Genomic DNA, 72089 nt, shown 5'->3' on the forward strand with positions numbered 1-72089 from the left:
TTTTCGAAGGTCTTCTCTTCCAATAAACCATTGGAATGATTTGGAGAAGAAGACTTTTTCCTTAAATGCTAGAGCTATGAACGCTCTATTTTGCACTTTGGATAAAATTGAGTTTAATCGGGTTTCTACTTGCGAAATGACTTTCGATATATGGCACACTCTCGAAATCACACATGAAGGCACTAGCAAAGTTAAAGATTCGAAAATCAACTTTTCAATGCATGATTTTTAACTTTTTCGAATTAAGCCAAGTGAAACCATTGTTGACATGTACACCTGTTTTACGGATGTTGTCAATGGTTTAAAAGCACTTGGTAGAAGTTTTTCATATTTTGAACTTGTAAACAAAATTTTACGTTCTCTTAATAAGAGTTGGGATTCAAAAGTAACGGCTATTCAAGAATAAAAAAAACTTGAACCATTTACTAATTAAAGAACTTATAGGGTCTTTGATGACCTATGAAATGACGTGCAATGTACGTAAAGAACTTGAGAACCCCCTTCCAAAAAATAGGAAGGATTTCAGACTTAGAACAATTGAAGACCACTCGAGCATAAGCTCAAGTGATGGTGAACTTGAACTCCTCATAAAATTTTTAAAACAAGAATCAAAAATTAAAAATGAACTTAAAAAGAAGAAGAAGGCGACTTTGGACGAATCAAGCTCATCCGAAAAAGAGGAGAAAAATAAAGGCGAGGTAGCAAACTTGATAATTTTGATCTTGATGATTTTTTATCTTTCCGTTTTAAACGATCATGCATGGTTTTGACATAAGAACAAATATTTGGGCATGCTAATATAAAGTCAATCACACAAATTGAAACTAAAAAGGTTTAGATATCTTTAAGAATCATTCAACATTATGTTCAACAAAACCATGCTTGATGTCTTAATGAAAATATAATAATGATTTGAAAGCATGCTTAACGAGTTTATATTTCAAATTTATGCATGATAATTTTTGAAATCTTTTGAAAGTTTTTTTTTGGTGTTAATGAATGATACATGGATTTGGCATAAAAGAAAAGAACATACATGTATGAAATCGATCGATAAATTGAAACAAAAAGAGGAAAGCATTTTTCTTGAAAACTTCTCAATCCCTACCTTATCAATTTTTCACTAAGAGATCAATAAAATTATTTATGCCATTTTGAATCTCTTGAAAGAAATATTGAGATTTTGATAATTTTGATGATCTGAATTTGAATAAGTTTTATCAAAATCATGATCTTGGTTTATTGGAATTACTTGAGATATTTTTTTTTAAATCAAGATCTCTTCTTTGTACTCCTACGATTTTTCTTGGTATTTTATTAAATAGGAGATTTTCTATGTGAATCATAAGGTTTTATTTGATTAAATGAATTTTATCTATATCATGATCTCCTAAGAATTCTTTTAGTTAATTATTTAATAGGAGATTTGTTAAAATGGATCATGGTTTCTCTTGATTTCTCGAATTTTAGACTTGATTTTTCATTTTTTATGATTGAAATAATGATTGAAACATTGATGATATGAATGCATAAAATACTCATGATATTGTTTTGATGCTCTAAAATGATATAAATTTGCTAGTTTATGAGTATCATGTATGATATGATGATTGATTTATTTTTAGTATCATGCATAGAGTAAGGATGATATGTAAAGTTTTAAAATTATGCATGTCGTAAAATGAAATTATAATGGTGCATAAACATATTGAAATAATGATTGAAACATTGATGTAATTATGAATGATGATTTGATATTATGCATGCAACACGTCAACTTATAAAAATGATGCATGCAATAATAAAATATTCATGATAAAAAATTGTTTTGACATTCATAACTTGATTTTTCATCTTTGTTATTCATCCTTTGTCATAATTTAAAAATTATTGTAAAGGAAAAAAGAGATACAAAATTGTATTCTTCCCTTCTTTTTGACAGTAACAAAGGGGGAGATAGCTAGCTTGTTAGCTAGCTTGCACAAGTCAAGAAGATCCAAAAACTTGCTTACTTGCTTACACATCTAAAGAGAAGATGCAAACGTACTTCATATAGCTTGCTTCATGTAAAACATTGTATCTTGCTAGCTTGTTATCTTGCATTATTTTTCAAAAACTTGTTAGCCTTCATCCTTCAAAGAGAAGTAACACTTGCCAAATTGCTAGCTTGCATATTATAAAATAATGTAAAATTTTGCTAGCTTGCACTTTGCAAAGGAAGCAAAAATGACACTTCTCAAAAGAGAAGAAAGAGCTTGCTATCTTGAACATTATTATCTTGCCTATCTCAAGAAGCAAAATATGCTAAACTTACACATCTAGAAAAATTTACAAACTTACAAAACTCAAAATTTTTGCTAGCTTGCATGATGATAAAACTGAAGATTATGTTTAGTATGTGATGATTTGAACTAATATCCAAACACTTGAAAATTACACTTCTCCTTTTTGTTAATGACAAAGGGGGAGAAGTATGATCATGTTATGCATGATGACATGTTGCAAATATTCATGATGAAATTTGTAATGACTTGAATTCACCTAGAATTCAAAGTTTTATCAATATGACATATTGATAGGGAGAGTTAAGGTTAACTCCGTCATCAATTGGTTGTCATCATCAAAAAGGGGGAGATTATTGAATCTCATATTTTGATGATGAAATCAATTAATAAGTATTTATGATTTGATCTACATTTTGAATAACGCAGGATGCTTCGATCAGGGAGAGACATTTAAAGCCGAAAGAATCATGTTGGGCCAGAGAAACATGTCAGAAGATTGGAGTCAAGCCGGAGGATCGGTCAACGTATCGACAAAAGGCTTCGGGCCATGAGTTCAAGCATCATTCCAATAAGAGCGGATATTATGCCAAGGATACCAGAGTTGCAGAGGTCAACTGGCCGATTGGGCAATAGGCCGTAAGAGTGGACGATATGCCGAAGAATCGAACGAAGCGTCGATGGACCAATGACATGCCGGATAACATGATTCATGCTTAGCAATATTTGTCTAGATCGAAGTATGTTTTACGTGTGCAGGATTAACTATGATAGCAAGCCATAAAGCAAAATGAAGTCCCAGAGTCAAGAACGTGATTTCGTTGGGAGTTCGAGAGTTTGTCGGAAGTCCGGACGTTCATCGGAAGTTCTACTAGAATTTACCGAGAAGTCCAAGAGCTTGCCAAAAAAACTCATTCGAACTCGCCAAGAAGATCATCGTGAAGTCCAGGAGCTTGCTAGGAGTTCGCTGGCACATTGCCGAGAGATCGTCGAAAGTTCACCGGAAAATCGCTGAAAGCTCGCTGGAAGAAACCTAGACTTACGGACTTGTTTAGCTTAGGAAATGTCTTAGATTTCGTAGTTAGCACATAATTGGGATTGGAATTGGGCCAACCTAATTAGGGGCCAGTTGGGCCCATGTATGGACTGTATTGGGCCAAATGAAAAGGTCCAAATAGTGATCCAAGAGGTGGCACCATCATGACACAGTCTTCGAGACTGTGTCAGACAGTGATACCACCCAGACACAGTCTCCGAGAGGCTGCAGGCGATGGTATCACCCAATGGTAGGGTGTCAGGCAGTGGCACCGCTCCTGTCAGGTAGTGGTACCTGCCATACCCAGGAAACCCGAGATGGGATATTTTTAGGCTTCAAGTTTGAATCAACTTGAGGCCTATAAATACCCCTCTCATCTCTGGTTAAGACACATAAGACTTGAGAGTGAAAAAGAAAGAAACGTTGCTATAATCTTGTGTGAACTCCTCTCAAAGTTTTAAGTGTTAGAATAGTTTGAGAGAGGAGTGAGTGGGGGTGTAAGGGTTATCTCATAAACCCGGTAAAAGGAGAATCGAGTTGTAAAAGGTGGTTGGTCTTTGCCTATTGAAGGAAGACCGATAGTGGATGCCGGTGGCCTCGACGAAAGAGGAATTGATAGAGTGGATGTAGGTCACAACGACCGAACCACTATAAAAATCCGGTTTACGTTTTGTCTTGAGTAATTTACTTTAACTGCAAACCACTTTACTTGCTTACTACTTTCAATACATTTAAGAAACGGTTTTTGTCGGAATCGGTTTTAATCAAAATGAAACGATTTGAATCCATGATTTTACCGCTGTACTAATTCACCCCCCCTCTTAGTGCCGACTCGTTCCTAACAGAGATTTGTTGAAATAAATCATGTCTTGTGGCATTCATGATTTGATATTAATATCTTTCATTTCATGATTTTCATATGACACCTTTGTATTTTTATGACGACTTGAACATTTACACCATTATGTTCTTCCCTTCTTGTTTCTTGTTTACAATGACAAAAGGGGGAAAGAAAATAGCTAGTATCTCAAGAGAACCAAATTTGCTAGCTTGAATGATAAACTTAGACATATTAGATCTCCCAAATACATAAATTCTTCTTATACATTTTTTGAATCATGATCTTGATTTCTCGATTTTTAGACTTGAATCTTCTTTATGAATCAAGATCGTTCCCTATCATGCTTTCTATTTACAAAAGAAGAAATTTATCAAAAATGATATATGATCTTTTGACATTCATAACTTGATTCTTCATCTTTGTTATTTATCCTTGTCATGATTTGAAGATTGAAGTAAAGGGAAATGAATTGCATTATTGTATTGTTATTCTCCTCTTTTTGCCGATGACAAAGGGGGAGAAAGAATTGCTAGCGTGCACATCACGAAAAGAGGCAAACTTGCTAGCTTGCTCATCTCAAAAGAGAAGCAAGAAGTGCTATCTTGCAAATCTCAAGAGAAGCAATGTTTGCTAAGTTACACATTTTAAGAAAATGCAAAAATAGTCTATCTTGCACATCTCAAAAGATGTAAAATTTTACTAACTTTCATATGTATAAAATTTGATAGCTCACATACTTTAAAATGATATAAACTTTGTTAGCTTGTATATTCTAATATGATGTAACACTTGCTAAATTTGCTAACTTACAAATTGCAAGGAAAAAAACTTGCTAGGAAGTAAAAGTGCTATCTTACACATCTCAAGAGAGGCAATACTCATGATGCATAAATATCTCTAAAAATTGCTAGCTTGCATGATGTAGAACTTGCTATCTTGAATATCACCAAGAATTGCTAGCTTGCAATCTCAAGAGAAGCAAAAGTGCTATCTTGCCTATCTCAAGAAGCAAAACAAGCTAACTTGCTAATTTAGCAAAATTTATAAACTTGTAAAACTCAAAATTATTGCCAGCTTGTATATAAAATGATGTAAAATTTTGTCACCTTGCGCTTTTCAAAGGAAGCAAAATATTGCACTTCTCAAAAGAGAAAAAAAAAATTACTTGCTTGCATGATGATAAAACTTGAGATTATATTTATAATGTAATGATTTGAAACTTGCTAAATGTACTTCTCTTTTTTGTTGATGACAAAGGGGGAGAAGTTATGATAATGATCATTCATGGAATGCTGTATTATAAATTTGATTATGCATGATTTTATGATGACGTGCTATAAATATTCTTGATTAAATTTATTTTTTTATGAATTTTTTGAATTTTCATTCATTTTTAACTCCGTCATTAATTTAATTTGAATTGAATTCAATTTAATTAGACTTGAATTCAATTGGAATTCAAAAGTTCTATCCATATGACATATTGATAGGGGGAGTTAAGGTTAACTCCATCATCAATTGGTTGTCATCATAAAAAAGGAGGAGATTGTTGAATCTCAAATTTTGATGATGAAACCAATTGATAGTGTTTATGATTTGATCTGCATTTTTAGTAACGCAGGAAGCTTCAATCAAGGAGAGACAATTGAAGTAGGAATAATCATGTTGGGCCGGAGAAAAATATGTCAGAAGATTGGACGTCGAGCCGAAGGATCGGTCGACGTATCGATATTGTTGAATCTCAGATTTTGATGATGATACCAATCAATATGTGTTTATGTTTTAATCTGTATTTTTGAGTGACGCAGGATGCTTCGATCAGGATGAGACAATTATAGCGGGAAAATCATGTTGTGCCGGAGGAACCTGTCAGAAGATTGGACGTCGGGCTAATGAATCAGTCGACGTATTGACAGAAGGCTTCGAGCCATGGATTCGGGCATCGGGCCAAGAAGAGCGGATATTGCTCCAAGGATATCAGAGTTTAGGAGTCAACTGGCCGATTGGACAATAGGCCGTAGAAGAGGACGATGTGTCGAAGAATCGGACGAAGCATCGAGGGACCAATGACATGCCGGACAACTTGATTAGATGCTTAGGATTAATTGTCTAGATCGAAGTATGTTTTACATGTGCAGGATTAACTATGATAGCATGAAGATATAAAGCAAGTTTACCGGAGTCAAGTTCAATGGGCGTTCTAGAGTCCGCCGAAAGTCCAAAGAATCATCGGAAGTGCTGTCGGAACCAACAGAGAAATAATTGGGGACTTACCGAAGTTTTCGGAAGTCCGCCGAAGAGATCGTCGAAGGTTCACAGAGATCACCGAGAAGGTTCGGCTACTTTCCAAAGACTCGCTGAACTCGCCACAAGATCAGGAGCATGTTGGGAGTCTGCTGGAAGAAATCCGAGGGTGTATCGAAAATCTGCTGGAAGATCACCGGAAAGCTCGCTGGAAGGAAACTCGACGTTGCTGGTTAAAAACCTACTTAGGACTATGTCTTAATTTCATAGTTTGCATGTAATTAGGGTTAGGATTAAGGGTTAATCCTATAACCCGGTTAGGGGCCAATTGGGCCCGAGTTTGGACTGGTTTGGGCTAAGTTTGGAGCCCAACCAGTGAGCTGGAATAGTCTAGGAAGTGGCACCGTCGGACTGGGCGGTGGCACTGCCCAGCACCCGAGAGGTCCGACGATGGCACCGCCAGTACACTACTGGACTGGGCGGTGGCACCGCCAGTACACTGTCAGTGTTAGACACTGATAGGCGATGGCACTGCCAGCACCGGGAACCCAAAAGTAATTCAAATTTGGAGCCCAAATTTGAATCCTCTTTGGGCCTATAAATACCCCTCAATTCTCAGCAGAGATAACAACCTTTCTGAGAAGTTAGAAATTGAGAAAAAGCTTTAGCAAAGTCTTGTTTTCAATAGCTTAAGTGTTCACCTCCCTCTTTCTCTTTGAAAAATCTGTAAGTGTGTGAACCACTTGTAAAAAGGTTGTAAGAGGGGTATTTGGTCCTTCCCCTTCAAAGTGATTTGCTTGTGGAAGTTGGGAGCCTCATCGAAGAAGGCTTCACAAGTGGATGTAGGTCATTTGACCGAACCACTTTAAATTGTTGTGTTCCTTGAATGTGTGTGTTTAACTTTCTGAAACCTTTATTTACTTAGCAGCAAACTTTTAGTTTTCATCTCCTTACTTTACTCGAACTACTTTTACTAAGTCATTCTTTGTCGAATCGAAATCTCTATACGAAATCGTTTTTAAACTTATGAGTTTTAATCCGCTGCACTAATTTAACCCCCCCCCCCTCTTAGTGCCGCTCCGATCCTAACAATTGGTATCAAAGCAAGGCTCACTCTCATATTTGGTTTAATACCCAAGAGAGGTGGCTTACTCTGGCATGCTAGAGGGACACTCTATTACACATCCGCCTTTGTTTAATGGGTCGGATTACACGTATTGGAAGACTAATATGAGGATCTTCCTTATTTCGATGGATTTTGAACTTTGGAATATTATCAAAAATGGATTTAAAAAATCTTCTCTTCCGATGAGCGAATGGGATGAATCGGAGAAGAAGGTTTTTGCTTTAAACGCAAAGGTTATGAATGCCTTGTTTTGTGCACTTGACAAAAAATAAATTTAATCGTGTTTCGATTTATGATTCGGCTTTTGATATTCGGAGAATTCTTGAGGTCACTCATGAAGGCACTAGCCGAGTGAAATAGTCCAAAATCAACATTCTTGTGCATTCTTATGAACTTTTCCGGATGAAACCAAGTGAGTCCATCGGAGACATGTACACCTGTTTCACGGATGTCATCAATGGACTCAAAGCTCTTGGTAAAGGTTTTTCTAACTTTGAACTAGTAACTAAAATTTTAAGATCCCTTCCAAAGAGTTGGAATCCAAAAGTTACGGCCATTTAAGAGGCCAAGGACCTTAAAACATTTCCTCTCAAATAACTTATTGGGTCTCTAATGACCTACGAAATGAATAATATGGCAAAAAGGGAACTCGAGAATAACCTTCCAAAGAACATGAAGGATTTGAAACATAGAACATTTGAAGACCACTCGAGCATAAGCTCAAGTGACGGTGAACTTAAACTACAAATGAAACAAAAATTAAAAAGAAAAAAAAACGTAACTACTTGCTTTGAACGCAAGAAGAAGAACAAATATTGAGATGAATTGAGCTCCTCCGAAGACGAGGAGAAAATCAACAAAGGCGATATGGCAAACTACGCCTTAACGACTTTCGACGATGAGGCAATAAAAATGTCCTTAATTTATTTTAAAATTACATAATACTTTTCATGAGTTATTTTTAATTTAGTTTAAGATTAATTTTCTTAAAAATTATATGTTTAATAATTTAATAACCAAAATAAAAATTAGGAATCATGCTTATCATTCTAGTAATTTTAAAAATAATTATGAAAATTATATGTTTATTATAAACAAAATGATTTTGATTTAAAATTCCTTATGAAATATGATATCATGCCTAATAAATTTATTTTTGGAAACTATGCATGATGATGATGAGTTTTGGGTAATTTATAGTTTATTGATTTTGATGATTTCCATGATGATCTTTTGTGATTTATGGATTATTAATTTTTATCGTGATGAAAGTTATTTTTAAAAATGATGCATGGCTTTTGTATGCAAACTAAGCATGAAAAGATAGATTCACCTAAAAATAAAAATGCATGACTACAATAAATAACAAAATGATTTTATTTGAAAATGCCTTATGTCCAATAAAACCATCATTGATGAATATGCTTTATGTTTAATAGTTTCTTTGGCTTATATGCCTTATCATGATAAATGTTTTGAAAAGTTTGTATCATACTTGATGATTATTATACATGATGATTTATTGGTCTTGAAGTTATTCGATTTTGATTAAATGAAATCATGTTTGACTTGGAGTAATGAGTTGAAATTTTTTTGTTTTTGAATTATGTGTTGCACTTTTTTTTATCTTAATGATTTTTTATCTTTCTGTTTTAAACGATGATGCATAGATTTGAAAGAAAAGGACATGCATGTATGGAATCAATCAATTAGTTGAAACAAAAGGAGGAAAGATATTTTATTAAAATTTTTTTTTTCTCTATCTTATTTATTTCTACCTAAGAGACCAATAAAATTATTTATGCCATTTTGAATCTCTCGAAAGAAATGTTGAGATTTTGATGATTTGGACGATTTGAATTTGAATGAGTTTTATCCAAAATCATGATCTTGATTCTGTGATATTTACAAATTAAGATTTATTATGAATCAAGATTTTTCATTAATCGATCTCCTAAGATTTTCTTTTGATTATTTATAAGTAAGTTTTTCAAAAAGAAATCATGTCTTTTGGTATTCACATGTTCTAATCTTTCATGATATGATTTTTATGCAATTCCTTGTATTCATGAAATGTTTATCTCATCACCCAATTATTTTCTTCTTGATATTCCTTATGTGGTGATATAAAATTAAGCATGAAATACTCTTGATATTATTTTGATACATACAAATGAAAAGTTATGATCATGCATGGTAGGATGTAATTTGACAAATTAATACCATCATAATTTGAAATATTTATGATTTGGAATGATACATGTAATACTTATGCTTTTTATTATGATAATATATGTGATGTATTGCATATGATATGTATCATGAATGCTTTAAATAATAAATGTTTTGATATCATGATTGATGATTTTATTCTATGTATGATATTTTCAAAATTATGTATGATGAATCTTATGATTTACGGATTATCGATTTTTACCATAATGAAAGTGCCTTATTGATCCTTGTCATAATAAATCTCGCACTTTCGGTTTTAAACATGATACATGTTTTTATTTGACATAAATAAAAGGGCATGCTTGAATGAAATAAATCACATGAATTGGAACAACTAAAAGAGAAGAACATTTTTCTTGAAAATTATTTTTCTCTATCTTATTGATTTTGATAAATCCATTTGTATTATTTTTATGAATCTCATGGATTATGAAAATGATTTGAATTTAATGGGTTTTATTGAAATTATGATCTTGATTTCTCGTAATTATAATTTGAATTTTCTATTGAATGAATCAAGATTGTTTTCTATTTAAAAGGAGATTTATCGAAATGTTTCATGGTCTTTTAGTATTCATGATCTTAATAATTATATTTTGAAACTTTATGTAAATCAAGATTCTTCATCATGATACTCTCGTTTTACAAAAGCGGAGATTTTCTATGTGAATCATAAGATTTTATATGCATGAATTGAGATTTTGTTCTCCTACAATTCTTTTTGCTATTAACTAACAAGAAACTCATTCTTGTAAACCATGATATGCTACTTGACATCTTGATAATTTATAACTTGAGTTTTCTCTTTGAATTAAGATTGTTTCCTATCATGCTTTATATTTACAAAAGAAAAAATTTGTCAAAAATGATATATGTCTGTTGACATTCATTTTTCATCTTTATTATTTACCCTTGTCATGATTTGAAGATTATAGTAAAGGGAAATGAATTACACGATTGTGTTATTCCCTTCTATTTGACAATGACATAGGGGGAGCAAATTTTGCTAGCTTGCATACTTCAAGAAGAAGCAAAAATGCTATCTTGCAAATCTCAAAAGAAGCAATATGTGTCAAGTTACACATTTCGAAAAGAGGCAAAATAGTTCATCTTGCACATCTTTTTGCTAACTTTTTATGTGTAAAAGTTGATAACTGACATATTATAAATTTGTATACCAAAAGTGCAATCTTGCCTATCTCAAGATACAAAACATGCTAACTTGCACTTTGCAATGGAAGCAAAATTGCTAGCTCAAACATTGCAAAGGAAGCAAAAATTTGCTAGCTTGCAACTTGCATATTTCAAGAAGCAAGAGTTGTGTTCTTAAACATCTTTAATTTGCTAGCTAGCATGATGTAGAACTTGCTATCTTGAACATTACAAAGAAATGCTATCTTGCATATCGTAAAGAAAAGCAAATATGTCAACTTGCACATCTTTAAATTGCTAGCTTGTATGTTGTAAAACTTTCATATCTACAACTTGATAGCTTAAATGATCTAAGCATGATGTAACACTTGCTAAATTTTCAAGCTTACAAATTGCATGATGATAAAACTTGATATTATGTTTTTCTTGCAATATGTTGAATGTATACTTAAACACATGAAAGTTGGAACTTCTCCTTTTTATTGATGACAAAGGGGGAGAAGTATGCTAATTATATGTAATGATTTTATCATGACATGTTGCTTGGATTTTTGAATCCAAGAGTTTCTATCAATATGATATATTGATAGGGGGAGTTTGTTTAAACTCCGGGAGTTAAGGTTAACTCCGTCGTCGATTGGTTGTCATCATCAAAAAGGGGAAGATTGTTGAATCTTGGATTTTGATGATGAAACCAATCAATATGTGTTTATGTTTTAATTTGTATTTTTGAGTGATGCGGGATGCTTCGATCAGGATGAGACAATTATAGGAGGAAAATCATGTTGTGCCGGAGGAACATGTCAAAAGATTGGACGTCGAGCTGGTGGATCGGTCGATGTATTGATAGAAGGCTTCGAGCCGTGGATTCGGGCATCGGGCCAAGAAGAGCGAACATTGCGCCAAGGATATCGGAGTTGTGGAGTCAACTGGCCGATTGGGTAATAGGCTGTAGGAGAGGACGATGCGCCGAAGAATCGGACGAAGCGTCAAGGGACCAATGACATGCTAGACAACTTGATTAGATGCCTAGGATTAATTATCTAGATCGAAGTATGTTTTACATGTGCAGGATTAACTATGATAGCATGAAGACACAAAGCAAGTTTACTTGAGTCAAGTTCGATGGGTGTTCAAGAGTCCACCGAAAGTCCAAAGAATCGTCGGAAGTGCTGCCGAAACCAACCGAGAAAAAATTGGGGACTTGCCGAAGTTTTCGGAAGTCCACCGAAGAGATCGTCGGAGGTTCGTGGAGATCACCGAGAAGGTTTAACTATTTGCCAAATACTCGCTGAACTCGCCACAAGATCGGGAGCCTGTTGGGAGTCCGCCGGAAGAAATCCGAGGGTGTATCGGAAGTCTGCTGGAAGATCACCGGAAAGCTCGCTGGAAGGAAACTCGACGTTGCTGGTTAAAAACCTACTTAGGACTATGTCTTAATTTCATAGTTTGCATGTAATTAGGGTTAGGATTAAGGGTTAATCCTATAACCCGGTTAGGGGCCAATTGGGCCCGAGTTTGGACTGGTTTGGGCTAAGTTTGGAGCCCAACCAGTGAGCTGGAATAGTCTAGGAAGTGGCACCGCCGGACTGGGCGGTGGCACTGCCCAGCACCCGAGAGGTCCGGCGGTGGCACCGCTAGTACACTACCGGACTGGGCGGTGGCACCGCCGAGAACCCGAGAGGTCTGGCGGTGGCACCGCCAGTACATTGTCAGTGTTAGACACTAACAGGCGGTGGCACCGCCAGCACCAGGAACCCAAAAGTAATTCAAATTTGGAGCCCAAATTTGAATCCTCTTTGGGCCTATAAATACCCCTCAATTCTCAGCAGAGATAACAACCTTTTTGAGAAGTTAGAAATTGAGAAAAAGCTTTAGCAAAGTCTTATTTTCAATAGCTTATGTGTTCACCTCCCTCTTTCTTTTTGAAAAATCTATAAGAGTGTGAACCACTTGGAGAAAGGTTATAAGAGGGGTATTTGGTCCTTCCCCTTCAAAGTGATTTACTAGTGAAAGTTGGGAGCCTCATCAAAGAAGGCTTCGCAAGTGGATATAGGTCATTTGACCGAACCACTTTAAATTGTTGTGTTCCTTGAATGTGTGAGTGTTTAACTTTCTAAAACCTTTATTTACTTAACAGCAAGCTTTTGGTTTTCATCTCCTTACTTTACTCGAGCTACTTTTACTAAGTCATTCTTTGTCAAATCGAAATCTCTACATATTTACAAAATCGTTTTCAAACTTACGAGTTTTAATCCGCTGCACTAATTCAAACCCCCCCCCCCTCTTAGTGCCGCTCTGATCCTAATAGACATAAGGCCTCGGGCCATGGGATCGGGCATTAGGCCAAGAAGAGCGGAAATTGTACTAAGAAAATCAGAGTTGCGAAGGTCAACTGGTCGATTGGGTAATAGGCCGCAAGAGAGGACGATGCGCCGAAGAATCGGATGAGGCATCGATGAACCAATGACATGCCAGACAATATTTGATTAGCTTGGTAATAATTATCTAGATCAAAATAGGCTTTAAGTGCACAGGATTAACTACGATAGCGATCAAGGCATAAAGCAAAATAAAGTCCTGGAGTCAAGAATGAGATTTCGTTGGGAGTTCGAGGGTTCGTTGGAAGTCCGAACGTTCGTCGGAAGTTCTACCGGAATTGACCGAGAAGTCCAGGAGCTTGCCAAAGAAGCTCATCGAAACTCACCAAGAAGATCGTTGTGAAGGCCAGGAGCTTGCCGGAGTTCGCTGGAACATTATTGAGAGATCATCGGAAGTTCGTTAGAAGATCATGGGAAGAAACCTAGACTTACAGACTTATTTAGCTTAGTAAATGTCTTAAAATTCGTAGTTAGCACATAATTAGGTTGGAATTGGGCCAACTCAATTAGGACCAATTGGGCCAAGTTTGAGTTGTGTTGGGCCAAGTAAAAGGCCCAAAATAGTGACCCAACAAGTGGCACCGTTATGGCACAGTGGTAATGTCAGGCGGTGGTACCGTCAGTCTGCGTAGTGGTACTACCCAAACATAGTGTTCCAAGCGGTGATACCGTCAGACTAGGCGGTGGTACCACCTAGTGTCAATGCTACAAGCGGTGGTACCGCCAAGACCCGGGAAACCTAGGATGAGACTCTTTTAGGCTCCAAGTTTGAATCCACTTGAGGCCTATAAATACCCGTCTCATCCCTGGTTAACAGACACAAGAATTGAGAGCAAAATAGAAGAAAAACGCTGTTGTAATCTTGTGAAAAACAGACACAAGAAGTGTTAGTATAGTTTGAGAGAGGAGTAAGGGGGTTATAAAGGTTCTTTCCTAAACCTGTCAAAAGAAGAATCGAGTTGTAAGGGTGGTTGATCTTTGCCTGTTGAAGGAAGATCGTTAGTGGATGCCGGTGGCCTCGATGGAATAGGAATCGGTGGAGTGAATGTAGGTCATAACGACCGAACCACTATAAAACGGTTTGCATTTTTATTTGAGCAATTTACCTTTATTGCAAACTAAATCTTTACTTGCCTACTACTTTCACTAAATATACGAACGAGATTTTAAGTTATTTTCCGATTCGGTTTTGAACGAACTAAGAGATTTTTTGAAACCGACGTGATTTTATCCGCTGCACTAATTCACTCCCCCCCTCTTAGTGCCGACTCGTTCCTAACACATAGAAGGACATATAAGTAGTCTATATCAATCATGGCCCCACTATAGAGGCTTCACAGGTATAAAAGCTGATCCTCGATGCTTGAATAAGGACTAGATTTTAAACCTAAAAAAGGCTATAATCGTCACTCAAAACTAATCTGAGTGTCAAAGGGTTCAAATCGAAAACCCCCACCTAACACTGACTTATTGTGCAGGTCACCAAAGAGATCGAGCTCACTCAAGCCCCACCTTGGGACAACTTCATAAGTTTAGAGGCCACCTCGAAGTAACCCTTGTCGGCCCTTATTCTCTCCTATCTCGCCGAAGACCTTTTAAAAGGATCATGTGCCTTCAAGACAAAACCAAATCATATCAAATTATGGTCCATGATATCAAGTTGTTAACAATATTTAGACTCCGCAAAGGTTATTAGAGAATACTAAATGAGAAAAAGGGTGCATTCACTGTAATTCATCTTAAAGATGCTTGCGATTCATAATGTCATAATAGTGAGAAAATTCCGAGGAAAATGAGATGATTTATATTGGAAAAATATTGTATAAAAAGTTGAAGTATTATAATTAATAAAATATCAATGATTTATATTGGACCAGGTGCGGATTTCAAATCTTATCGGGTTCGGATCGGATTCGGATCGGATTCATAGCATGCTTGATTTCTAGCCTTCCGATGAGAGATCTCACGGTTGTCCTAGTGGTCTCATTTCATCACCGTAGATTCCCATCAATCACATGAGTTCCAAAAACCGACGGTAACGATAAGCCTCCCCGGTCCCGTTCAAAACCCTAGCCGATATGTCGTTCCGTCCTTCGATCAAGTTCTTTCCTCCACCGGCTCCGCCGTCGCGGAAGCAGCGCAATCCCTGATTCCTCCCGCGTCCGAAACCCTAATCGATCGATCTGTTGCGCGAATGGCGAGCTCGTATGACTACGATGATGCCTCTCTCGACTCCCGGTACACGCGGCCGCCGTCAGCCGGTCAGGGAAGCGCCGGCACGGATCAGGGGTATGACCCTAACTTCGTGCCGGACTCCGTGAAGACCTTCGTGGTTCACCTCTATCGCCACATCCGGGAGAAGAACGTGTACGAGATCCACCAGATGTACGACGGCAGCTTCCAGCGGCTCAGCGACCGGATGTTCCGGGAGAGCCCCTGGCCCTCCGTCGAGGCCATCGCCCCCTACGTCGACAACGACCACGTCTTCTGCCTCCTCTACCGTGAGATGTGGTTCCGTCACCTCTACGCCCGGCTCTCCCCCACGGGGCGGCAGCGGGTGGAGTCGTGGGACAACTACTGCAGCCTCTTCTCGGTCGTGCTCCACGGAGTAGTCAACATGCAGCTTCCCAACCAATGGCTGTGGGATATGGTGGATGAGTTCGTCTACCAGTTCCAGTCATACTGTCAGTACCGGGCCAAGCTCAAGAACAAGACCGAGGAGGAACTGCAACTGCTCCGGCAGTACGATCAGGTACTTTCAAGGGGAAATGTTGATATTTTTATTTGTAGATGGGTTTTGCTGCATGCTATGAAACTTTCGATCTTGTTGTTCTTGTGCAATAGTAAGTTTATATGTTTCTTTCCATGATGTACAGTGGAATTGACGCTAGGAAAGAGGCGGACATTCTCTTGATGGCGGTATATTTATTAGTTAAAATAGGATTTACAGGAACAGATACAATTCGAATCAAAATTTTCTTCTAGCCTCTAATTCAGTCATTGAAAATGTGGACACAAAATCATTTGGAGGTCCCAGTAATACTAATGGAAGTCTGCACTTGTATTTTGCATACAATTGAGGCATGCTTACAAAGGATGATTTTTTTAAAAGAAGTATAATATTCGATTTTCTTAAAGGATAAATTGATGGGCCATCAAAAACATCACGAGAAAAAGTTAGCGTTCCTTAGACAAGAACATCAAAATGTCTGAGCTGGATGTTCAGTTTTGGATGGATTGAGATAAAGTTGCTTTATGGTGGAGGTTTGGTTATGTCCAAGGAAGAAATTATGTTCAATTTCAGCTATTTGAAGAGGTGTGTCAAATTATATTGCAGGTGCCATGATGTCAGGAACAAGACTAAACAAGGACCGGTAAATATGTATGATAAGAAATATGATGTTACCTGTAATAGAGTTAAATGGTAGAAAGATTAGGAATAGCTAATTGAAATAGTGGGAACCAGAGGATTCTTCTTTTTTTCTGTGTCACTTATACTAAATTCATTAACTTATCAGCCCTTTAAGCTAATACCATCATGAGCATGCATGGGTCATGGGTACCTAGAGGAGCTTATATTCTTTGTGATGGTCGTGGTCTTACAGTTGGCAAAATTTTATAGGTAGTGGCAATTCTCCTTCATGAATTTTCTATCTGTTGTTTAGTGTTCTCACTCACAACCTTTGCAAGTCTGAGAACTTTTGTTGGCTGTTCTGATAACTCCTGCCATAAAAGGTGCATTGGTGCATATCTTTTTGTTTATTTGTAATATTCTTGTGACATTTAGTTTGTCCTTTTTATAGTTTTGGTTCTTAATTTTTTATGGTCGTAGTCATCACATGCTATAGCATGGTATGCAATTTCGAATGGTACCATCCGGTACGGGCGGTACGTACCGGTCCGACGGCATACCGGTACGTGGACCGTCCGTTACCGGACGGACCGTGCTACAGTGCTACAGTAAGAGGAAGAAATATTTAAAATCGCTCGGTAAGCCTTGGTGTATCGCTCGGTACGCCCTGATGTACCGCTCGATACGCTGGTACCATATCATACCGAGCCAACCTCGAAACACCGGTATGGTACGGTATTGCATACCTTGTGCTGTAGTGCTTCTAGTAACAATTATTTGCAATCTGGCTGGTCTGTGCTAATTTGTTGCCTGCATCTTGTATCTATGCTTGTTAAAATTGCATTTCTGTGGTCATCCATTTTGTAGTTTTTTTAGTACAATTTTCTTGTCTGTTGTCTCATTATTAGTCTGCTGCCGTCATCCTACTTTTTGTTCTTGATAGGCATGGAATGTGTATGGGGTTCTCAATTACTTGCAAGCTTTGGTGGAGAAATCAGCCATAACTGATGTATTGGAAAGGGAAAAAGAAGGCTTGGAACAATTTGCTGCTACTGATGGATATGATTATGAAGGAGGGACTAGCAATGTTCTGAAAATGTTAGGTTATTATAGCATGATTGGGCTACTGAGGGTACATTGCCTTCTGGGAGATTATCATACTGGTTTAAAGTGTTTGGCTCCCATCGACATCAGTCAACAAGGTGTTTACAATGTTGTAATAGGAAGCCACATATCCACCATATATCACTATGGGTTTGCAAACTTAATGCTGCGAAGGTTAGTAGCCATTCATTTTAGCTTCATGTTGAGGAAAAGCAAACCTCTGTCTCGTTGATATTCATTTTTTCCTTTTTTGTTTATTTTTTTGTTTTTGTTTCATTTTCTTTTCCATAAGCTACGTCTAAATGTTATGTTAGCTAATTTAGCTCTTCCTTTTATTTTTCTTCAGCCATTGGTGTTGTCAGAAGCTATTAATATGATATATATATATATATATATATATATATATATATATATATATATATATATATATATATATATGGGCATTACCTTATTGCATTTGTAATCTGGAAATATTGTTTGAGAAATAATGAACAATATAAATCAAAGATCTGTGTTTCCTTTTGTATTAAGTTATTTACTTTTCTTGTCAATGAATGATCGGTGTATAATTTGATTTCACATGCCTGACATGGTGGCAAAATAAATATTTGTGCTGTATATTGGACCACTTTGTTGATTGTGTCATCTATGTTGGCCTTTTGAGATATGAAACATGGTTCCACTTCCATGTAATTATTAAAGTTAAGGCCTTTCTGTTAAGTAGATTTGCATTTCTTGTTTTCAGTGAGATCAGTTGGTCAAATATCAATATTCTATTGTGTCAAAATGTGCATGGTTTACAATATGTAAGAAAAATGTTCGTTATCATGTCTGATATCATCATCAACATTGCATCATCAGAACACCAGGGAACAAGGTAGTTATGCAATGTATAGCCTCTTTTCATTTTTATAGAGTTTATTGCTGAAGTGTAAACTCCAGATTAATAGATTGATGAAGATATTATATATAGAGTAAAAACTAGATGATTAAAATGGCCAAGGATGATGAGAGACAATAGGAATCTTGTATGATCATTAGGTACCTTTGATATTAAAAAGAAAAATATTGAGATTAAAAGAAAAAAAATTATAAGATGACTATTAGACCAGTAATGATTTATAGATCTGAGTGTTGAGTGTTGAGCAGTTAAGAAACAACGTGTGCAAAAAATTTATATAGCTGAGATGAAAATGTTAAGGTGAATTTGTGTAGTCACTAGTAAAAAAGGGAAAAAAATATTTTAATTGGTAAACAATTAGGTATCGTAAAATGAGGGAGAATTTGTCTAAGATGATGTGGTTGTTAAAAGAGCTTAAATGATTATTATTAATGGTATGAGGCCGGATAGAGGAACCTAAAAAGACTTTGATAGAAACTATAAATAGATTTAAACTTTTAACTGAACATATGGCTCTTTATTTGTCTCAGTTGCTGCAAAAGATCCATATGGTCGATCCTAAATAATTGAGACTTTATGACTAAAATGTTATTGTTGCTGCTGAAGTGTGTGTAGCAGATGGGTATAGGCAATGCTTGCGAGCCATTCTGAAGGAAGAAGGGTTCTGATGCATTTTAGTCAATGTTTGCAATGCTGTTCGATATGGTTTGGTATGGACAGTATTTACTAATCCAACCTGTTAGCACTATATGGATATGGGTAGGCCAGATGGTACACCTAGTACTGGACCTGTATTGGGTGGTACAGGGTTTGCACCACCTGTTACACCTGGTACAGGGGGCTGATAATGGGTGGTACACCTGGTTTCGGGCTGGTATCAGTCAGTACAGGACCAGAGTACCACTGAGTACAAGGTGGTACATGCTCTGAACCAGACAGTTCTTTTTCTGTTTTTCAGTCTTTCAAGGCTTTTTTTTTTCTTCAAAACTTGGTATGTACCAAAACTCGATATGAACCTTGATTTTAATATAAACATTGTTTTAGTGAAAGAACGCTACTCAAAAATGTAATTTTGTTTTGATCATAGCGTTTCTATTATAATATATTGTCCTATGCATTACGAAACTTTCTTTTGGTGCCAACCACTAGGATGAGGGACAGCAAAGTGCATGTTTGGCTTTCTTAGAACACACACACACATATATTTATGTATATATATATCCTCGTTTCCCACGTCTTTTTCATGCTTTCAAGATTTTCAGTGCAAGCTGGGTGATTGTTTATGCTCTTCTCTTCTGCTGTATTATATCCAATAAGCTTTTCCAATGGTAACTTGCTTAAGTAGACATGGGAAAGGATTGTACTCATTGTAGGCTTTTTCCTGAATTTGTTGACTTTTTGCTTTCTTGCAATCTATGTTACCTCATGTCCTCGGTATCAAACTTATATCACGATATTAGTATATGGTGGTGTTAACATTATCATTTGCAAATACAAATTGATAGATCTCATCACTGTTTACCAACTTGTTGAAAGGTATGTTGAAGCGATACGTGAATTCAATAAGATACTACTGTATATTCTCAAGTACAAGCAGTTTCATCAGAAGTCACCACAGTATGATCAGATACTGAAGAAAAATGAGCAGATGTATGCATTATTGGCAATTTGCCTTTCTTTGTGCCCTCAGAACAATCTTGTTGAGGAGAATGTGAATTCACAGTTGAGGGATAAGTACAATGAGAAGATGACAAAGATGCTGAGGTATGATGACGAAGCATATGCTGTGTATGATGAGCTCTTCACATATGCCTGTCCCAAATTTATAACTCCATCAGCTCCAGTTCTGGAGGAACCTCTTACGAATTACAACCAGGTAATAACTTTCTGTTTGCTTCTTATGTTGGTTGCTGTTGTTTTGTTTTGTCTTTTTTTCCGTAAATATGCTGCACCATGATCTGTCGGTTTCTGATATTACTGTCATTACTATTTCTCAAGCTTTTTGGCCACGGTAAGTTTATCTTGGTTAAGTTATCCCCTCTGGTTCTTAACTAAATGGTATCCCAATTTTGACCTTTTTTTTGGTGTATATGTGCAATTTTGAAGTTCATAAGTGTGCTAAATTGCAGCATATATCTTCATGCATCCTTGTTTGTCAAAAAGTAATATGATCTTTACGTGGTATATTGTGTTATTTAGCAGCATATATCTGCATGTCCAGTAATAGCTCAGTAACCTTCCTGCAGTCTAGTAACCTATGTATCTAAATGACCAAATTTAGAATTTTCATGCTGAATGCAGGATGCTTACAGACTTCAGTTGAAGTTGTTTCTTTATGAAGTAAAGCAACAACAGTTGCTTTCTGGTGTGCGCAGTTTCTTGAAGTTGTACTCAACCATATCAATAGGGAAACTTGCTGCATACATGGAGGTGGACGAACCCACTTTGAGGTCTGAATTTATTGTTTTTATTTTCTTTTTATTGAAAACTGGTAAATTTTATTTTGAAGAAGAGGTATTGATGCCTCGAGACTTGGTTGTGCATCTCTTTGTCAATGTCACAAACTTTTGAATGTTCCTGTTCCAGGTTTTTAGCTTATATTGGCTAATTGACTCTAGTGCATCTCTAATTTTGTTATGACTCGACAATTTTTTTTGTCAGAACCATCTTGATGACATACAAACACAAGATGCATGCCGTTGATGGTGACGGAAAGATCATTCCAAATGCAGATGTGGACTTCTATATTAGTGAGGTAAGTTATTTCTGATTGGCTTAATGTGCAATCTCACTTTTACTGTTAGTAGTTGTTAACATCTTTTCTTTTCTTGAATGAGGATTGAATCTTCTAGTTAGAACTGTGGTTTGCGAGGTTGATGCCACCAATAGAAGGAAATGTGAAAGCCATTATATATATATATATATATATATATATATATAACAGCAGAGAACTTTGTATCCCTTAGTTTTCATACTTCTCCGACATTTCATACATCATAGCTGTTTGTTCTCAGAATTTGTAAATTGAATACAGGACATCGTCCATGTTGTGGAGTCCAAACCAACAAAGCGCTATGGTGACTATTTCTTGCGTCAGATCTTAAAGGTAGGTTTGTTGGCCTTTTTATTAAGTCACAGTACTATGTCTACTTTTCAGCAGCAATAGCTGTTTGATTGCATATGCATTCTAAAATTGTCTGGCATTTTTTTATGATGGATTGCAGTTCGAGGAGATGATCGGCGAGCTGGACAGAATAAAGATGGACTGATTCTCTGTGCTGCATGCTCCGCTTTTTACCATCGAAGGGCAGGATAGTGTTCTGTTTCCTTTTTAATTTCTGGTAGTGAGTTATCCTCTATGGAAGTCCTACAACGTGATGTTCTAGTATAAATTTTGGTATCTTTATACTGTCGTTTTGCATGCCGAAGGCTGATCAGCCCATATGCTTTATTGATTTACCCATATACATGTGGTTCAGTAATCTTGCATATTGTTTTATTGCCTTGGAAAACCTTGGTGAGTCGGCCACCATGTCAGATTACCAGCACCCCGAGACGAAGCTGCATGGCCAGGGTAAAGGGAACATACCCTTCCTTAGTCTCACATCAAGTTAGATGAATATTTTATTCTATTGGTATGTCATACGTACTTCATTCAGAGAGCCCATTTGGGAAGACTTGTTCATGCAAAAATGCTTATTACCTGCCATGGATGAGTGGAAGGCCATGAAACCATGCATTTTGTCATTTGAGATCAGTAGCAGTAAAATCCATTGTCTGCCATCGTTGCCCGCAGCAGTTGCATTCTCCATGGAAAGTTTGTAACAGTGAATGTTTTTAGCATGTAATTGTTGCAAATCTTGGCCTGATTTAAAGTGAGATACTTTCAGTAAATTTGGCAAGTCTCTGATGGTGATATTCCTCCATTTATTAGGATCATAAACTATTTCCAGCTAATTTATTTGTGCCTTTCTGGGACGATTATGATGTCATATATCAATTGAATTAGCAATTCATAGTTTGTGTTGGATCACATATAATGTTTAGCAAACATCATTTACTTGACTTTTTTTACTTTGGTGTGCAAAGCATGTTGGATTATTTACACTCGAAGACGAGTTTCTTCTTGCCTGATAGATCTCGTGGTCGTGGACTCACTGTGTATGCTCACTTTTCTTCCTCGTTGCCATGATTGAATGTTTCTTCAACCCAGAGAGAAAGAGAGGTGACTTGTGCTGTGACATACCATCTGATGCTTTTAGTCGTCGAGGGCAATGCAGATACCATCGTTTGTTCTCGTCGAACAAGGTGGCAGAGAGAGAGAGAGAGAGAGAGAGAGGGTGGTGAATGCTGCTGTGACAGGCGAGCACTTGGCACGATGGTCGACGCAGATCTCGTTTGTTGTTGTCAAAGGAGAGAGAGTCATGAGATCTTGGAAGAGCACAAAAGTCAACTGATACTCCACTAAATCCTATGAAGTCTATTCCAAGAAGGTCCTTTCAACCTACGACAACAAAGGAAACGAATACAAAAAAGTCCTCTCAGAGAAAACACAGCTCCCCCTTTCACATAACAGCAATATGCAACTCAGCTGAACTTGTTCGAATGGGCTGCTGCAACCCATTGGATTGGATGATATTTTAAGTCAGATGAAGTCAAAGGAATTTTGTCAACCTATATAATCCATTAAACTCTGAAACGTAGGATCTCTGAAAGCTTGCATTTGTGCACACAACTTGTATTTTATGGAATCCATTCTTGATCTCAAAACTGTATCTTAAATTGAGTTCTTTTCCTATCATTTAAGGGCAAGTCAACGACAATCTATTTAAATTGGTAGTGAAGAACTTAAAGTGAACATGGCAACAAGACTCCTCCATGAACATGGCAATAGGCCTTGAGGTTGGATGGAGAGTTGAGACTTTATAATAAAGGCCAAGTCACAAGAATAAAGATATGAATGATAAAATAAGCATATTCTATAGAACGCTACAATGTTGATTTGATCTCAAGCCAATATTTTACTAATCATACAGAATGTACCACTGATTCCTCCCCCCCAACCGATAAGATGATCAAACAGGTAGAAGAGATCAAACAGTATAAGTTCTCGGATTATGTCAAGAGAGACAACCAAGATGCAAAGAAAGCTGTTCAGTCCATTCAGAAGACACTTGTTCAGTCATTGCAAGTCAAAATACATTTATTATGAACAATAGAACTCATATAACATTTGAAAGGGTAAACGAATTGCACAAGAGTGGTAAAATACATGCAAGGAGGAAGTATGTCTCGGAAAGAGCCGATAGCAATCATCACTGAATATGGCATAAATTACAGGTGAAGAAGCTATGACGATAGTTTGTAGAAATAATTTGGCAACGCAATGGATTTTTTTTTTAAACTAACATAAAATGAACTCCATCTAACATTCACAACCGGATGATTGTTGTCGTCTCGCACCACCCGCCACATCAATGGTATCACGAAGATATCTTCATCATAAAAAGGAAACCGTTCAGGCACCAAAATATGAAAGATAAGCAAGTCTAATCTTCAAGCTAAGAGTAATATAAACAAGCCTGCCTACTCTCAAAACAGGAGATTTAAAACATAAATGCCATAAGAGCTACCAAGAAATTTAAGATATTTTATTTTGATATTGTTTATAGAGTTTGAATATTAAGCAACCTAAGATCTAAGGGTAACTTTCAGAATGCAGAGTGTGATTTTTATATAGATTGATCCGTGCTGACATGCATGTAGCATGAAGATGTAGTTCAAACCTAAATAGTTATTTTTCTGAGAATCAGGGGTGTTGACAGATGATATGGAGATACTCACATATCTTCCTCCGGCTCATTCTTGAGGGCATTTTTGGCAATACATTGGAAAGCAGCTTCCACATCGAATCCTTCTTTAGCTGATGTTTCAAAATAAGGAATGTTCCCCTTTGATGCACACCATGCCTTCGCTTTCTTCTCAAGAGACCTGAAAATCCAGAGACAGATCAAAGCATATAAAAACATACCACTATATATAGCAGGGTTCCACATGATGACTTGGTCCAACTGGGACTTGGCGTTTACAGATTTCACTACATTAAACTTTGATAAAGTTACATTAATCTCTTCTGTTGCTATTGTTTGTTTGGACCCATCAAGTAGTAAAGACAGAACAGAGCTTCGACTATCATGCTAAATTTTTTGCTTCCCGCATAACATTAAAATGGCAGGAGAATCTTTCCACTCGGCTGTTGCCACCATCAATATCTATCTTGTTACCCAACAGTATAAAAGGGTAGTTTTCAGGGTCAAATGGGCTAGCCTGAAAATTAGACAACCAAACCAGATATTACATGACCACATATGTATATACATATATACATACATACATACATATATACATACATACATACATATATACATACATACATACATATATACATACATACATATATATATATATATATATATATATATATATATATATATATATATATTCCTCAATTGCTGCTCCAAATCAATCAAGACAGTCAAACATAATTTACCTGGATCAGAAATTCCTCACGCCAATTATCCAAATTGTCAAACGATTTCACGACATTAACATCATACACAAGGACACAGCAATCGGCTCCACGATAGAAAGCCACACCAAGACTCTGGAACCTTTCCTGCCCTGCTGTGTCCCATATCTGAGAAATAAAACATTAGAAAGTGAACCTACACAAACTACCTTAACATAAATGATAAACAACTTAAAATGAAAGAAATAACTCCAAACTATGATTTCACCAAGTTTAATTTTATCGGAAAATGCATGCATCCAAAAAAAAAAAAGATAGAGAGAGAATCATAAACATTTCACATTTTGTAAAACCTCAAATCTAATTATCACTCTTTGTTTGTAGCAGAAATAGTACCCTCAAATTTAATAGCCAAGCTCGACAATATACCCTACCCTGAATGTCTCAAATGATTATCCTCAAACATCTCACCTGAATGTGAAATCCTGAGTTGCAATGAAGCACAACATTGTTATCTCGTGACATCGTGCAACAAATAGGCAGCACGTCAAAGGAACAATAACCAATACTCAAGGTAAGGACAATTCTTTAGGTCGTCTTGCCAACCAGATAAAGCAGTTAATCAACTTCTACAGAAGTTAAAAAAACCAATAAAAGAAGCTTATACTCGTATTAATTTAAGTGTTCCAAAATATCAACAAGTCATGTTCCATATGAACTTCTTTCTTCCAGATCTCATTGTACAATGTGTAGTACTCAGCAAGCTCCAAAGTACCGCACAAAGATGGAAAAATGCTCTGAATTGAAAGTTCCCTACCTGTAGTGATAAGTTGAGAAAAGCATAAAGCATATAGCATAAAGCTTACAACCTGAAAATTTTCTTTCGGTTGCTATATATACACATTACAAAAGATTCATCAAAGACTGAAAACTCGAGATTAGCACCTACAAAATCCAGCAAAATTCTGACTTGAATCCCAAAATTATGAGAACATGCGAAAAGGTGGATCAAAGGAAGTAACCTGCAACGTGAACAATCTGTCATCTATCTGGACGTCTTTAGTCAAGAAATCAGCCCCAATGGTCGCCTTATATTGATTACTGAATTTCTTGTTGACATACCTATCCAATATCATTCAACCCCAAATCATCCACCACGATAAACCAATCACAGCGAAAAGAACAAACTTTTTCGTCCCCGAAAGTAAAAGTGATCAGAGCGTACTGATTCATCAGAGACGTCTTCCCAACCCTAACAAAGAACGCAGTCAAGGTTTAAGTAAAGATTCAAACAAACAGAAGGAAGGGGATTCTTTTCCGTTCCCTGGCGATCGGGACGGAAATCTCACCCGCTGTCCCCGAGGATGATGACTTTGAGGAGCATTCGCCTTCGAGACGCCATGAATCCGAATCGGAGACCGGACCGGCGGGGCCGACCAAGATCGAGCTCTCCTGGCTATCGAGCCCTTGAATCGTGGCCCGAATCGGGGAAGAAAAGAAGACGAGACGAGAGGGGAATTTCCGAGGGACAAACACCACATCGACCCTCTTCGTTACCGTCCTTATTATTGGAGCATATCAGGAGAGAAGACTATTATCCCAGTTAATATGAAGGTACGAATAACGAGTGATTTATAAATGGTTAAAAATTTTATTATTAGATTACAGCTTTTGGGGAAGAGGTTGACGGTTGAGATTAAAAGGAGTTAGATGTACGGTTGTGAGCGCCTTATAGTCTCTTTAAATAACCGGCCAATTAACTGGATTTAGAGGATTGCAACAATAAATAAATGGGCGATTTCCCTATAAAATATCCATGTTTTAGATTTTTTTCGATCAATACTCTCATTTTATTTTATTTTTTTTTCTCAAACAGTACTTTTAATTAAAAATATATATTCAAATTATTCCTAAAGTTTTACTATCCATTACAGTGTTTTGATTTATTATAACATTTTTGACATGTTACGGTATTTTAGTCACTATAATAAAAATATTACAAGGAATCTAATTAGATCTATAATCCCAATCAAATTAATTTTAAGTCTAAAAATAAATATGATATTGTAATGATCTATAAATAATGACAATCAAGAAGATATGATATAATGTCACTTATAGTGTTTTTCAATATTTATAGTATTTTGAATACATCAATAAAATATTATTAATATTATTAAAAATATAACAAATGAGCCAAATGAAAATATTATTATTATAATAATTAAAAATAGTAAAAAATAATAAAAATGAAAGGTATTTTAGATTTTTTAAATTATAAGTATTGTTTGAAAAAAAATTAAAAAAATTAAAATCCCCAAACTATGAATATTTTTTAACGAAAATCGTCGTAAATAAATAAGCATAAACTTGTAATCTTATTAGAATACATGAGACATTTGAATCAATAATTTCTCATTGAATTACAATTGTGACACAACTGCTCACATTTCCTACATTGCGGGAAGCAAGTGGGGAGGACATTTGGTGAGCTTTCTGATGTCTTTTGGCTGTCAGTGGCCAATCTTTTCATTCCATGCCAAAAAAAGAAAAAGAAAAAGAAAAAATTGCTGCTGGCTACAACTCACAAACTACAGTTCACCAGAGAGAGAGAGAGAGAGAGAGAGAGAGAGAGAGAGAGAGAGAGAGATGTCATATCAGCAGTGAGCTGTGATGCAGAAATAGAGGCCACAAAAGCTCACATGGGAAGCATTTGCATTCTCTTCAGTGCCAAGTGGGGACAGTCTAAAGAAGCCTTCCAATTGCTACTCACCTTTCATTGATATGTGCCACAGCCACACTCTGTGCTGCCATGAGATCTCTTCATGGGTATCTAAACCACTGCTCTTGTTACTTTGGCATCTTTAATCATGTGCACCAATCTCTCTCTCTCTCTCTCTCTCTCTCTCTCTATATATATATATATATATATATATATAAAGAATGGATCTGGAACTTGTATTACAGAAAACAATTAACACTCAGAAATGTATCTCAACCTCAGAGACAAATGTAACATATATATAAAGAATCAGTTAGCTGGCTATTCATCACTACCCCAAGGAAAAAGCTACAAGCATACATGAAAAACCTGTAAAAGTACTCCAGATAGGCAAGAGTATCAGGCCTTTCTCACTCACTAGCTGCTGCCAAAACCATAGCTGTCTTTCTTCTTACCAATCTCGATTACATGTGTCTGTCGGCCTTCAGTGCTCGAAGACGATGGATTCTGACCGTACTCGCTGGTTGCTGCACTGTGATCGCCGCCGGTATACTCTTGAGTCGCCAGTGCCATTTTCCTGAACTTCTTCATATCCTCGTTGTACTGGCTAGAATCATAATCAGAGCTGCCATACGAACCGTAAAACCTGCTATGGCCCGGTCTGATGCCTTCATTCAAATCTTCAAGAGACACATCTCCTTCCAAAGCACGGATGACCTGATTGGTTTTTGGACGGATTTGGGTTAGTAAAATGTTGGAAGTAGCAACACTAAGTGCAAGATTAGTTCAAAAGTTCATATAGTCGTTTAGCTTCAGACAGAAATCAATTAACTCAGACTGTAAGTGCAAGATTAGCTCAAAAGTTTGTAGGCTTCTAGAAAATAAGATGCAGATTATTGCATAGAGAATATTCCATCCAAATGTCATTGTCTGTCAAGCAAGCAAAGAGAGAGCTGACTTCAAAGAAGGCACATGTTTCCCAATTTCACAGATTCATTAAACATGCCAAACATAACTTCAAATTCATAAAAAACCTAATGCAAACACAGCCAAACAAAGAACATGCATTCGAACAATGTGACAACAGAATAATGAAATCCAATTAAAAAAATACAGAGTAGGGCAATGAAACAGCACCTGGCTCATCTTTGGCCTTCTTCGTGCTGAGTGGCGCACACAAGCAGCAGCACAAGCAATCATGCGAGCCATCTCATCAGGGTTATAGTTCTTTCCCAATTTTGGATCAACAAGGGCATCATAGTTGCCATCTTCTAGAGCTCGAGTAAGCAGTGGTCTTGCCTGCAGTTACAAACAAAAGTTTGGAAGGTAAGCAGAAGCAACATCATGGTAACAAAACCAAGGCATGCAAAATACTAACCCAGTCAACTAAGCTATCATCCATGAAAGTTTGGGATGAATCAACAGGACGCCGTCCAGTGATTATCTCCAGAAGCATGACACCGAATGAAAAGACATCTGATTTATCAGTGAGTTTGCCTGAAGATGCATATTCAGGTGCCAGATAACTGCAAGAATATGTAGGCTACAGGTTAAACTACAGTGTTATCACAGACATAAAGATCTTAGAAAACATCTTAAATTCTTCATGCTTGCTACAGTTCAGGAGATAACCACTACAAGATTTCTAATCGTGCTGTAAGACTGGAATATAATAGAAGAAACATCTTTAATCATGTGCTGTGAGAATTAAAGTTTCAAAATTTCAACAAAGCTTTGATAGCCAGTAGACCAGATTCTCAGTAAAATATTGACAGAAAATAAGTGACAAAAACCCATAGAGCAAAGACCATAAGTTTCACAAAGTGCGTCTTTAGAAGAAGCCATCCAGGCAACATAAACAAGTCAAAAGACAAAGCAAATTGTAATGAGGAAGAAGGAAGCATACCCAAAGGTCCCCATAACTCTTGTTGAAACATGGGTGTCACTATCAGAAGCAATCTTCGCAAGCCCAAAATCTGCAACCTGCAAAATCATGAGTAGATAAGCTAAAGAGGAAGTTAACAAAAATTTGCAGCACAAAATAAAGCTCGTTGATCTGGAAGGTTTTAGAAAAAAGCAAAGGTATACATGGAGAAAATGATAAAGAAAAAAGGAGCACTTGCATCTACTTCATCAAATCAAATCAGTGTTGCTAATATGTTTTATTATGGGACAAACTGCATCGCTAATCCTTGAACTTTGGATCAAATTAATTTATCTGGTATATCAGTTTAGTTGACAATTCAAGAGGATGTGCCCTAATTTTTGTTTTGTTAATCATGCTAGGCATGTTTGACAACTTTTCTCACTGAGATTTATGACATACACAAGCCTAGTGATGCAGCTAGATCAGCTTTTCGCCAAGGTTTATAACTACAAGTTGATTGTTGGACCTCATCAAATTGAAAACTGAAGTTAAGAATGCCAATTTTAAAATTTGAAGTTCTAGGATCAGTTAAATTAACTGGAAGTCCAAGGACTAATTATGCAATTAACCATTAGTGCAAAGACATCATTTGATAAGGAAGTTTTTAAAGTGATAGAAAAAATTTTAAAAAACATCAAGCTAATTTGTTGAATGTAAGTCTCATGACAAATTAAAAGGCTGTTAGTGGACATTTTCTTGCCTTAAAGAGTATGACAAAATATAAGCACAACCAGATTTCTCTAATCTCAATTTTATCTGGTTAAATTTGAGTCATTGGCCACCAAAAAAGTGTCATGAGGAACTAAAAGATTGTTAGTGGATGCTTTCTTGCCTTCAAAATATTAGCACATCCAGATTTCTTTAATCTCATTGGGTGTTCATCTGGTTAAATTGAGTCATTGCGCCCCTCCAAACCCCCCCCCCCCCCCCCCCCAACACCAAAAAAAGAAAAAGTTGGTCTTCTTTGACAACTTGAAATTTACAGGAATTTTATTTGATACGCAGCACATTCATAATGATTGAGAGATCAGCTGTGATTATTTACTTCCTGCATCCAGAAAAAAAGCCAACCCATTCTGACCAAGCCAGCTTTTACATTCATCAGTTAAGACATGGGATGAATTGTGGATCTGGTCAAGTGAAATGAACTCCAATCTACAGATTGATGCAATAAATCTTGTTCAAGTGGTATGCTGGATTCCATCACATGTAGTGGGGCCAAATCAAATGAAGACATTGTTTTTCATGCTCTTCAAACTCTAAATTTGACAAAATACATAACTGTTCTCAGTATGTGAGGAACCATATATTAAATGCCGAAATATTCTGTTCTTAGCTCTGGTTGTGTATACAAGAAAGACAGTCTGGTACTTCAACTAGAACATGATAAACCTAAAAAGGTGTATGCATACCTTTGCCTCAAATTTGTAATCAAGAAGAATGTTGGCTGCCTTTATATCACGGTGAATAATCTTAGGGTGGCCTGAAGATGAAAATACAATTCCATTAGGAACAAAGTCAGAAAATAAAGTTAGGCAGATCAACAGTAAGAAACAAATTTTTAAAAAAGTATTAAGGTATAAAAAATGAGAACAAACTCACAGTCTTCATGAAGATATGCCAATCCCTTTGCAGAACCCAGTGCAATTTTCAGTCGTGTAGGCCATTCCATAGTTGGTCGACCTCTTCCTGGACATAAACTACTTTGAAATGAAACGATCTAGCAGCAAAATAGTAATCCAAAGAAGGATGAAAAATGTCTAAAACATCACAATGAAAAACAACTAGTACAGAGTCTCACATATTGTAGTATACATTTTGGGGACAAATCCTACCTTATTGCAGGATTGTAATCAAAGGCGTACAGATTCAACATCTATTATCTCTAATCAAACTCTTGTATACAGTACTAGCAATCAAACAATAGTCACAAGGACCAATTTTATAATTAAATGCCGCAAGTAGTTCGATGCAATCAATATTTCTGAAATTAGACAAGTTAATTCAGAGAATTTAGCAATTAACTTGTTGAGTAATTACCGACTGGGTCTTCTTGTCCTTTTAAGTTCACTTAATAAATCCAAACATAATGGACTGGACTAAATATGTTACATGCATAAAGCTGATGCAAAAACCTGCTGAATGGTCCCTCTCACCTGAATATGCTTATCAAGATCAAGATGTCTTATATATGATAAAAGACACTTACCATCTAAAAGTGATCAAGAATGAATTTCTAAAAAGATTATGTCATATAAATTTTCTTACATCAAGTTGACACAAGGAATGTTAGTATCATGATCAGAGAGCTTAGCAACAAAAGAAGATAAATAGAACACAGCAGAATCATCTAAGCTAAAATTCCCAGCTGAAAAGATGATAGAATGCTTACCATGCAAATGGAATTCCAATGTATTGTTTGGAACAAATTCATAAACAAGCAGCCTCCTGCCTCCAGAAATGCAGTACCCAACCAATGAAACAAGATGCTTGTGATGCACACGACTAATGATCTCAACCTCTGCCTGGAATTCACGCTCGCCCTGTCCGCTACCGGTTTTTAATTGTTTGACTGCAACCTCCTTGCCATTGGGAAGCACTCCTCTGTGAACATAACCAAAACCACCTTGTCCAAGGAGATTAGCTTCAGAGAAACCATCTGTCGCCCTAGCCAGTTCGTCATAAGTGAAGGTACTTTTTGAGAAGCCAAGGGCAACACCAGGAGATGGTGGAGTCAGTGGAACCTCAGACCCAGAATAATTGGAGCCAGAGCCTCCACTGCTGTTTATCATAGGTGGAGGAGGTGCAGGCGGCGCATGGTTAGGTGGGTGCGGAGGACGCGAAGCAAATGGTGGAGGAGGAGGAGGTCCTGGAGGCACTTTGACGACATGATCTGCTAGGGGTGGGGCATTCTGTTGCCAATACTCGCCATACCGTTCATCTGAAAACAACCCCCACATTCAGTTCGTTCAAATATCTTTTGCCAATTGGAAATCCTAAAATGCCATAAGAAAGGCAGCTACATTATATTCAAACTGATTCCTAAAGAAGAAATAATAAGGCAACCATAACAATCCTCCTTACAGGATTAAGGATGTCATCATGTGATGCACACTAGAAGCAAGTCAACACCTGTTCAATGCAAATCTTATTTGCTAAACCAGACAGCAATTAGAATTCTCAGGACTACTACTTGTTAGGATTTACACGAAATGTTAGGCCATCTTCTATGTCTCCAAAATTGCAGACATCAAATCAAACCTTACTCGGGACTTCGATTCACAAAAAAATAAGCAATTACTTTGACAAAACAACCCAATCCCTTCTTGTTCTCTGCTTAGACGATTAAGACTCGGTCGGGTTTAATTGCCCTTTTCTAAGTGCCAAATAAGGTTTCATAGATATAAATTATAATCATGAGCAATCATCAGGAACAATATATATGAAAAAGCAAAATCTGTACCTTTGACTCGGTCATTAAATTCTTAGCAATAATTTATACCATCTCCTAGTTCAAAGATCTACCTTTTCTCCTATAATAAGTCCGTCATCAAATGATCTTAAACCACAACAGTATTCCCAAAAATACAGGAAGAACAGGAGTTTAAACTACAACATTAATCCCAAACCGAGGGGAGGAACAGGAATTTTTGTAAGCACTGTGAAACAGAACGGATCTGAGCTGCAACGTAGGCTATGGATCACGTAAAAGGATTAGGTAGAGTTTTTCTTCCGTAGATCTATTCCAAAGAAAAGTAGATCCAACCTTTCCTTTCTGCTGGAAGCGGCGGGGGAGCTCCGTAGTAATGGGACGGCGGTCGCCGCGACCGGCGCTTCTTTTTCCAACAACAGATGCAGGCGAAGCTCAGCAGCAAGAGGATGACCACCCCGCCCACCGCGACTCCGACCACGACCGAGGTCGAGACGGAGCTCGACGACGGCGATGGGGAAGAGGGCAGTGACGGGGTAAACAAAGGAGTCTCGGGTGACGGAGGAGAAGGCGAGGAGGGAGGAGATCCACCGGAGGGCAACGGCGGGGACGGGGCGGAAGGTGTCGCCGGCGGAGTAGGAGAAGAGCCGGAAGGGCTGGAAGGAGGCGGCGAGGCCGACGGCGGGAACGACGAGTTGGTGGGGGAGGGCGGCGGAGTGGACGGGATGGCGGGCGACGGAGGGGAGGCCGGGGGCGGCGCCAAGGGGGTGGCTTGGGGAGGGGAGCCGGCGGGTGGTGCGGGGGAGGAGGTTGGCGTCGGGGTCGACATGGCCGACGAATGCAGTAAGTGGGTTTCCTCCTCCTCCTCCTCCTCCGCCTCTCTCTCTCTCTCTCTCTCCGCCTTGTCGAAGGTGGTGGTGTGAAGTGGGCACCAATGAAAGCTTGGCGGAAGGATGGAGATGTTTTGCTGTCCGACCCATCATCAGGGTACAGGTATTGTAGGATAATACAGCCCTACAATACCTGCATCCTGCCTGAGCCTGTACAGCTCATCCAGAACAGTGAAAGGTAAGCAACAAAGATAAAGGCCTATACCCATGTGGACTCAACTGAGAACTACTCTTGTACTGTGCATGACTCCCCACCGTTCCATTCCACTAATTCCTTTTCACAATTAAAGCTGATTTTTCATTCTCTCTCTCTCTCTTAACTGAGAACTACTCTGATACCGTGCTTGGCTCTCCACCGTTCCATTCCACGATTCCTTTTCACAATTAAAGCCGATTTTTTTTTTTCTCTCTCTCTCTCTATTTGATAAAATCATTTAGTCTCATGTTTATAAATCCGTTGAATCTCCCTTATCCGTAGAGATGCTTTTTGAAGCTCACATATCCCAAAAAGAACAAAATCGTGTAGATATATACATCGTCCAAGCAGATAATTTTTTACGAGCCTAAAAAAAGGGCTTGCAACAATGGTTGATCGACCAAATTATCCCTTATCAGATTAGCGCTAGAAGAATGGCTCAAAGTCTACACCTCGATTGAATAAACTCGCTTCCGAGCCGTACATCCTTTGGAGCTCACATGCTCCGAAAAGAACAAAATCGTATGGATATACCCATCATCCAAAGTGGATAATTCCTCACGAACCTACAGACCGCACTAATGATCGATCCAAATTGTCCCTTATCAATATTCTACTTTTTTTTTTACAATAAAAGCTGATTTTTCCTTGCCAATAAATATCTCATCTCTTTGAAAAATTATTTTCCTGCATTTGCCACCTCATTGTTTACTACAGTGACAAATGTGTTTTCAGATAGAATTGAAGATGCATGATGTAGCAAAATTTTCTGGTTTCCTCTGTTTAGAAAGTTAAAACATGAGATCCTGCTGCAACCTTTTTGTAAAGGAAAAAAAAAAAGAAGAATGTTAGCACATGTTCACGAGAGGTAGCTGTTTGAATGGTTGGTAACCTTTTCTTCATCTTAAAGATACTAGTCAGAGGGCTTCCTTTGTTTGCTTCTCAAGGGAAGGGAAGAGGAAGACGAGACCAGCCATGCAACATCTATTTCAATGATCACCTGTGTAATCTCTCTTGAGTCATCCAACTTTTGGATGAGTATGAAACTGCTCCAATCTGTGTGTGCCAGCTGCATACATATTTGAGTGAGATAGGCCAAGTGCTATATGACCTGAGCAAAAGACAAAAACAAGCATCGATCGATCGAGAGAGAGAGAGATCATTTACCAGCTGCATACAGATGTGAAGGGGATAAGAACAGCTTGGCAGGTCTCACACTCGATTGAAAGTCTTGGTTTTGATGAGGGCCTTCCGGTGGGAGATTTCTTCCAACTTCGGCCAGCATATCGGAAGAGATTGGAGTGAGCGGAAACATTTGAGATCTTAAGATCAGTGGTTATACGTGTTCTTACAGCCTGCAGTGATTAAAGAGACGATGACCTGAACCTGGACACAGATCCGTTTTCTTCGTTGCATGAATGCTTGGCTTCTTCGGGGACGCCATTGATTCCGGACAACGCCCCGTGACTCGCGGAAGCAAGCGTGTGCGTGGTGACGGTGGACTTCCACAGGTCTTCGAGGAGACATCCCCATCCATCCATCTAAACGTCACATTTGATTGGTTCGCATAATAATATCGGAAATCGAAAAAGAAGAAGAAGAAGATGTCAACTAAGCTGGTTTTAACCAACTAATAACATATTATTTATTTATTTATTTATTTATTTTTAATTTTTAATTCATACCTAACTATATGAGGTTCTTAAAAGTATTAAAAAAAGGGAAAAAGATAAAGAGCAAAGTTCAGATTTGATCCAAATAACTTGTGATAAACTGTGATTTTTTAAATAAATAAATATATAAATTTAAAATATAAAATATAAAGTTCAAAAACTCTTAAAAATGTCATTTTTAAGTTTTATAAAGATAAAGAGCAAAGATCAGATTTGAGCCAAATAACTTGTGATAAACTGTGATTTAAAATATATATATATATATAAATTTAAAATACAAAATATAAAGTTCAAAAACTCTTAAAAGTGTCATTTTTAAGTTTTATAAAAACATATTTTAGATATTTTAAATTTGAATATTTTTAAACCCAGTGATAATAATGGTTGAAGGAATATATGTGCTGTGTTAAGTTTAGAGTACTAACTAGTAATACATGTATATATATATATATATATATATATATATATATATATATATATATATATATATATATATATATATATATATATATATAATTCATTATTGGTTGATCCTCTACCTAAAATCAATAAGACAAGTACATCATCATGACTAATGTTGTATAATTATTGGAATAATCACTAGATGATTTGATTAATAATTAGATTAAATATGGATGAACTAAATTATAAAATCAAGCTATCATCTATGGGTTGCCATAGCATAAAGGAATCAACATATACTTTTGTTAGAAAGAATCGACGATGGAATTTACCATTGTCAGTTAAGTAATAGGAATCCATGCTACAGGTGCAGCGTAGGAAGCTTCTGTCGTTAGTAAATGCCAGCCCACATGTTTTGTTGGTTCTTTGTCGGAGGTTATATCGAGATATTATGATTTATTAAATTATAGTTATTTGTACTAATATCGAACTAAGCTTGCTTAATAGTTTATTCTTAGTCTCATCTTTGAATCTTGAATTTTGATGATAAAATCAATTGATAAGTTTATAGACTAATATACTTTTGAAATAAGTGACACAGAAATTACTTCGATCAAAGACTCGAATCATCAAAGCGTAAATTGTCGAAGCAGAAGAATCAAATGTTATACTAGGAAAAATATCATATTACAAATTGAATGTCGAGCTAGAGGATTGACCGACATGTCCGAAGATTAGACTGTGTGTTATAAGTTCAAGCATCGTGCTAGAAGGATTGGGTATTGTACCAAAAGATAGAATATCGTAGGAAAATCAACACGTCAATAGACCGAACGATATGCTGAAGGAAATGACGATGTCCTGGAGATTTGGATGAAGTGTCAGAAGATCGGATGACATGCTAGAACGGCACACAACGTGCTGAAAGCTTTATAATTGTTTCGAATATGTGATTAGAATGTTAAAGTCTTGATCGAGGTCTTTTGGGTCAAATTGAGTTGGTATTGGTTCGAAACTATGCCAACATATCAAGGAACATATTGGGCTTGAACCAGGGTCAAATTGGGCTTGTTAAAAGACTAAATCGATAACCTAAAGCAAGCTTGAGCGATGGTACCGCCAAGCCCAAGTGGTAGTACCGCTTGAGTCAGTCGAAAAGTATTGTTTGTGCTATTTTGGCGGTAGTACCACATAGGTTGGTGATAGTGCTAGTCATAGGTGCTCTATAAGCCAATCATGTGAGTGATGACATGTATGACGTGACGCGCAGTCACTTTGTTTATTATTATTATTTGGTATTTTATCACTTTATATTGCCCATTGCATGAATATATTGGGATGTCCATGGATTTATGCAATGAGAATCGGATCGTGATGAGATCACGATAATGAGACCGATTCGCCTTTAAACACAGATCCTAAATAATCCCGATCATAGGTTACTCGAGAGGGACATCGAGATAACCGGACAGATTGATGTGTTGTATACCCATCCATATGATAGATGCAGTTGGTCTCATAGCTACTCATGTGGGGACACTAGGGATACAATGCATTATTAGATCCATTAATTTTGTTTACGATGCTTGAATGATCCATATTTCATCGATCTGTATTCCTATCTATTTTGTTTTTTTGCCTGCTTGCTAGCAATGTTAGATTTATTGTAAATGCGATCTCCAATGATCGCGAAGCAGCAATGGTCGCCGCCGACCTTGCTGCGTACAACCAATGAATCTGTTGGCGGTAGAGGTTGCGTTGGGCAACGTGCATGCCGCAGCGCAGTAGACGATAACCATACGCGGGCATCACTATGCCCATGTAGATGCTACACGCGGGCAGCACTGTGTTTTAGGACTCTAGCTAGGAGAGTCCTAATTGAATTTTATTGAAAGGGGCATTCATGTAAAACCGACATAGCCGACCCCTATTAAAGAAATGAAGAGGCCGGCTAGGGTTAGGGTTAGTTGGGAGGTTGCTTCTTAGGGTAGGAGTCTTATTAGGAGTTTGTTAGAAATATGAGTCTTGAGTAGGAGTCCTATTAGGAGTTAAGATTTAGAAGCCTATAAAGTCATGTATTCATCCTCTTTTAACAAGCAATAGATGAATCTTTTTAGCAGCATTTGAGCAGCAACTTAGAGGAAGGAACCCATATAGAGTTCCAAGGAGGTTGGTCCCCTAAAGAGATCAACCCCAAGCTTCGAATCTGCAAGGGTTCTAACACTTGATATCAGAGCAACGTTCTTGGCATCTCGTTGCCCTTCCACGGCCATCCATCTACCATCATCTCCACCATCGCGGATCATCCTTTGATCTCCCTATGAATTACAACAGGTTCTGGTTTCCTACCTTACTGCTGCTGCAATTTAGTTATCCTTCTTCAAAAATCTAAAAAAAAATTCATTCTTATATTGCTACGTGAACTTTTCATCGTAAAGTTTTTATCTCTACTATGAAAGATGCACTACAGAATTCCAACCGCATAACACAGATTGTTTGATGTTACTACTGCGTTTTTTCTATCCAAATCTCTATAAAATTTTTATAATAGCTTTGACACTTCCTAACAATAGATTTTCCTTTAGTTTCGTCAAAAAATCCTCAATATAAACCACTGATCTTTTACGTCCAATCTGCTATATGCACTATAAAATTTTAACTACATAGCACAATTTGTTTGATCTTGCTACTATGTTTTTTCTATCCAAATCTCTACAAAATTTTTATGATCACTTCCTAATAGTGGATTTCTATTTGGTTTCGTCAAAAAATTCTCAATATAAACCACTGATCTTTTACGTCCAAGTTGATAGATGCACTGCAGAATTCCAACCGCATAGCACAGATTGTTTGATCTTGCTACCGTGTTTTTTCTGTCCAAATCTCTATGAATTTTTTATGATAGCTTTGACATTTTCTAACAGCAGATTTCCCTTTAGTTTCATTAAAAAAATTCTTAATATAAACTACTGACCTTTTACGTCCAAACTGCTATACTTTAGACGTAAAAATCTACTACAGTACCTTTCTGTGATCCTCAATTTTTCCGAACCTTCCACCACCCCATGCCATTAACCCATCAACAAAAAAAAGACAAGGATATCTCTGATCTCCAAACATATGTTATGGCTTCTCAAGATCCAATTGATGCCAAATTTGAAGCATGGGAATCTCATATTGAATCCTGGCTTGAATCGCGTTTGGAGGACAAATTGCGCGCTTTGTTTGCAGAATTCAGAATTGGACAATCGTCGAGTCCAACCAAATTTCAGCAAGGAGAGAGTTCAGAGAGGCTTCCAGAGAAGGAGGGATAGCCTTCGGACATGCATCAGCCACGCATGAGGGTGGACTTCCCGTGATGGGAAGAAGGAGACCTGGCGGGGTGGATTTCGCGTGTCGAACGTTACTTTCGCTACAACCGAACGTCGGATGATACTATGGTGGAAATTGTTGTCATCCACCTTGAAGGAGATGCTATTCAATGATACAATTAGCTGAAATATAATCATGGGGATCCGACATGGAATCAATTTAAGAACGCACTGCTGAATCATTTCGGACCTACGGAGTATGAAAATATCGATGGCCAACTCACAAAGATTCGACAAACCTTTACGATTCAAGAGTACCAAACTAGGTTTGAGAAGCTATCCTACCTTGCTCATGATTGGACTGACCATCAATTGTTAGGAACATTCATTGAAGGACTCAAGCCAGAGATAAAAGGGGAGGTTAAGGTGCTGTAGTCCCGTACCGTGATAGTTGTGATTTCTTTCGCCCGAATACAAGAAGAACCGCTCAAGCAAGATGCTCGGAGGATGAAAACCTCTCCTAGGCCCATAGCATATAAACCTCCTTCTACTCCCAGCCATCCTTCGGTGCCAAAAAAATTGACAAGAGAAGAACTACGTAACCAATCAACAAAGGGTCTTTGTTGGCATTGCGACAAGCCGTGGAACCGCGAATCATCGCTGCAAAAGGGGCCACCTCCTACTAATTGAACCTCTTGAAGACATGGAAGAGGAGGTCTAAGAGCATAAGGAAGAGGTTGCGGATGAAGAACAATAGTTGGTCGATATTACGATGTATGCCCTTGCCGGTTACGCGAACTTGCAAACGATGAAAGTGGGAGGATTTCTGAAGCAACAACCTATCACCATTCTTATTGACACTAGGGGCACTAATAATTTTATGAACAGCAAGGTTGCTGTCCAAATGGTCTTATATATTGAAAATTGTAGCAAGTCTGACGTTAAGGTCGCCAATGGATGAATTTTGAAGTGTGATCATAGGTGCCCGCGGGTGAAACTGTTACTACAGGATCAAGAGATAATTACATATTTCTTCCTCCTCTCTCTTGATGATTATGAGTTCATGCTCGGCATCAAATGGCTGATGATATTAGGTGATGTTTTTTAGGATTTTAAAATTTTATAATAAGGGGAAATAGGTGATACTACACGGGAAATGTGGGGGCGACGTAATGACGATTTGCACACAACGAATGGAGAAGGTTTTGCACAAAGCATGCAGCGGTTTTTTGGTACAACTTAGGTAGCAAACTAAGGGAGAGCCAATATAATTTGAAGATCCAAACCTACTTCCTTTGCTTGCTGAATTTTCAGATATATTTGACGAACCACGCAACCTACCTCCTACTCGTCGACATGATCATTGTATACCGATTCTTCTAGGCAAACCTCCAACAAATACTCGGCCATATCGGTATTCACATCTCCAAAAGGATGAAATGGAAAGGATTATAAAAGAGATGCTCAAAATAGGAGTTATTCGGCCAAGTTGCAGCCCCTACTCTTCACCGGTGCTCCTTGTACGAAAGAAGGACGGAACATTACGAATGTGCATTAATTACCGAGCTCTCAACGGCATAACCATCAAGGACAAATAAATTATTCCAGTAGTAGATGAATTATTTGATGAATTAAAGGGAATATGAGTCTTCACAAAGTTGGACCTTCGATCCGGGTATCATCAAATACGAATGTGTGAAGAAGACATACCGAAAACCGCCTTTCCCCGGTACGTCATTGGTTGGCGCTTCATCCGATTCTTCAGCACATCGTCCTCTCTTGCGGCTTGTTGCCCAATCGGCGGTTGACCTCCGCAACCCCGATATCCTTGGCGCAATTCCGCTCTCCTTGGCCCGATGCCCGACGTTCGAAGCCTTCTACCGTCCAATACCCTGACGTGATCTCCTCCGACGCAACGTCAATTCTTCCTGCATTAACCTGTCTAATCCTGATCGAGTAGACCTGCATCACTCAAAATGCAGTTTAAATTATAAATACATATCAAGTGGTTTCATCATCAAAATACGAGATTCAACAATCTCCCCCTTTTTGATGATGACAACCACTTGATGACGGAGTTAACCTTAACTCCCGGAGTTTAAACAAACTCCCCCTATCAATATGCCATATTGATAGAACCTTGAATTCAAACAGAATTCAAGTCATTGCAATATTCATCATGAATACTTGCAACACATCATCATGAACATATGCATAAACTTATGCATCACATGTCATGTCATCAACATACTTCTCCCCCTTTGTCATCAACAAAAAGGAGAAGTTCCTACTCTTATGTGTTTAGAGATAAAAAGTTTCATACATTGCATGAAAAACATAGTATCAAATTTTATCATCATGCAATCTAGCAATTAAAGATGTGTAAGTTTAGCATGTTTGCTTTTCTTGAGATAACAACTAATTGCTTCTCTTTAGACTACAAGCTAGCAATTTTCATGATATGCAAGTTGCAAGCTAGCAAATTTTTGCTTCCTTTGCAATGTTTGAGCTAGCAATTTTGCTTCCGTAACAAGTTAGCATGTTTTGTATTTTGAGATAGGAAAGATAGCACATTTGCTTCTTTTGAGATAGCAACTCTTTTGAGATAGTGATCTTAGTAAATTTTATATCATGCAAGGTAGCAATTTTTGTGATGTTCAAGATAGTAAGTTCTTTCTTCTCTTTTGAGAAGTGCTATTTTTCACTTCCTTTACAAAGTGTAAGCTAGCAAAGTGTTTGAAAAAGTGAGCAAGTTTTGCCACATACAAGCTAGCAAAAATCTCGAAAGCAAATATAAGATAGCTTTCTTGTTGAAGTGTGTAAGCTATCGATTCTTGCTTCCTATTATAATGTGCAGGTTGCCAGTCTTGCTTCTTGAGATAGGCAAGATAGTGATGTTCAAGAAGACAACTTTTGCTTCTTGAAATAAGCAAGTTAGCAATCTTTGCTACTTAAGATAGGCAAGCTAGCAATCAAGTTTTTACATCTTCTTGACTTGTGCAAGCTAGCTATCTCCCCCTTTGTCATTGTCAAAAAGAAGGGAAGACCCTTTACATTAATTATGACAAAGGTAAGTATAAATCTTATTTGTTCATCATCATATTTTCAAATTAGAATATGCACATTTTTAAAAATCTTATATTCATTCATGCACGATATTGAATAAATCGATCAACATTATGAGGATATCATACATGATACTAAAATTTTTAACTATTTATCAACATTTTGATCATGATACCAAACATTCATCATTTAGAGTATTCATGATACAAAACATTAAATCAATATTTATAATACATCATTTTAGCAACAACTCATAGTATTTTAAATCATGATTTACATCATATGTAATACATCACATAATAATTAGAAAGCACAAGTATTGTATGCATTATTGCAAATCATAAACATTTCAAATCATCATAGTATTAATCTGTCAAATTGCATCATGCCATGCATGATCATAACTTTTTCCCATTTTATCAATTTAAACAAGAAATAATAAGGGAAGAACAAAATAGTGTATAATATTTCAATTATTTCAAGGCATACAAGCCATAAATCCAATGGCATCATGTCATGAAGGATAAGACCTCTTGAATTACAAAAGACGTGATTCATTTTATCAAATCACTTCTTTTTATAAATAACAAAAATTGTAGGTGTACAAAGAAGAGATTGTGATTAAAAAAAACTCAAGTAGTAAATCCAAGAAATCAAGATCATAATTTGAATACAATCTCATTTAAATTCAAATCGTCAAATTCATCAAAATCTCAACATTATTTTCAAGAGATTCAAAATGGTATACATAAATTTATCATAATAAACATCAAGATCAATAGGATAGAGAAAATTAATTTTTCAAGGAAAAAATATTTTCCTATTTTTAGTTGTTTCAATTCATATGATTTTATTTCACTTATACCAAATAAAAACATGTATCATGTTTAAAACTGAAAGTGTAAGATTTATTACAATAAAGATTAATAAGGCCCTTTCATTATGGTGAAAATCAATAATCCATAAATCACAAGATTCATCAAGCATAATTTCGAAATTTATTAAGCATGATCATTATGCATTACTTCAAATCAAACATGATTTCATTTATTTTCAAAATATTTTATCACAATAGAGCATATAAGCCAAAGAAACTATTAAACATAAAGCATATTCATTAATGATGGTTTCATTGAGTATAAAGTATTTTCAACCAAAATCATTTGTTATTTGTTGTAGTCATACATTTTTCCTTTTAGGTGAATCTATCTTTTCATGCTTAGTTTGCATACAAAGGTCGTGCATCATTTTCGAAAGCAACTTTCATCATGGTATAAATCGATAATCCATAAATCGTAAAAGATCATTATGTAATTCATCAATAATCAATAAACTATAAATTACCCAAAACTCATCATCATCATGCATAGCTTCAAAAATTAAATTTATTAGGCATGATATCACATTTCATAAGGCATTTTTAATCAAGATCATTTTGTTTATCATAAACATACAATTTTCATGATTATTTTTAAAATTACTAGAACGATAAGCATGATTTCTAATTTTTTATTTTCATGTAATTAATCATAAATTAAATTAAAAATAACTCATGAAAAGTATTATGTAATTTCAAAATAATTCAAGAGAGTTGAGTTACTTACCTTGTAGTCGAAGCTCGTCAAAGCCCAATTCGCCGTTTCACCTTTGGAAGTTCTTGATTCATCCTTGGATGCCTTCCTTTTCTTTGGCCTTTTCTTCCATTCAAGTTCATTGTTTATTTTAGATTTTTGTTTAATAAACTTATTAAGATTTAGTGTTCGAAGTTCAAGTTCATCATTGTCCTCATCACTTGAGTCCTCGCTCAAGTGGTATTCATTTGTCCGGAGTTCCAAATCCTTCCTGTTCTTTGGAAGGTGATTTTGTTCATCATGTTCATTATGTGTTTTGTACACCATTTCATATGTCATCAACGAACCAATTAGTTCTTCAAGTGGAAAAATATTTAAATCTTTTGTTTCTTGTTTTGCGGTTATTTTAGAATCCCACCTTTTTGGAAGGGATCTTAAGATCTTGCTTATAAGATCAAAATTTGAAAAAGATTTACCAAGAACTCTTATATTATTGACGACATCTGTGAAACGGGTATACATGTCGCCTATAGTCTCGCTTGGTTGCATTTGAAAAAGCTCAAAATCATGCAATAAAATGTTAACTTTAGAGTCTTTGACTCTACTAGTTCCCTCGTGCGTGATTTCAAGTGTTCGCCAAATATCAAAAGCCGTTTCGCACATTGAAATCCGATTGAACTCATTTTTGTCCAAAGCGCAAAATAAGGCATTCATAGCCTTTGCGTTTAAAGAAAAATACTTCTTCTCAAAATCCGACCATTCGTTCATCGGTTTAGAGGGAAGTTAAAAACCGTTTTCAACGATATTCCATAAATCCAAATTCATAGAAATCAAGAAAACTCTCATTCGAGTTTTCCAATAAGTGTAGTCCAATCCGTTAAACAACGGTGGACGAAAAACCGATAAGCCCTCTTGAAAGCCATGAAGAGCCATTTCTCTCGGGTGTAAATCCGAAATGAGAATTACCGGGCTCTGATACCAATTGTTAGGATCGGAGCGGCACTAAGAGGGGGGGGTGAATTAGTGCAGCGGATTAAAACGTCGGTTTTGAAAAATTCTTTCGTACGATAAAACAAACTTGGAAGTGCTTAACTTGAACGCGTGTTCGTAAAGATATGCACCAAAGGTAATGAGGAAATAAAGTACGTAAGAAGGTTTGCAATAAAGTAAATTGCAATAATGAAATGCAAACCAGATATCACGTCGATTTTAAAGTGGTTCAGTCAAATGACCTACATCCACTTGCGAGGTCACTCTTCGATGAGGCTCCCACCTTCCACTAGCAAATTTTTTGAAAGGGAAGGGTAAATACCCCTCTTACAACTTTTTACAACCGGTTCACTCTCTTACAGATTTTCAGTAAGAAAGAAGGAGGTGAACACTAGCAAATTGAAAACAAGACTTGCTAAGACTTTTCTAAGACCTTTCTCTCAATCAATTGCTTCTCAAAAAGTTGTAATCTCAGCTGAGATTTGAGGGGTATTTATAGGCCTCAAGAGGATTCAAATTTGGGCTCCAAAATTTGAATTCTCTTTGGGTTCCTGATGCTGGCGGTGCCACCGCCTGTTAGTTTCTAACACTAATAGTGGCTGGCGGTGCCACCGCCCACCCAAGCAGTGCCACCGCCCAGCTCTCGGGTGCTGGGCGGTGCCACCGCCCAGTCTAGGCGGTGCCACCGCCTAGGCCAATTCAACTCACTGGTTGGGCTCCAAACTTGGCCTAAACCAGTCCGAACTCGAGCCCAATTGGCCCCTACTTGGGTTATTGGATTAACACCTAATCCTAACCCTAATTAACATACTAACTACGAATTTAAAGACATTTTCTAAGCTTTTACAAAGTCTGTAAGTCAAGACTTCTTCCGGCTAGCTTCCGATGAACTTCCGATGGTCTTCCGATAAACTCTCGGAAACCATTCTGCGGACTCCCGGCAAGCTCCTAGACTTCACGATTTGATCTTGGCGAGTTCCAACGAGCTTCTTCGGCAAGCTCCGATCTTTCTCGGTGAGCTCCGCGAACTTCCAACGAACCTTCCGGTGAGCTTCCGAAAAACCCTTCGGCAAGCTCCCTACTTATTCTTGGCTAGTTCCGGCAACATTCCCGACGAACCTTCGAACTTCCGTCGAACTCTCGAACTCGCAACAAATCCTTCGCGCTTTACTCCAACACTTTGTTTCGCTTTATGTCTTCATCATTTTCGTAGTTAATCCTGCACACACAAGCAAAAACTCTACTCCGATCTAGACAATTATTACAACGCGAATTGACATTCTGTTGCCCGGCACGTCATTGGTTGGCGCTTCATCCGATTCTTCAACACATCGTCCTCTCTTGCGGCTTGTTGCCCAATCGGCGGTTGACCTCCGCAACCCCGATATCCTTGGTGCAATTCCGCTCTCCTTGGCCCGATGCCCGACGTCCGAAGCCTTCTGCCGTCCAATACCTTTCGTGATCTCCTCCAGCGCAACATCAATTCTTCCTGCATTAACTTGTCTAATCCTGATCGAGTAGACCTGCATCACTCAAAATGCAATTTAAATTATAAACACATATCAAGTGGTTTCATCATCAAAATACGAGATTCAACCGGGTTCACAATTCGAGTTCATCCCACAAGGATCAGAATGCAATAGAGATATCACCAGGAGGCGACATGGTGCAGCGGATCATAGTGGAACAGTTTGTGGCAATGCGATACGCACAACACAGTCCCGTGAGGGACTAGATCATACAGAGGTATGATCGAGAGCTATTGGAAGCTCCACTTCGGTGAACAATACGACGGTAAGAAGGGCTATGAATTTAAGGAGTGAAGGTCATGGTACCGCAAAGGCGGGTCTTCCGGGCGTGCATCGAATTTTGTATTGGATGAAAGCCTTGGTCATCAGCATATGGGGCTGTGTTCCACCAAGAGAAAAGTTTGAATGTAAGTACCAGTGAGTCCCATGGGAGGGACTTGATCATACAGAGGTATGATCGAAGCAACTGGAGAGTTGGACTACTCCAGAGCCCATATTCGCTTAAGGGAGCCTGACAAGTCAGAGGACAAGGTCGAGTAAGCGAACGTTGCTACCAAGGAAGCGAAGGAGAACATAATCGGTGCAAACCCTATAATGCGATGGCAGAGGCCATGCATGAGAGTTGCAGTCTGTCTTTCCATCAACCAGAGGGAGCTGCTTGGAGAACACAGAGGTGTTGAAGCAGGGGGTCGAAAGGGGCGAGGAAGCGACGACGAGTCCAGAGGGACTTAGCTACCCAAAATCAAGCATAAGTTAGAATGGAGGTGGACTCGAAGGAGTGCCATAGAGGCATATATACTGATTGGGAAGAAAAGGGATGTAGAAGCGAGGCGACGGAGAGTAGTGTCATGGGCAGGGCAGCTCCATGGTACCGCAGAGGCGGGACTTCCGTGAAAGTCATTGATCCCTTGCTCTCATGGAGGGAGAGCGCTTGGTCGTGAAAGGGGCCGAGGAGGTGGAGCATGCAGAGGCAAACTCCAAGTACCGAGACAAGGCTGAAGGGCAGAGGCCAAGGAACTTCGTACGACCGGTCTCAATAAGCTTCTCATCATGATAGCCGAAAGTGAAGGACTTCGGGTCAGGCAAGAGTGCCTGACCAAGGAACGAAGCAGGCAGTATGCGGTATTGTACCTTTGCTACTCAGTGGAGTAGGCGGCAGGGTTGATGGAGAAGACGGTACAATCCTAGAGGCGACCAAACCTATGAGAGAATTACTCCAAGTTGGGGTGAAAACTTCCTGCATTCCAGAAGTTCGATGGCATTGAGAAGGTGAATCACAGTAACTTACTCAACGCAAGGAGTGCAAACACTTCAAGTGCTTCAAAAGTGCGAGCAAAAGAGTTGGCGAAGGCCAGTAACCAGCTCGATGCATGGAGTACAACCTCGAGGAGGCGGGCGAAGTCAAGTAACCTTTGCCTTCTTAACTCTTAAGAGAATAGGCGAAACCGAGTACCCAAATTCTCTTATCTATCCAGCAGAGGAGCTCTGCACAAGTTCAAAGACCCTTCGAAGATAATGGAAGACAATAGTTGTCAAATCCTCACCAACGGTGATCAGTGCTACTGAGAGTAGATTGTCCGCTTCATTTCCCAATGAAATGCCAATCAAAAGCGGAAGTGATGCGAACCTACTTGGAAGTGACAACTAAGTGAAAGAAGAGTCAATGGGTAAATTTTGTGGAGGAAGGACCCAAAACTTCAGAAGTTGCGAGACGATGCTCGTTAAAGCTCCAACAAGCATCCACCCAGTTCAAGCAGCATGAGGCATTTGAGTGACTGGCGCAGTAAGGATGGTCTTTTCCTTCATTTGGAGGATCCGCAGGAACTAACAGAGATCAACACATCTCAGCCAACCCCACACTAGAGTCAGAGTCATTGGCGAGTTGAAGCAGCATGGCGGATCAAAGGTTCGACTACTCAAAAGCAAAAACGGAGAGCAACTAGGAGCCAGGAGGCGCATTGTAGCTGGAGCAGAAGATTGAAGACTCAATAAAGGCGAGGAGTTACAGTGTCGACAAAGGCTTCAACGAGGACGTCGAAGGAATAAGTGGGGGAGAATGTCTTGGACAAACTTCTAAACAAGATGTTTGATGTAATTCTTATGTATGTCTGTGTCTTTTGGCAAGTCCATGCTTTGTACAGCATGTAGAGGGATGGCCGAAGGCTTAATAATCCCATTTTAGTTAGGTTGGTGGCCGCTTTAGGCTTGTAAATAAAGGTTGTGTCATGTGGACACGTGTGAGAGATTTTCGATCTGTAATGGATCATTTTACCCTTTGTTGTGTAACTGTTCAAAGCTTTAAAGTCTGTTTGTAATTTGTATTGTCTATGAAGTGTTTTCGGAGATGTTTGCTTGTAGATCTCGAATGAGCCATTTTCTCTAACCCGTTCTCTCTTTTGTGGGTCCTAAGGGACAGGGGAGGCTTCGGGGAGGCTGACCTTTACGGACGGACACGTAAGGGTACCGCACGACTTAGGCAAAACCAGCTAAGTCTGTGACATTGCGGACTTTGTAATAGCTTAGGAAATATCTTTAAATTCGTAGTTAGCACATTAATTAGGGTTAGGGTTAGGATTAGGTGTTAATCCTATAACCCAAGTAGGGGCCAATTGGGCACGAGTTCGGACTGGTTTGGGCCAGGTTTGGAGCCCAACCAGTGAGCTGAAATAGTATAGGCGGTGGCACCGCCCAGAACCCGAGAACTGAGCGGTGGCACCGCTGGACTGAGCGATGGCACCGCCCAGCACCCGAGTGGTCCGACGGTGGCACCGCCGGACTGGGCGGTGGCACCACCACCGACAGGCGGTGGCACTGCCAGCCTCGGAAACCCAAGAAAATTCAAAATTTAGAGCCCAAATTTGAATCCTCTTGGGGCCTATAAATACCCTCAATTCTCAACAGAGAACACAACTTTTGAGAAGCAACAGATTGAGATAAAAGCCTTAGTAAAGTCTTTAGCAAGTCTTGTTTTCAATTGCTTGAGTGTTCACCTCCCTCTTTCTCTTTGAAAATCTGTAAGAGTGTGAACCACTTGTAAAAGGTTGTAAGAGGGGTATTTGTCCTTCCCCTTCAAAGTGATTTGCTAGTAGAAGTTGGGAGCCTCATCGAAGAAGGCTTCGCAAGTGGATGTAGGTCATTTTGACCGAACCACTTTAAATTGGTGTATTCCTTGAATGTGTGAGTGTTTACCTTTCTTAAACTGTTATTTACATAGCGGCAAGCTTTCGGTTTTTATTTTCTCACTTTACTCGAGCTACTTTCACCAAGTCATTCATTATCGAATTGAAATCTCTACACATTTACGAAATCGTTTTCAAACTTACGAGTTTTAATCCGCTGCACTAATTTACCGCCCCCCCCTCTTAGTACCGCTCCGATCCTAACAATTGGTATAAAAGCCCGGTATTTCTCATTTCGGATTTACACTTGAGAGAAATGACTCTTCATGGCTTTCAAGAGGGCTTATCGGTTGTTTGTCCACCATTGTTTAACGGATTGGACTACACTTATTAGAAAACTCGAATGAGAGTTTTCTTGATTTCTATAAATTTAGATTTATGGAATATTATTGAAAACGGTTTTCAACTTTTCTCTAAACCTATGAACGAATGGTCGGATTTGGAGAAGAAGTATTTTTCTTTAAACGCAAAGGCTATGAATGCCTTATTTTGCGCTTTGGACAAAAATGAGTTCAATCGAATTTCTACGTGCGAAATGGCTTTTAATATTTGCCGAACACTTGAAATCACGCACGCGAGAACTAGTAGAGTCAAAGACTCGAAAGTTAACATTTTATTGCATGATTTTGAGCTTTTTCGAATGCAACCAAGTGAGACTATAGGCGACATGTACATCTGTTTCATGGATGTTGTCAATAATCTAAGAGTTCTTGGTAAATATTTTTTGAATTTTGATCTCGTAAGCAAGATCTGAAGATCCCTTCCAAAAAGGTGGGATCCTAAAATAACCGCAATACAAGAGATAAAAAATTTAAATGATTTTCCATTAGAAGAATTAATCGGGTCATTAATGACCTATGAAATGACACTTTTGGAACATTTTGAACCCGATGAGCACTTGAACCACCTTCCAAAAAATAGGAAGAATTTGAAACTCCGGACAAATGAATACCACTTGAGCGATGACTCAAGTGATGAGGACAATGATGAACTTGAACTTCGAACACTAAATCTTAATAAGTTTATTAAATAAAAATCTAAAATAAATAATTAACTTGAACGGAGGAAGAGGCCAAAGAAAGGAAGGCAACCAAGGATGAATCAAGAACTTCCAAAGGTGAAACGACGAATTGGGCTTTGACGGGCTTCGACTACAAGGTAAGTAACTCAACTCTCTTGAATTATTTTGAAATTACTTGAAGTTTTTCATGAGTGCTTAATTTAGATAGTAGGAATAGGAAATAAAAAATTATTTTTTAAAAATTATATCATGTTTTTCTTTTTAGCATCATTGAAAAATTAAAAATTTGATCATGAAAAGTATATTGCTAAGGTTTCATGCATGTTATGTTTTGAAATGTTGAATGATGTATGCAACATTAGGGATGATAATTATATGATATGTGATAATGCTTAGGATTAATCCATGCATGTGTATCTTGATGATTTTATGTCATGCGTGAGTTTTTGAAGTAAATGTTGATTTGAAACTCTCATTTTAGATTAACATGTTTTTGGTCTAATCGTTTTTATGATGAATTACGATGACATTCTCATGACATATTAAGATGACATAGTGCATGTACATCTATGTATGAATTTCTTGATAGTTTTTTTATGATAGATGTGAAATCATGATGTGTTTGGTCTTGAGTTTCATGACGAAACTTATTTTCGATTTTAAATGATGATACATGTTTTCACAAAAGACTTGAATACCCTCACATGAAATCAATTGTATGAAATGGAAATGAATTTTTTATCCTATTGAGATTAATGAATTTATTTTACCAATCTTGTGAATCTCATGAAAATAAACATGATGAATATTTTGAAAATAAATGAGTGTATCATGCATTTGGTCTTAATGATTTCTCTTGAACATACTTTTTGAAATCATACTTGATGATGAATATCAAGATATTAAAAGGATGTTATCATGGAATCATGCTTGATGATTTGTTTTATGAAATTTACCTTTCCATCTTAAATGTTGACACTTGTTTTATTAAAGGTAAAAGCATGCTTATAAGAAGCAAATCACATGAATAGAAATTTATGCGATCCTCTATCTTATCAACTTTTTAATAAATCTATGCTTGTCATGTATGAATTTATTGAATGTGACTTTGAGGATGATTTCGGATTTCACAAATGCTTGATTCATACTTATGACATGAGACACATTTTTAATATGAATCATGTTCAATGTTTCAATCATGTTATATCTCCCGTAATTCATTTTGTTCTCCTAGATTTATTTACCAAAGAGGAGAATCTTCCGAATGAATGAAATAATACAAATGAATCACTTATCGATATATTTTTTTGAAATATCTTTTTAATGTGATGTTGATAATTTGAGATGCCTGTTGGAATTCATGACATGAGATAATTGAATCCTTGACTTACACTTTATATGGCTTGAAAATAGATGTTTAAAATCTTGCTTGATGAGTTGTTTTATAAGATTTTGCCTTTACTTCTTGAACTTTCATGCTTATCTTGATTTGGCATATAAAGACTAAGGCATGCTTAGATGAAAAAAAATCACTTAAAAAATATTTTTCTCATCTAATCAAGATTAATGATTTCATGATATTTTATGAATCTCGAAATTGATTTTGATGACTTGATTATGAGTTTGAAGTTAGACGATTTGAATTTGAATGAGTTTTATCCAAAATCATGATCTTGATTCCGTGATATTTACAAATTAAGATTTATTATGAATCAAGATTTTTCATTAATCGATCTCCTAAAATTTTCTTTTGATTATTTATGAGTAGGTTTTTCAAAAAGAAATCATGTCTTTTGGTATTCACATGTTCTAATCCTTCATGATATGATTTTTATGTAATTCTTTATATTCATGAAATGTTTATCTCATCACCCAATTATTTTCTTCTTGATATTCCTTATGTGGTGATATAAAATTAAGCATGAAATACTCTTGAGATTATTTTGATGCATACAAATGAAAAGTTATGATCATGCATGGTAGGATGCAATTTGACAAATTAATACCATTATGATTTGAAATATTTATGATTTGGAATGATGTATGCAATACTTATGCCTTTTATTATGATAATATATGTGATGTATTGCATATGATGTGTATCATGAATGCTTTAAATGATAAATGTTTTGATATCATGATTGATGATTTTGTTCTATGCATGAGATTTTCGAAATTATGTATGATGAATCTTGTAATTTATGGATTATTGATCCTTGTCATAATAAATCTAGCACTTTCGGTTTTAAACATGATACATGTTTTTATTTGACATAAAACAAAGGCATGCTTGAATGAAATAAATCACATGAATTTAAGCAACTAAAAGAGAAGAACATTTTTCTTGAAAATTATTTTTCTCTATCTTATTGATTTTGATGAATCCATTTGTATTATTTTTATGAATCTCATGGATTATGAAAATGATTTGAATTTAATGAGTTTTATTGAAATCATGATCTTGATTTTTTACAATTATAATTTGAATTTTCTATTGAATGAATCAAGATTGTTTTCTATTTAAAAAGAGATTTATCGAAATGTTTCATGGTCTTTTAGTATTCATAATCTTGATAATTATGTTTTAAAACTTTATGTAAATCAAGATTCTTCATCATGATTCTCTCGTTTTATAAAAGAGGAGATGTTCTATGTGAATCATAAGATTTTATATGCATGACTTGAGATTTTGTTCTCCTACAATTCTTTTTGCTATTAACTAGCAAGAAACTTATTTTTGTAAACCATGATATGCTACTTGACATCTTGATAATTTATAACTTGAGTTTTCTTTTTGAATCAAGATTATTTCCTATCATGCTTTCTATCTACAAAAGAAGAAATTTGTCAAAAATGATATATGTCTTTTGACATTCATTTTTCATCTTTGTTATTTACCCTTGTCATGGTTTGAAGATTATAGTAAAGAGAAATAAATTACATGATTGTATTGTTATTCCCTTCTATTTGACAATGACAAAGGGGGAGCAAAACTTGCTAGATAGCAAATTTGCTAGCTTGCACAATTCGAAAAGAGGCAAACTTGCTAGCTTGCTAATCTCAGAAAGGAAGCAAGAAGTCCTATCTTGCAAATCTCAAGAGCAGCAACGGTTGCCAAGCTACATATTTCAAAAAGAGGCAAAATAGTCCATCTTGCACATCTCAAAAGATGTAAAATTTTGCTAACCTTTTATGTGCAAAAGTTGATAGCTTGTATACTATAAATTTGTATACCAAAAATGCAATCTTGTCTATCTCAAGATGCAAAACATGCTAACTTGCACTTTGCAATGAAAGCAAAATTGCTAGCTCAAACATTGCAAAGGAAGCAAAAATTTGCTAGCTTGCAACTTGTATATTTCAAGAAGCAAGAATTGCTTTCTTAAACATCTCTAATTTGCTAGCTAGCATGATGTAGAACTTGCTATCTTGAACATTACAAAGAAATACTATCTTGCACATTGTAAAGAAAAGCAAATATGCCAACTTGCATATCTTTAAATTTGTGGTATCTTTAAACTTGCACATCTTTAAATTTGCTAGCTTGTATGTTGTAAAACTTTCATATCTATAACTTGATAGCTTGAATGTTCTAAGCATGATGTAATACTTGCTAAATTTTCAAGCTTACAAATTGCATGATGATAAAACTTGATATTATGTTTTTCATGCAATAAGTTGAATTTATATCTCAAACATATAGAAAGTGACACTTCTCGTTTTTGTTGATGACAAAGGGGGAGAAGTATGATCATGTTATGCATGATGACATGTTGTAAATATTTATGATGAATATTTGCAATGATTTGAATTTAGTTTGAATTTAAGGTTCTATCAATATGGCATATTGATAAGGGGAGTTTGTCTAAACTCCGGGAGTTAAGGTTAACTCCGACATCGATTGGTTGTCATCATAAAAAAGGGAGAGATTGTTGAATCTCGTATTTTGATTATGAAACCAATCGATATGTGTTTATGTTTAACTGCATTTTGAGTGATGCAGGTCTACTTGATCAGGATTAGACAGTTGACGCAGGAGGAATTGACGTTGCGCTAGAGGAGATCACGTCAAGATATTGGACGGTAGAAGGCTTCGAACGTCGGGCATCGGGCCAAGGAGAGCGGAATTGTGCCAAGGATATCGGGGTTGTGGAGGTCAACCATCAATTGGGCAACAAGCCATAAGAGAGGACGATGTGCTGAAGAATCGGACGAAGCGCCAACCAATGACGTGCCGGGCAACAGAATGTCAATTCGCGTTGTAATAATTGTCTAGATCGGAGTAGAGTTTTGGCTTGTGTGTGCAGGATTAACTATGATAACGATGAAGACATAAAGCGAAACAAAGTGCCGGAGTCAAGCGCGAAGGATTCGTTGGGAGTTCGAGAGTCCGATGGAAGTCCGAAGGTTCGTCGGGAATGCTGCCGAAACTAGCCGAGAATGAGTAGGGAGCTTGCCGAAGGGTTTTCGGAAGCTCGCCGGAAGGTACGTCGGAAGTTCGTGGAGCTCACCGAGAAAGATCGTAGCTTGCTGAAGAAGCTCGTCGGAACTCGCCAAGATCAAATCATGAAGTCTAGGAGCTTACCGGGAGTCCGCAAAATGGTTTCCGAGAGTTTATCAGAAGACTGTAGGAAGTTCGCCGGAAGCTCGCCGAAAGAAGTCTTGACTTGCAGACTTTGCAATAGCTTAGGAAATATCTTTATATTCGTATTTAGCACGTTAATTAGGGTTAGGATTAGGTGTTAATCCTATAACCCAAGTAGGGGCCAATTGGGCCCGAGTTCGGACTGGTTTGGGCCAAGTTTGGAGCCCAACCAATGAGCTGAAATAGTATAGGCAGTGGCACCACCAGATTAGGCAGTGGCACTGCCCAGAACCCGAGAACTGAGCGGTGGCACCGCCCAGCACCCGAGTGGTCCGACGGTGGCACCGACGGACTGGGTGGTGGCACCACCAATACACTGTCAGTGTCAGACACTGACAGGCGGTGGCACCGCCACCGACAGACGGTGGCACCGCCAGCCTCGGAAACCCAAGAAAATTCAAAAATTGGAGCCCAAATTTGAATCATCTTGGAGCCTATAAATACCCCTCAATTCTCAATAGAGAACATGTTAGGACTCTAGCTAGGAGAGTCCTAATTGAGAGGGACATTCATGTAAAACCTACCTAAGCCGACCCCTATTAAAGAGGTGAAGTGGCTAGCTAGGTATAGGAGGTTATTTCTTAAAGAAGAATAAGGAGTTGTAAAGGAATAGGAGTCTTGAGTAGGAGTCCTATTAGGAGTTGGTTAGAAGTAGGAGTCTTAAGTAAGAGTCCTATTAGGAGTTAGGGCTTAGAAGCCCTATAAATAGTCATGTATTCCACCTCTTTTCATAAGCAATAGATGAATCTTTTCTGCAGCCTTTGAGCAGCAACTTGGAGGGAGGAACCCCTATAGAGTTCCAAGGAGGCTGATCCCCTAAAGAGATCAACCCCAAGTTTAGAATCTGCAAGGGTTCTAACAGAACACAACCTTTGAGAAGCAAGAGATTGAGATAAAAGCCTTAGCAAAGTCTTTAGCAAGTCTTGTTTTCAATTGCTTGAGTGTTCACCTCCCTCTTTCTCTTTGAAAATCTGTAAGAGTGTGAACCACTTGTAAAAGGTTGTAAGAGGGGTATTTGTCCTTCCCCTTCAAAGTGATTTGCTAGTGGAAGTTGGGAGCCTCATCGAAGAAGGCTTCGCAAGTGGATGTAGGTCATTTTGACCGAACCACTTTAAATTAGTGTGTTCCTTGAATGTGTGAGTGTTTACCTTTCTTAAACCGTTATTTACATAGCAGCAAGATTTTGGTTTTTATTTTCTCACTTTACTCGAACTACTTTCACCAAGTCATTCATTGTCGAATTGAAATCTCTACGCATTTACGAAATCGTTTTCAAACTTACGAGTTTTAATCCGCTGCACTAATTCACCCCCCTCCCCTCTTAGTGCCGCTCCGATCCTAACAGCAGTACCACCACCCAGTCTGGCAGTACCACCGCCCAGTCTAGCGGTACCACCGCCCAGACTAGCGGTACCTATTTGGGAAATCATTGGGGGCGACATCATATGCGCAACGGAAGAACAAGAAAACAAAAATCCCCGATTCCCAAAAAGATGTTCGTCGTCGTGCGAAGATTGGTACGCAAAAATCCGCAAAACACAAAACTGCGTATAGAGATTGTGTTACCTAGGGAGATCGTATATCCCTGTTTCCTTGCAGATCCTTAGGAGAGGGTGAAGGAGGTCAAGCGTCCTCCTCTCTAGCGGTGATCCACACAGTAGGGTTGCGATGATGCTCCTCAAAACTCTAGGCCTACTCTGAGGTGGAGAGGGAGAGGAGAATAGGAAAGGCAAGCAAAGACTCTAGCCTATGAGGCTGTGAATCCCTCATATTTATAGAGATCCCATGTCAAACCCTAATGGGTCCTTCCCTAATGGGTATTGGATCTGCATCCAATAAGACAAGGGCTCCGTCGGATATCTCATATCCGAACCTCTACTCATCGCAATGCCTACCATATGTGTGTGACCCTCTAGGCCCAATATCGAGCTGGTCGTGAGTCATACCTGTCAGAACTCCTTCTAACTCAGTGAATTATTATCTCTATAATAATTCACTCGACTCATCGACTACGGACGTACTAGGCCACTACGCCGTAGTCCCCAAACGATACAGGGGAATCCAATCCATTGGACCTGTCTGTCCTCAGTTACCATGTACCTATAGTCCCTCATCCATCTAATATCCCAGAGACCGTATATCGAGCATGGTGCTGTCAGACCCATACGGTTTCTACTCGAGTCTCGCTCTAATCGGATTCTCCTGGAGAACTCTTTCTCTCTCAACCTGAATGACCCTGGCCAGGGATTTGTCTGAGCAAGAACGCATAGGATATTCCTCTCATGACGCCGAGAGTGGATGATCCTCTATTGACACTCAATAGCCCTCGTAAGGTCGACTACCACTCCCAATGACCAGCTGTACTAGATCTGGGGACAGCCAAACCTATAAGTCTAGTATCAAAGAGTGGAGCACTCATACAGGACATCCTTGGTGTCTCAAGTCTAAGGACCAGATACACCACTAGGACTACGGAATCGCTGTCTGACAATAAGACATCATCAACCATCCAGCATTCCGTAAGCGGATCAATTAGTGAACTCATTCTCCAATGAGCACCTGTACTGTATCCCTAGTGTCCCTACACGAGCAGCTATGAGACCAGCTGCATCCATCATATGGATGGGTATACAGCACACTAGTCTATCCGGTTATCACGATGTCCCTCTCGAGTAACCTATGACCGGGATTATTTAGGATATGTATTTAAAGGTGAATCGATCTCATTATCGTGATCTCATCACGATCCGATTCCCATTGCACAAATCCAAGGACATCACAATATATGTATGCATTTATGCAATAGTTATAAAGTGATATACGCCAAAATATAATAAGGAAAAAGATTATGTATCAAGTCACACGTGCCATCACTCACGTGATTGGCTTGCTGGGCACCTTGTTGAATCTCGTATTTTGATGATGAAACTACTTGATATATGTTTATGATTTAATATGCGTTTTGAGTGATGCAGGATGCTTTGATTAGGATGAGACAATTAAAGCAGGAAAATCATGTTGTGCCGGAGGAACATGTCAGAAGATTGGACGTCGGGCCGATGGATCGGTCGACGTATCGACAGAAGGCTTCGGGTCGTGGACTCGGGCATCGGGCCAAGAAGAGCGGGTATTGTGCCAAGGATATCGGAGTTGCGGAGCCAACAGGCCGATTGGGCAATAGGCTGTAGGAAAGGACGATGCGCCGAAGAATCGGACGAAGCGTCGAGGGACCAATGACATGCCGGACAACTTGGTTAATTGCTTAGGATTAATTGTCTCGATCGAAGTTTTTTAAGTGTGCAGGATTAACTACGATGAAAGTTAGACAAGCAGCAGGAGTTGCGCCGGAGTCAAGTTCATGATCACGTTGGGAGTACGAGAGTTCGACGGAAGTTCGGACGGTCGTCGGAGGTTCTGCGAGAACAGATCCGAGAAGTCCAAAAGCTTGCCAAGCGAAGCTCGTCGGAACTTGCCAAGTGGATCGTCGCAAAGTCCAGGAGTTTGCCGGAAGTCCGCAGGAGCATCACCGAGGGTTCATCGGATGATCGACGGAAGTTCGCCGGAAACTCGCCGGAAGAAGCGATTGACGCACCGAAGCAAAGCTGCAGAAATTGTCTTAGATATAATCGTAGTTAGCACGTTGATTAAGTTGGAAAATGGGAGGTGATCCCATTAACTTAATCTTGGGCCAATTGGGCCCGAATTCGGACTGGTTTGGGCCAAGTTTGGAGCCCAACCAGTGATCTGGAATAGTGCCAGGAGGTGCAACCGCCTAGGCCAGGAGGTGGCACCGCCTGGGCTAAGCCTCCCAGCGAGACTGGGCGGTGCAACCTCTCCAGCCGGGAGGTGGCACCGCCTGAGCTCAGTCTTTGAGCAAGACTGGGCGGTGCAACCTCCCTGACAGAGAGGTGGCACCGCCTGAGCTCAGTCTTCGAGCAAGACTGGGCGGTGCAACCTCCCTAGCAGAGAGGTGGCACCGCCTGAGCTCGGTCTTCGAGCTCTGCCAGGCGGTGCAACCTCTCCAGTCAGGAGGTGCAACCGCCTGATCCCGGAATTCCGGGATTTGATCGTTTTGAGCTCCAAATTTGAATTGGGTTGGGGCCTATAAATACCCCACCCATTCAGCACTGAGAAAAAAAGAACTCAAGCCGAAATCTTGATCTTTTCAGTGGTTCTTAGAGCTCAAAACTGCTAGTTTTCCTCCTCCTTCTGTTCTTCAAGTTTGAGTTGTAAAGAGAGGAGAGAAAACATTTGTAAGGGTTGTCTCCTGAGCCCGTCAAAAGGAGTGAATCTGTAAGAGGGTAGTTGGCCTTCGCCTATTGAAGGAAGGCTCCTAGTTGACGTCGGTGACCTCGCCGGTGGAGGAAGCCAAAAGTGGAGTAGGTCAAGACTGACCGAACCACTCTAAATCTCTGGTTTGCGTTTATTTTGAGCACTTTATCATTACTGCAAACCTCCTACATAGCTACTGCTCTCTGCGCTTTTACGAACGAGTTCTGTGCAGTTTACGTTCACATCTTAATTCCATTTACAAACTGCAAACTGCTCTCTGCGCTTTTACGAACGAATTCTATGCAGTTTACGTTTACGTCTTGATTCCATCTACAAACTGCAAACTATCTCTCTGCGCTTTTACGAATGAGTTTTGTGCAGTTTACGTTTACGTCTTGATTTCATTTAGAACTGCAAACTGTCATCTGCGTTTAGACGCAAACTGCGTTTAGACGCAAACTGCGTTTAGACGTAAACTGCGCTTAGACGCAAACTGCGTTTAGACGCAAACTGCGTTTAGACGTAAGCTGCGTTTAGACGTAAACTGCGCTTAGACGCAAACTGTGTTTAGACGCAAACTGCGCTTAGACGCAAACTGCGTTTAGACGTAAATATGCGTTTAGACGTAAATCTACGTTTTAGACGTAAAACTGCGTTTAGACGTAAACTACGTTTAAACGTAAAACTGCGTTTTAGATGTAAACTGAGTTTGGACGTAAATCTGCGTTTAGACGTAAATCTGCGTTCAGACGTAAATCTGCGTTTAGACGTAAGACTGCGTTTAGAAGCAAACTGCATTTAAACGTAAATTGTGTTTAGACGTAAACTACGTTTAGACGTAAACTGCACTTAGTCATAAGTTATCTTTGAGTCGGCTTTTGCTTCAAAACTGATTTTTATCGAACGAACGCTGCTTTTGTTTTTAATCGCTAAAAGATATCCGCTGCACTAATTCACCCCCCCCCCCCCCCCCCCCCCCCCTCTTAGTGCTCTCGATCCTAACACACCTATGACTAGCAATCTCCCACTTGACCTAAAGCCAATCACCTAAGTGTCTGATCCCCATCAAACTCCTGTGACGCTCAAAGACAATCTGAGACAACGGCTTTGTCAGTGGATCTGCAATGTTATCTTCGGATGGAACTCTTTCCACTGCTACATCTCCTCGGGTTACGATCTCTCTGATAAGTTGGAACCTCCTCAGAACACTTCTGATGAGACCCGGGTTCCTTTATTTGAGTAATCACCCCATAGTTGTCGCAATAAGGGAAGTCGACTTGTCGCTATCTGTATCGACTCCCAAATCTGTGATGAACTTCTTCACCCAGACTCCCTCCTTTGCTACATCTAATGCAGTAATGTACTCCGCCTTTATGGTCGAGTCAGCAGTGGTATCTTGCTTGGAACTCTTCCAGCACACTGCTCCTCCATTCAAGGTGTACACAAACCCTGAATTCGACTTGCTATCATCGACATCAGACTAAAAACTTGAGTCAGTGAAGCCTTCAACCTTAAGGCTATTACCTCCATATACTAGTAAAAGATCCTTAGTCCTTCTCAAGTACTTAAGGATACACTTTACTGCTTTCCAGTGCTCCAAGCCTGGATCCGCCTGATACCTGCTCGTGACACTCAGAGCATGCGCTATATCAGGCCTAGTACATAGCATGGCATACATGATAGACCCTATTGCTGAGGCATAAGGTATCATATTCATGTTTGCCCTTTGGAATTTTCCATGCCAAACCTTTTGACAATGGTTTCTATGTACCTGGACTGGGACAAGCCAAGCATCCTCTTGGATCTATCTCTATAGATTCTAATCCCCAAGATATAGGATGCTTCCCCTAAGTCCTTTATGGAGAAGTGTCTAGATAACCAAGTCTTTACTGTGGATAGCATTCCTACATCATTCCCAATGATGAGGATGTCATCCACATATAACACCAAAAAGGTGATAGCGCTCCCACTTACCTTCCTGTACACACAAGGCTCATCTTCGTTCTTAACGAAGTCATAAGATCTGATTGACTCATCAAATCTTATGTTCCAACTTCGGGAAGCTTGCTTTAGTCCATAAATGGATCTAAGCAACCTACACACCTTATCTGGGCAGTTCTTGGACACGAATCCCTCAGGTTGCATCATATACACTTCCTCCTCGAGGTTCCCATTGAGGAATGCGGTTTTCACATCCATCTGCCAGATCTCATAATCATAGTGTGCTGCAATAGCCAATAGAATTCTGATGGATTTTAGCATTGCTACGCGTGAGAAGGTTTCGTCGTAGTCAACACTTTGCCTTTGACGATACCCTTTAGCCACTAGCCTTGCTTTATAGGTCTCTACCTTTCCATCTACTCCGATCTTTTTCTTAAAGATCCTATTGCAACCGATGGGTACAATACCTTCGGGCACATCAACTAGGTTCCAAACCTTATTGGAGTACATAGAATCCATCTCAGAATTCATGGCTTCTTGCCACTTCCCGGAGTCTATACTCATAATAGCCTCCTCGTAGGTTTGAGGATCAATATCCTCAGCATCCTCTCCTCTAATATGTCCCACATATCTCTCAGGAGGATGAGATACTCTATCAGACCTGCGTAAAGTTGAAACTTGTGTATTAGGTTCCTGAACAGACTCGGGCTGTAGAGTGGTGCTTGAGCTTGGTTCTCTAACTTCGCTCAACTCTATCATTCTCCCACTGTCTCCGCCAAGAATGTGTTCCTTCTCAAGGAACACTGCTCTCTTAGCTACAAAGACCTTTTTGTCCTCGAGATGATAGAAATAATACCCACAAGTTTCCTTGGGGTATCCCACAAATATGCATCGCTCTGTCCTTGATTCTAACTTATCGGGGTTGTGTCTTTTAACGTGGGCAGGGCAGCCCCAAATCTTAACAACCTTAAGATCAGGCTTCTTCCCTTTCCATATCTCATATGGTGTAGACACTACCGACTTTAGTTGGAACTCTGTTCAGAAGGTAAGCTGCGGTTTCTAGGGCATATCCCCAGAATGAGATGGGTAGGTCAGCGAAACTCATCATGGACCGTACCATATCTAATAATGTACGATTTCTCCTTTCAGAGACACCATTGAGCTGAGGTGTATAAGGAGGTGTCCATTGGGATAATATCCCATGGTCCTTGAGGAACTGAGTAAACTCTGTACTTAAGTACTCACATCCTCGATCTGATCAAAGAGTTTTGATACTCTTTCCAGTCTGGTTCTCCACCTCATTCTTATACTTTCTGAATTTCTCAAAGGCCTCGGACTTGTACTTCATTAAGTACACATATCCATACCTTGAGAAATCATCAGTAAATATAATGAAGTATGAGTAACCTCCAATGGCATGAGTTGACATGGGTCCACATACATCACTATGTATGAGTTCCAACAACTCAGTGGCTCTCTCTCCAATTCCACTAAATGGAGAGTTGGTCAATTTTCCACGAATGCAAGGTTCACAAGTTGCATATGACACATAGTCGAATGGATCTAGATATCCATTATTTAGCAACTTTTGAATCCTTCTTTCATGGATGTGACCTAGCCTACAATGCCATAGGTATGCACTGTTCACCTCATCTCGTTTCCTCTTAGACACATTTACATTCATGATATGTGGAGTAGTGTCTAACATAAATAAACCATTATGCAATGTTCCTTTCGTGATGATCTTATCATCTAATAATATCGAACAACCATTGTTCTCAAAAACAAATTTATATCCACTAACTGTTAAACATGAAATGGAGATAATGTTTTTTATAATAGAAAGAACAAAATAACATGCATCTAATGCAATAAAAGCTCCACTAGGCAGATGTAGGGCGACCTCGCCAACAGCTAATGCAGCAACTTTTGCTCCATTACCCATCTTGAGGTCTATCTCGTCTCTCTCTAGTCTCCTAGGCCTTGCCAGAACCTGCAACGAATTACATATATGATAAGCACTACCGGTATCCAATACCCATGTGTTATCATAAGAGTCTGACAAATGGAGACTGATCATGAATGTACCTGAAGCTTCATCAAGCTTTTGTTTCGCCCTTTCTGCAAGGTACTCTTTGCAGTTTCTCTTCCAATGCCCATCTTTACCACAGTGGAAGCACCGGCCTTTGTCCTTTGTTGGGTCTTTCTTAGCAACCTTTGCTTTACCTTGTTTGCCCTTGCCCTTTCCCTTCTTAAGGGACCTTTCTGCTTTCCTTTTCTTTCTGGTCTCACCAGTGTAGAGAACTGGATTCTCTTTCTTAATAGTACTCTCTGCCTCCCTCAACATATTGAGGAGCTCTGGGAGAGTCACCTCAAGCTTGTTCATATTAAAATTCATTATGAACTATGAAAAGGAATCTGGTAGGGACTGAAGCACAATGTCCACACACAAGTTATCCTCTAGGACCATTCCTAGACCTATGAGTTTCTCTATCCACTCAATCATCTTTAGGACATGGTTCTGAACCGGTGTCCCCTCAGTCATCCTAGCGCGGAAAAGGCTCTTGGATATCTCATATCGTTGAGTCCTTCCCTGTTCCTCAAACAATTTGCGGACATGTAGGAGAATGGATCTGGCATCCATCTTTTCATGTTGTCTCTGTAACTCTGGAGTCATAGAGCCCAACATATAGCACTGAGCAAGAGTGGAGTCATCAATGTACTTCACGTAGTGAGCGATCTCATCCTCGCTTGCCCCTTCTTCGGGCGTAGGCATCACTGTATCAAGGACGTACACGATTTTCTCCGCTGTGAGAACAATTCTCAAGTTACGGAGCCAATCCGTATAATTTGGACCAGTGAAGCGGTTGACATCAAGTATGCCACGTAAGGGATTTGAAAGCGACATTTTCTGAAAATAAAGATGTAGCAGAAATGAATAACATACAGATTTTGCAAGAAATAAACTATCAAGATATGGACTTCTATCTTAATATGCTCCCACTATTTTACTATCGAGTCACGCGACACCCTCAGCACGTGAAACGGAAGTCTCCGGCAGACTTCTAGTGGGGTTCAGGATCCAATCAACGTCTTAGTGTAACCTAGAGGGACTCGACCAATCACACTAAGCCTAAAAGGTAGGCAACTCTTACCAATCACAACTCCCTGTGATTCCCGTCTTGTTCGGCCTCCGAATCACCATGGCCTCGAGGGACTCGACCAACCATGATGCTCGGTTAAGTCAACACCTTCGTTACAAGATGAGTCTGATTTGATGATATACCCTCGAGGGACTCGACCAAGCATACCATGTCCTCAGGTCACCGGTGACATCTCTATGTCGTAAGCAAGATAGCGAATCGCGATATAGGTGAGTCTCGAGGGACTCGACCAACTCAACCTACACCGGGATTCGGTTCCTACTCATAACGATGGAAGGCCACGTGGGTCAATCTAATTGCCTCACGTTTACCGACTTAATATTATCGAGAGATGTTTCTATAATTTGGTCTCCTAATATGACATGTCACACATATACATATTTAATATATATCTACATCGCATGCAAATATATATACATATCTAGTATGTGTATAAGCAATCACACCAGATGATCATGGACCACAACCTAATATGATTAGGCCCGAGCCAGTAGGCCTAATCACTCACATCAAGATCTATGTGTGCAACGGTGCATCTCCATGCCCTGTGATCGTCCATCTCGTCCTCGTCGGTTTCGTCGACATCTTGATGCATCTCCATGCATCACGATCGTCCGTCTCGTGGGTCCCACTATCGTATCCACGCTCCCGCTGCACCTCCTCATATGATTACAACTTAATCATAGGTACGCAGGCCGACAATAAACGAGAAATATAACGGAGGTTCGTAGACCTCAATAATAATAATCACAAGTACACACATCACACGGTCCATGATCATCCGTCCACACATCATACATCACATGTATAAATAATCATCATCATGTAGGACTACTAGATAATAATAAAAATAATAATCAACTAAACCTTTTAATTAATTAATATTTTTCTGAAATCAGGGACATGTAGGGAATTTCTCAATTCCTAAGGGTATTTTCGTAATTTGGACAAAAGACAGAAACTGGAATTTCTCAAATTCCGAGAGCAAAACTGTCTTTTTCCCAGCAAACCTTAATGCCCTTTCCTCCTTTCGCTGCTGCCGCCGCCACCACCCTGCCGGCGGCGCCCTCGGCTGCAGGCGGCACGCCCGCTGGCGTCGATGCCGCTGCGGGTGGGCGCCCCCTTCGGGCGCCGCTGCCTCCGCAGGCGGTGCTGTACCGCCGGGCGGCCGCCCCTGTGGGGGGGTTTCGCCCGCGGGAGCAGCGGCGGCAGGCGCCGCTGCTTCCTTACGGCGGCTCGCGCCGTTGCCCTGCGGCGCCTCTGCCCGTGGGTTGCCAGCCCCGCCGGCAGCAAGCCTGCTTCAAGCAGGCCGCCGGCCGGCTGCTGCAGACGCAGCCCCTGCGCTGCCCGCCTTCGGCTGCGCTTCACGCACGCAGATCGAGGGCAGCAACTGTTGCTGCCCTTTCTCGCTTTTGCGTCAACGATTTTGACGTCAAAATTCTTCCTAAACACAACACATGCAGTTCAAAACCATTTTGACGTCAAAATTCTTCCTAAACACAACACACGCAGTTCAAAACCAATCATTCGCACGAACAACCTGGCTCTGATACCACTGTTTGGGAAATCATTGGGGGCGACATCATATGCGCAGCGGAAGAACAAGAAAACAAAAATCCCCGATTCCCAAAAAGATGTTCGTCGTCGTGCGAAGATTGGTGCGCAAAAATCCGCAAAACACAAAACTGCGTATAGAGATTGTGTTACCTAGGGAGATCGTATATCCCTGTTTCCTTGCAGATCCTTAGGAGAGGGTGAAGGAGGTCAAGCGTCCTCCTCTCTAGCGGTGATCCACACAGCAGGGTTGCGATGACGCTCCTCAAAACTCTAGGCCTACTCTGAGGTGGAGAGGGAGAGGAGAATAGGAAAGGCAAGCAAAGACTCTAGCCTATGAGGTTGTGAATCCCTCCTATTTATAGAGATCCCGTGTCAAATCCTAATGGGTCCTTCCCTAGTGGGTATTGGATCTGCATCCAATAAGACAAGGGCTCCGTCGGATATCTCATATCCGAACCTCTACTCATCGCAATGCCTACCATATGTGTGTGACCCTCTAGGCCCAATATCGAGCTGGCCGTGAGTCATACCTGTCAGAACTCCTTCTAACTCAGTGAATTATTATCTCTATAATAATTCACTCGACTCATCGACTACGGACGTACTATGCCACTACGCCGTAGTCCCCAGACGATACAGGGGAATCCAATCCATTGGACCTGTCTGTCCTCAGTTACCATGTACCTATAGTCCCTCATCCATCTAATATCACAGAGACCGTATATCGAGCATGGTGCTGTCAGACCCATACGGTTTCTACTCGAGTCTCGCTCTAATCGGATTCTCCTGGAGAACTCTTTCTCTCTCAACCCGAATGACCCTGGTCAGGGATTTGTCTGAGCAAGAACACATAGGATATTCCTCTCATGACGCCGAGAGTGGATGATCCTCTATTGACACTCAATAGCCCTCGTAAGGTCGACTACCACTCCCAATGACCAGTTGTACTAGATCTGGGGACAGCCAAACCTATAAGTCTGGTATCAAAGAGTGGAGCACTCATACAGGACATCCTTGGTGTCTCAAGTCTAAGGACCAGATACACCACTAGGACTACGGAATCGCTGTCTGACAATAAGGCATCATCAACCATCCAGCATTCCGTAAGCGGATCAATCAGTGAACTCATTCTCCAATGAGCACTTGTACTGTATCCCTAGTGTCCCTACACGAGCAGCTATGAGACCAGCTGCATCCATCATATGGACGGGTATACAGCACACCAGTCTATCCGGTTATCACGATGTCCCTCTCGAGTAACCTATGACCGGGATTATTTAGGATATGTGGTTAAAGGTGAATCGATCTCATTATCGTGATCTCATCACGATCCGATTCCCATTGCACAAATCCAAGGACATCACAATATATGTATGCATTTATGCAATAGTTATAAAGTGATATACGCCAAAATATAATAAGCAAAAAGATTATGTATCAAGTCACACGTGCCATCACTCACGTGATTGGCTTGCTGGGCACCTATGACTAGTAGTACCACCGCCTAACATAGTCTTGGAGATTGTGCCATGACAATTCCACATGTTGGGTCATTATTCGGGTCTTTTCACTTAGCCTAACACAGCCCAAACTTGGGCCAAATTAGCCCCTAATTGAGTTGGCCTAATTCCAACCCAATTATATGCTAACTATAAATTTTAAGGCATACACTAAGCTAAATAAGTCTGGTAAGTCTAGGTTTCTTCCGGCGAGCTTCCGGCGAACTTCCAATGATCTCTCGGCAATGTTCCAATGGACTTTCGAAAAGCTCTTGGACTTCACGATGATCTTCTTGGCGAGTTCTGACGAGCTTCTTTAGCAAGCTCCTGGACTTCTTGGTCAATTCTGGCAGAACTTCTTACGAACGTCGGGACTCCCGATGAACTCTCGAACTCCCAAAGAAATCTCGTTCTTGACTCCAGGACTTCATTTTGCTTTACGCCTTGATCGCTATCGTAGTTAATCCTACACACTTAAAACATATTTCGATCTAGATAATTATTACAAAGCCTGAATCAAATGTTGTCTGACATGTTATTGGTTCATCGACGCCTCGTCTGATTCTTCGGTGCATCGTCCTCTCTTATGGCCTATTACCCAATCGGCCAATTGACCTCTACAACTCCGATTTCCTTAGCATAATTTTCACTCTTCTTGGCCCGATGCCCGATCACATGGCCTAAGGCCTTCTATCGATACGTCGACCAATCCTCCTCCTCGACGTCCAATCTTCTAACATGTTCCACTCCGGCCCAACATAATTATTCCTGCTTTAATTGTCTCTCCCAGATCAAAGCTTCCTACATCACTCAGAATGTCGATCAAATCATAAACACTATCAATTGGTTTCATTATCAAAATCCGAGATTCAACAATCTCCCCCTTTTTTATGATGACAACTAATTGATGACAGAATTAACCTTAACTCCCCCTATCAATATATCATATTGATAGAACCTTGAATTCAAGTCAAAACAGTATTTCATTATTAATATTTGCAACATGTGATTATTACATGCATGATTCCAAATCATCATTCATAAATACATCATATCATGGATGATCATCATCATACTTTCTCCCCCTTTGTCATCAACAAAAAGGAGAAGTGCAACTAGCAAGTTTTAGAGATATGCAAGTTTTGTAACATGCAAGCTAGCAAATTTTTTTATCACTTTACAACATGCCTAATCATAAAATTATCATTAATTTTAATGATGCGCAAGATTATAAATTTTGCAAGTTTGCACTTTTGCTTCTCAAGATAAGTAAGCTAGCAATTTTTGGTGATGTTCAAGATAGCAAGTTCTTTCTTCTCTTTTGATAAATGCAATTTTCGCTTCCTTTGCGATATCCAAGCTAACAATTCTAACAAGTTTTACATCATGCAAGCTAGCAAATTTTTACATCATTTTAAAAAATATAAGTTAGCAATATTTGAGATGTTTAAGAAAGCAACTTTTGCTTCTTGAAATATGCAAGTTGTTGAATCTCGGATTTTGATGATGAAATCAATTGATGGGTTAATTGATCTAATCCATATTATTGAGTTAAGTGTGCAGGATTAACTACGATAACCAGAAAACACAAAGCAAGAATACCGGAGTCAAGATCGATGGATGTTTAAGAGTCCGAAGAATCGTCGGAGATGCTGCCGGAACCAACCGAGAAGAAATCGGGAACCTATCGAAAGTTCGCCGAAGAGATCGTCGGAGGTTCACGGAGATCACCGAGAAGGCTCGGCTACTCGTTAAAGTCATCACAAGATCGGGAGATTGATGGGAGTCCGTCGGAAGAAGTTCGTCGGAAAGCTCGCCGAAACAAGACTCGACGTTCGCGGTTGAAAGCTTGCTTAGGATGTGTTTTTGTTATGTAGTTCACTTGTAATTAGGATTTGGATTAAGAGATAATCCTATATCCTAGTTAGGGGCCAACTGGGCCCAAAGTCAGAGTTGGTTTAAGCTAAAAATTAAGCTAAACCAGCGAACTAGAGAGCCAAGATTAAAGCCCAACTAGTGGCTGAAAACACTGTAGTCGGGCTGAAAACACTGTAGGCGGTGGCACCGCCTAGCTGGGCGGTGGAACTGCCCAGCACCCGAGAGCTGGGCGGTGACACCTCCTTGGCTGGGCGGTGGCACCGCCTGGCTGGGCGGTGGCACTTCCAGCACCGGAAACCCTAAGAAAATTCAAATTTTGGAGCCCAAAATTTGAATCCTCTTGAGGCCTATAAATACCCCTCAAATCTCAGCTGAGGTTACAACTTTTGAGAAGCATTTTGATTGAGAGAAAAGTCTTAAAAAGTCTTAGCAAGTCTTGTTTTCAATTTGCTAGAGAGTTCTCCTCCTTCTTTCTTATTGAAAATTTGTAAGAGGTTGAGCTGCTTGTAAAAGGTTGTAAGAGGGGTGTTTACCCTTCCATTTCAAGAGACTTGCTAGTGGAAGGTGGGAGCCTCATCAAAGAGGGGCCTCGCAAGTGGAGTAGGTCATTTGACCGAACCACTCTAAAAATCGGCGTAATCTCTGGTTTGCTTTTTATTATTGTCATTTACATTACTGCAAATCTTCTTACTGCTTTAGTTTGTATTACTCTTGCTGCGCAACTTTAAGAATACGCCTTCAAGTTAAATTTCTCAAGTTTCGTTCTTAACGTACGAAAGATTTTGATTAAAATCGAAGTTTTAATCCGCTGCACTAATTCACCCCCCCCTCTTAGTGCCGCTCCGATCCTAACAAGTGGTATCAGAGCAAGGTTATCTCTCATATTTGGTTTAATACCCAAGAGAGATGGCTTACTCCGGCATGCAAGAGAGCCATTCTATTGCACGACCACCTTTGTTTAATGGGTCGGATTACACATATTGGAAGACTCGCATGAGAATCTTCCTCATTTCTATGGACTTTGAGCTTTGGTCTATTGTCGAGAATGGATTTCAAAAATCTTCTCTTCCGATGAGCGAATGGGATGAATCGGAGAAGAAGGTTTTTGCTTTAAATGCAAAGGCTATGAATGCCTTGTTTTGTGCACTAGACAAAAACGAATTTAATCGTGTTTCAATGTGTGATTCGGCTTTTGATATTTGGAGAACTCTTGAGGTCACTCATGAAGGAACTAGCCGAGTGAAAGAGTCCAAAATCAACATCCTTGTGCACTCTTACGAACTTTTCCGAATGAAACCAAGTGAGTCCATCGGAGACATGTACACCCGGTTTACGGATGTCATCAATGGACTCAAAGCTCTTGGTAAAGATTTTACTAACTTTGAACTAGTAACTAAAATCTTAAGATCCCTCCCTAAAAGTTGGGATCCAAAAGTTACGGCCATTCAAGAGGCCAAAGACCTTAAAGCATTCCCTCTTGAAGAACTCATTGGGTCTCTAATGACCTACGAAATGACATGTCAAGCTCATGACGAGCTCGAGAACCCCCTTCCAAAGAACAGGAAGGATATGACACTCAAATCACAAGAAGACCACTTGAAAGGAACATCAAGTGATGAGGACAGTGATAATGACATTGCACTTTTGACTCAAAAATTTAAGAAATACTTAAGAAAGAACAAATTTAAAAACAAATTTGAACAAAAGAAGGACTAAGTGATTTGCTATGAATGCAAAAAACCGGGACACTACAAGAACGATTGTCCTCAAGCCAAAAAGAGAACATCGAAGAAGAAGGCGTTCAAGGCAACGTGGGATGATTCAAGCGCATCCGAAGAAGAGGAGTCCAACACCGAGCAAGTTGCTCATTACGCGCTAATGGCGTTAGGAGAAGAGGTATGTGATTTATTTAATGAAGAGTTATCTTTTGAAGAACTATCTATCGCTTTTCATGAATTATTTGATGAATGTAGAGCTGTTAGCAAGAAGTTAAGTATCTTAAAGAAAGAGCATGCTTTGCTACAAGATAAGTTTGATAGTCTT

At 38.9% G+C, this 72089-nt stretch overlaps 3 protein-coding genes across 3 annotated transcripts; 1 reads left to right on the forward strand and 2 right to left on the reverse strand.

Annotated features, from left to right (window-relative positions):
* Nucleotides 1-15353: 15353 nt before the first annotated feature.
* On the forward strand, nucleotides 15354-22143 carry LOC103999692 (uncharacterized). Its single transcript, XM_009421512.2, has 7 exons — nucleotides 15354-16049; nucleotides 17593-17927; nucleotides 20191-20530; nucleotides 20956-21104; nucleotides 21316-21409; nucleotides 21689-21760; nucleotides 21879-22143. Exons 1-7 carry the CDS (start codon nucleotides 15492-15494, stop codon nucleotides 21921-21923), a joined length of 1593 nt encoding a protein of 530 aa, XP_009419787.2. The 5' UTR covers nucleotides 15354-15491; the 3' UTR covers nucleotides 21924-22143.
* Nucleotides 22144-23805: 1662 nt separating this feature from the next.
* LOC135671028 (ras-related protein Rab7-like) lies at nucleotides 23806-26709 on the reverse strand. The gene is made up of 7 exons (XM_065178897.1): nucleotides 26533-26709; nucleotides 26409-26435; nucleotides 26206-26305; nucleotides 25205-25351; nucleotides 24896-24981; nucleotides 24499-24639; nucleotides 23806-24149 (listed from the first exon to the last, which is right to left on the reverse strand). Exons 1-7 carry the CDS (start codon nucleotides 26583-26585, stop codon nucleotides 24080-24082), a joined length of 624 nt encoding a protein of 207 aa, XP_065034969.1. The 5' UTR covers nucleotides 26586-26709; the 3' UTR covers nucleotides 23806-24079.
* Nucleotides 26710-28186: 1477 nt separating this feature from the next.
* LOC103999700 (proline-rich receptor-like protein kinase PERK1) lies at nucleotides 28187-34222 on the reverse strand. Its single transcript, XM_018820013.2, has 8 exons — nucleotides 33599-34222; nucleotides 32225-32773; nucleotides 31435-31521; nucleotides 31245-31315; nucleotides 29812-29888; nucleotides 29284-29431; nucleotides 29043-29204; nucleotides 28187-28622 (listed from the first exon to the last, which is right to left on the reverse strand). Exons 1-8 carry the CDS (start codon nucleotides 34089-34091, stop codon nucleotides 28323-28325), a joined length of 1887 nt encoding a protein of 628 aa, XP_018675558.2. The 5' UTR covers nucleotides 34092-34222; the 3' UTR covers nucleotides 28187-28322.
* Nucleotides 34223-72089: the final 37867 nt, after the last annotated feature.

The sequence above is a fragment of the Musa acuminata genome, unplaced genomic scaffold (genome assembly GCF_036884655.1).
Source record: "Musa acuminata AAA Group cultivar baxijiao unplaced genomic scaffold, Cavendish_Baxijiao_AAA HiC_scaffold_1137, whole genome shotgun sequence".
Lineage (NCBI taxonomy): Eukaryota > Viridiplantae > Streptophyta > Magnoliopsida > Zingiberales > Musaceae > Musa > Musa acuminata.

Excerpts from the sequence above, each read along its gene's own strand:
- LOC103999692 (XM_009421512.2), top strand. The coding sequence starts at position 15,492 with ATGGCGAGCTCGTATGACTACGATGATGCCTCTCTCGACTCCCGGTAC. Across the intron at positions 17,928-20,190 it reads GCAAACTTAATGCTGCGAAG|GTATGTTGAAGCGATACGTG; the intron begins GTTAGTAGCCAT and ends ACTTGTTGAAAG. Across the intron at positions 21,105-21,315 it reads GTGGACGAACCCACTTTGAG|AACCATCTTGATGACATACA; the intron begins GTCTGAATTTAT and ends TTTTTTTGTCAG.
- LOC103999700 (XM_018820013.2), bottom strand. The coding sequence starts at position 34,091 with ATGTCGACCCCGACGCCAACCTCCTCCCCCGCACCACCCGCCGGCTCC. Across the intron at positions 31,522-32,224 it reads ATTGGAATTCCATTTGCATG|GAAGAGGTCGACCAACTATG; the intron begins GTAAGCATTCTA and ends GTTTATGTCCAG. Across the intron at positions 31,316-31,434 it reads GGCATATCTTCATGAAGACT|GCCACCCTAAGATTATTCAC; the intron begins GTGAGTTTGTTC and ends TTTCATCTTCAG.
- LOC135671028 (XM_065178897.1), bottom strand. The coding sequence starts at position 26,585 with ATGGCGTCTCGAAGGCGAATGCTCCTCAAAGTCATCATCCTCGGGGAC. Across the intron at positions 26,436-26,532 it reads ATCATCCTCGGGGACAGCGG|GGTTGGGAAGACGTCTCTGA; the intron begins GTGAGATTTCCG and ends GTTCTTTGTTAG. Across the intron at positions 24,640-24,895 it reads GGCAACAGCCGAGTGGAAAG|TGAGAAGAAAGCGAAGGCAT; the intron begins ATTCTCCTGCCA and ends TTTCAGGTCTCT.